General features: G+C 40.6%; 5 protein-coding genes and 1 long non-coding RNA gene across 7 annotated transcripts; 3 read left to right on the forward strand and 3 right to left on the reverse strand.

Moving 5' to 3' along the window:
* The first annotated feature begins 3,049 nt into the window (after positions 1–3,049).
* Positions 3,050–6,207, forward strand: LOC148193410 (uncharacterized). The gene is made up of 3 exons (XM_088099416.1): positions 3,050–4,284; positions 5,113–6,091; positions 6,187–6,207. The coding sequence occupies exons 1-3, from the start codon at positions 3,050–3,052 to the stop codon at positions 6,205–6,207; spliced, it is 2,235 nt and encodes a 744-aa protein (XP_087955542.1).
* A 4,928-nt stretch (positions 6,208–11,135) lies between these two features.
* Positions 11,136–13,211, reverse strand: LOC148193411 (uncharacterized). Of its 2 annotated transcripts, XR_015782269.1 has the most exons (3): positions 12,408–12,958; positions 12,196–12,283; positions 11,136–11,429 (listed from the first exon to the last, which is right to left on the reverse strand). It is a non-coding gene; the product is annotated as an uncharacterized LOC148193411 (long non-coding RNA). The 2 variants fall into 2 exon arrangements; XR_015782268.1 differs by lacking the exon at positions 11,136–11,429 and having other exon boundaries at positions 11,993–12,283; positions 12,408–13,211.
* A 6,086-nt stretch (positions 13,212–19,297) lies between these two features.
* Positions 19,298–23,505, reverse strand: LOC148193412 (uncharacterized). Its single transcript, XM_088099417.1, has 6 exons — positions 23,233–23,505; positions 22,544–23,113; positions 21,993–22,175; positions 21,402–21,506; positions 20,625–20,949; positions 19,298–19,500 (listed from the first exon to the last, which is right to left on the reverse strand). The coding sequence occupies exons 1-6, from the start codon at positions 23,503–23,505 to the stop codon at positions 19,298–19,300; spliced, it is 1,659 nt and encodes a 552-aa protein (XP_087955543.1).
* A 3,178-nt stretch (positions 23,506–26,683) lies between these two features.
* On the reverse strand, positions 26,684–40,376 carry LOC148193413 (protein CLT2, chloroplastic-like). Its single transcript, XM_088099418.1, has 11 exons — positions 39,617–40,376; positions 39,354–39,499; positions 38,434–38,471; positions 31,681–31,796; positions 30,859–30,887; positions 30,473–30,570; positions 30,360–30,395; positions 30,172–30,222; positions 28,035–28,146; positions 27,316–27,441; positions 26,684–27,193 (listed from the first exon to the last, which is right to left on the reverse strand). Exons 1-11 carry the CDS (start codon positions 39,868–39,870, stop codon positions 27,036–27,038), a joined length of 1,164 nt encoding a protein of 387 aa, XP_087955544.1. The 5' UTR covers positions 39,871–40,376; the 3' UTR covers positions 26,684–27,035.
* Positions 40,377–47,098: 6,722 nt separating this feature from the next.
* Positions 47,099–52,161, forward strand: LOC148193414 (uncharacterized). The gene is made up of 5 exons (XM_088099419.1): positions 47,099–48,281; positions 48,621–48,799; positions 49,219–50,139; positions 50,248–50,371; positions 52,130–52,161. The coding sequence occupies exons 1-5, from the start codon at positions 47,099–47,101 to the stop codon at positions 52,159–52,161; spliced, it is 2,439 nt and encodes an 812-aa protein (XP_087955545.1).
* Positions 52,162–54,194: 2,033 nt separating this feature from the next.
* LOC148193415 (uncharacterized) lies at positions 54,195–57,352 on the forward strand. The gene is made up of 4 exons (XM_088099420.1): positions 54,195–55,377; positions 55,717–55,895; positions 56,316–57,236; positions 57,332–57,352. The coding sequence occupies exons 1-4, from the start codon at positions 54,195–54,197 to the stop codon at positions 57,350–57,352; spliced, it is 2,304 nt and encodes a 767-aa protein (XP_087955546.1).
* Positions 57,353–71,230: the final 13,878 nt, after the last annotated feature.

A 71,230-nucleotide genomic window follows, 5' to 3' on the forward strand; every position in this document is an offset into this window, starting at 1 on the left:
GTCACTATATCATGACCACAAGCAATAACCATCAAATCTATCAACATTACTACACTCACTCTCACCCTTTTTTTCTCATTGTCACCATAATTATTCTTATCCTCATCATTATCCTTAGGATTATCATCACTATTCTCATTATTATTAGTATTATCTCATTATTATATTAGTTTCTCATGAGGAGAATTTTCAATTGAGTCCGATTTATTATGTGATCTGTGAAACCCTGATAAATTAATATATACAAATCCATTCTCTGATCACACTTTTAAATGCACTGTGCCACGTCAAATTCCACTCTTTTCCTCTCTGCATGCACTAATGCCATCTGTCACGTTGGAAGCTTCCAAAAGCTGTAGTGGAAATCAGGTGGCAGTATGTGAGTGCACCATTGTTTGACGAGGAAGAGAAAAACAATTTCTCTGAAAACACTTCTCTTCCTTCCATGCAATCTTCTTCTTCCTCAAGAAATTCTGGCCTTCCATCTTCTCTGTATTCTCTCTGAACTCTTTCATATTCTCTCTAAGATAACTCACCTTCATCTCCTCCAATCTCATTTCAGACACCGTAGGAAACCTCTCTGCACCGTGAGCATTCTTCTGAACCGAACAGAACTGAGAACTGAACTGGTAAGTTCTCGTCTCTGCACCTTCATCTATTTAGTTCATGCGAACCAATTTCTAGTTGCATGCATGAGTTATAGGTCTGAACCTTATGTCATTTTGGTTTATTAGATTTAGTGAGAATCTTGGAGTGACTCGTTGGGTAGAAAGCCGTGAGAGCACTAGAGAAACCATAAGCATTTGGGAGTTCACTGCTAGACCAGGTAAGGGAAGCTTTAGTAATTTAATTTAATACTGGTTTGATTGTATGAAAGCAATGAAATGTACTGGAATGTCTGAACTGCATGAAACAATTTCTGTTTAAGTGTGCATGAATGAGTATGGTTGCACTGGATGTATATTATAAATATCGTTGGAACCGTATGCAGAGAATGAGATGTATGAGTTGTAATGTGATTGATTTTCTGTATGGTTTGGAATGAAAATGATTTGAACTGTATGTTGATGATGATATGTTTGAACTGGAAAAATTCTGTATTGATGAGATTGTAATATGAATTCTGTAATGTATGAGATTTATGGTGAAGATGAAATTTTTAAAGTTCAAATCATATGAAATCTGTGAAATTATCGTGTTTGAAAAATCTGGAAATTTTATCTTCTCTGATTGATCATGTACGCTCGTTGTCGAACGATCTTATACCGTTCGGTTTCCCTGGAAAATCACTTAGAATAAGGGTTCTTTCATTTGGAAAGGACTCTGATTAAGAACGAGCGTTATTGGTGTCAAGAGTTAAGTGTGAGCGTTCGGCTTGGCTTAGCTTGTACCACGATTGAAAATAAATTGAAGTATAGTTAGGACGTTCGGTTTTGTTTACCAGCGTTCGTCATAAGCAGCGCTTAGTATTAGACTGAGCGTTCGTCCAAAGAAACTCTCGGTCTTAGATTGAGCGTTCGTCCTAGTTAGCGTTCGGTCTGATACCGAAAGTCCGTTCAGATGAGCGTTCGTTCTATTTGGTGCTCGGTCATTGACCTAGCGTTCGTCCTAAGGAGGGTTCAGTTTCTACTGAACGCTCGTCCTTATCATTGCTCGTGAGCGAACTTCACAGCGTTCGTTCAATTTATTAATTAACGTTCGGTCTTTGACTGGCAGTGTTCGTTTCCGAATTTACTAATGCTCTGATTATTTATTTGAAATCATTTAAACTGTGATGGTCCTTTTCATTTAACCTCAAGTCTTTATACTTAGAATTTTCCTAAGTATTATTTGGATCTTTTAGACTCAATTTCAATTAAATTAGTCAATTGTCTCAACGTCTGTGAATGAATAATGATGCGTTTCTTTTGTTCAGAAACGTGATAGCAGTGTACTGTAATACAATCATCTGAATCTATTAAATGATAAACTTTGTTTAAATTTAGAGAGTGGAACATAGAATGAAAATGTGAATAAGAGAACTGGTTAATATATGCGAATGGTATTTGAATGAATTTTATGGGATTGGATTGTGAATGAGCGTTCCAAGGAGGAACGTCTCCATGATGTGAATATGAGAAGTAGTGTAGTATGACCATGGTAAAGCTGCTGATGGCTGTTCATCCTGATATTCCGTGAGTGCTCATCCTCATGTAGAGGGGAGTAGGTCATGCGTGGGAATGGCAGGAGGCCCTAGTCCTACTGAGTACTTTGGACTGATAGGGTTAACCTCGGGTGGCAGCTGTTGAGTGTATCCCAGTTACCACACCACCCGGGTGCAAGAACGCCTGTAGATACATGGCTTCATACAGTCCGGACAGTCTTTAATTATGAGAATTTGGATAAGCTACTGTATGCGAGAAAATATATCTAATGTTGTATGAAATGTATGATTGATTTACTATGTTAAAATATGTTGATTGTATAAATTAAATTACCTAAGCTTACCCTTGCGTTTTCCTTGTGTTGTCTGCTGTTTCTGTATGTCCGTCTTGTCAATGCAATGATCATCCGTTGTGGATGTGAGCAGATGGTGAGGCACCTCTAGAAACAATGTTGGAAGAAGAAAATTTGGAGGATGCCAACTTGGTAGAAGTTGAAGTTAAAGCTGAGCAGTAGAGTGCTCGTTCCGTAGTAGCTGTTAGATTTTCTGTACTGTATTTTGGAAGTTCTGTATATAGTTTTGCAGTACTGTTCATCCAGAATTTGTTATAATTTTGATAGATCCTGAACGCTATAATTGTAGTACGTTCAGTTTTAAATTTTGAGCAGCTGTTGTAAATATTAAGACTGCACTGTAATTTCTGTAAATGTGATTAGTTCTGATTAATGGTAATTACTATTTATTGGGATGTTACATTTATTGGTATCAGAGCAGTTTTGTTCTTTTAAGGACATGTAGGGTTATGAGTACACTATACTTTCGTTGTGTGCTTATTGTGTGTTGATGAGTTATTATTTTTAACTCTTGAACATAACTAACTTACGTTTTCTCTGATCCAGAAAACGAATGGCGCCTAGACTTCCTCCCCCACCTCAGCCAAACGAGGCTGACAATTCTAACAATACCAGAATGTTGGAGACGGTCATTGACAGGCTTCAACAACAGAACACCACTTTGATAGAACAGAACGCTGCCTTAATGAGGCAAAACCAGGAAGCACTGAATAGTTTGGAGGCCTCACGTATCAGCTCTGAAGCAACTCAGAGGCAGTTGATGGACCTGCTGACCTCTGCTAGAGGCACACCAGGAGCCTCTTCTTCTAATGCTGCACCTCATGCCGAATGGAGTTTGGAAAGCTTCTTGCAGCACCACCCTGCAAAGTTCAATGGAAAAGGACTTCCTGATGAAGCGGATCAGTGGCTTAGAGATATGGAGCGGATCTATGATGCGAAGAGGTGTCCAAATGACAATCGGTTGGCCTTTACAGAATACTTATTGACTGGTGAAGCTAGTCACTGGTGGACAAGCATGAAAGCCATCCTGACTGACGCGCAGAATCCTATTAATTGGGAGGTTTTTAGAGCAAAATTTTACGAAGAGTATTTCCCAGACAGTGTGCGCTTTGCTAAGGAGGTGGAGTTCCTTCAATTGGTGCAAGGCAGTATGTCCGTCTCAGAATACACCAACAAATTCAAACATCTTGTCCGTTTCAATACCATGGCTACCAGCGAAGAATGGCAATGCAGGAAGTTTGAGAACGGGTTGAGGAGTGATATGAAAGTATTAATATCCTGCCTATGTATCAGATCCTTCCCCGCTATGGTTGAGAGAGCAAAGGTGCTTGAGAAGAACATTGTTGAGGCCGAACAACATAAGAAACAACAAGTGAGTAGGGGTCCGGTTTTGTCCAGAGGTGCATCAAATGTGAGAGGGTCCCCATATACTCGTCCCACTCAATCCTCTGGCGGATCACAAGCTTTGGTCACTGTTATCCAATCTGGACAGCCGAGAAGCTTAACCTGTTATCAGTGTGGAGGACCACACTATCGGTGGGCTTGTCCACAGTTGCCAGGAGGAAAATATTGTACTCGTTGCAGACAGAATGGCCACTTGGAGAACGAGTGCAATATGGGAGGAAGTGCGGCAATGAGGCCGCCGAACACTGGGAGAACCCAACAAGGGAGAGGTGGACGTGCGCAAGCCACAGGAAGGGTGTACGCAATCACTGGTGCTGAAGCTGCTCGTTCAGGTACACTCATCACCAGCACTTGCATGTTGTATGGAAAGCCTTGCTGTGTACTGTATGACTCGGGGGCAACTCATTCCTTCATCTCGAAGGCGTGTGTTGAGAAACTGGGAATAGTGGAGAGTGAATTACAGTTTGACCTGGTGGTGTCAACCCCAGCGGCTGGTGGGATCAAGACGTCTACAGTTTGTGTAAGATGTCCTATAGAAGTTGAGGGGCGTAGATATAAGGTCAATCTCATTTGCTTACCCCTGCAAGATTTAGAAGTAATTTTGGGGATGGATTGGTTGGCTACCAATCGGATCCTCATTGATTGTGGGAAGAAGGAGTTAGTCTTTCCAGATGAAGAAGAGGAAGAATTGTCAATCACTCTTGGGCAGTTTAAGGAGGACATCATGGAGGGAGCAAGCTGTTTCCTTATCATGACGTATGAAGGCAATGAGATAGAGCGTTCATCCAATGTTGATACCAGTGGAGGACGAACAGTAGTGGATGAATTTCCAGATGTTTTTCCGGATGAAGTACCTGGTCTACCTCCCATCCGTGAGGTAGAATTCACAATTGATTTGGTAACCACTGCTGCACCCATCTCGGTTCAACCATACAGAATGGCACCAGCTGAGTTGGCCGAACTCAAGAAACAGATTGAAGAATTGATGGACAAGAGGTTTATCCGTCCAAGTGCTTCACCATGGGGAGCACCTGTGTTGTTGGTTAAGAAGAAGGATGGCAGCTCACGGCTATGCATTGATTATAGGCAACTTAACAAGCTGACCATCAAGAACAAGTATCCACTGCCAAGGATAGACGATCTTCTAGATCAGTTGCATGGTGCGTGTGTGTTTTCTAAGATTGACTTACGTTCGGGCTATCATCAAATTAGAGTGAAAGAGGAGGATATTCAGAAGACTGCTTTCCGGTCTCGATATGGTCATTATGAGTATGTGGTGATGCCCTTTGGAGTGACAAACGCACCTGCAATCTTCATGGATTACATGAACAGAATTTTTAGACCGTACTTGGATAAGTTTGTTGTGGTGTTTATTGATGATATCCTCATTTATTCCAAGAGCTTTGAAGAGCATGAAGACCATTTGAGAATTGTCTTGAGCGTGTTGAGGGAGAAAGAGCTGTATGCCAAGCGTTCAAAGTGTGAATTCTGGATGAAGGAGATCCAATTTTTGGGGCATGTTGTTTCTGCTGGTGGTATTGCAGTAGATCCAGCCAAGGTGAAGGCAGTGCTGGATTGGGAGAGTCCACGTTCTGTCACGGAGATTAGGAGCTTTGTGGGACTCGCGGGCTACTACAGGCGGTTTATTGAAGGATTTTCTAAGATAGTAGCCCCTCTGACTTACCTCACCAGAAAGGATCAACCGTTTGCTTGGACAGATAGATGTGAGGAGAGCTTCCAGGAATTAAAGAGGAAATTAACGAGTGCTCCTGTGTTGGTCATTCCAGACACGGCTAAACCTTTTGAAGTATATTGTGATGCATCCTATCAAGGTTTGGGCTGTGTACTGATGCAGGAAAGAAGGGCAGTGGCATATGCTTCCAGGCAGTTAAAAATTCATGAGAAGAATTACCCCACACACGATTTGGAGCTAGCAGCAGTCGTGTTTGCATTAAAAATCTGGAGGCATTATCTGTATGGTGCAACGTTCCAAGTGTTTAGTGACCACAAGAGTCTCAAGTACCTCTTTTATCAAAAGGAATTAAATATGAGGCAAAGGAGGTGGCTTGAATTCTTGAAGGATTATGAATTCGAACTGTTGTATCATCCTGGAAAAGCTAATGTGGTGGCTGATGCTTTGAGTAGGAAGGCTGTAAGGGTCTCTGCAATGATGGTGAAGGAGCTGAATTTGGTGGAAAGCTTTAGAGATCTAAGGTTGCAGTTCGACTTGGGAACGGACGTTATCAGATGCTGTAATCTTAGAATTTCCAGTGATGTGTTTGATAGAATTCGGATGAAGCAACGTGAGGATGAAGGACTGGTGAAGATCTTGAGCGTGCTCGGTTCGGATCAAGCCAAAGAATTCAATGTTGGAACGGATGGCCTATTGCGTTACATGGATAGGACGTGCATTCCAAATGACAGTGAGCTGAAGCGGATTATAATGGAGGAGGGACATCATAGCCGTCTTAGCATGCATCCTGGCATGACTAAGATGTATCAAGACCTTCATTTATCCTTCTGGTGGCCTGGTATGAAGAGTGACATTGCACGTTTTGTGTCCTCTTGCTTAACCTGTCAAAGAGCCAAGGCTGAACATCAAAGACCAGGGGGATTGCTGCAGCCATTGGAAATCCCAGAATGGAAGTGGGACAGCATCTCCATGGATTTTGTGACTCATCTGCCACGTACAGTCCGAAACCATGATTCAATTTGGGTGATTGTGGATAGATTGACTAAGAGCGCCCATTTCCTGGCTGTTAATTTAAAGATGTCCATGACAAACTTGGCCAAATTATACGTTAAGGAGATTGTTAGATTGCATGGAGTTCCTTCAAGTATTATATCAGATCGGGACACGAGATTCACATCTCGTTTTTGGCAGTCATTGCAAGGAGAATTGGGAAGCAAACTGCAAATGAGTTCTGCTTATCACCCTCAGACGGATGGCCAATCTGAACGAACCATCCAGACTCTTGAAGACTTGTTGAGGACGTGTGTTATAGATCATATGGGAGTATGGGATGAAGTTCTGCCGCTTGTTGAATTCACATACAATAACAGCTTTCAAGCAAGCATAGGAATGGCACCGTTTGAAGCTCTTTATGGAAGAAAGTGTAGAACTCCTTTGTGTTGGTTCCAAGAAGGTGAGACTGCATTAACCGGACCTGAATTAATCCAACAAACAACCGAGAAGGTGAAATTAATTCAAGAACGATTGAAGACGTCTCAAAGCAGGCAGAAATCGTATGCTGATAAGAGAAGAAGACCCTTAGAGTTTGCTGCTGGAGATCACGTGTTCCTCAGGCTGAATCCAATCACTGGAGTGGGGAGAGTTCTTCGTCCAAAGAAGCTATCACCTAAGTACGTTGGACCTTATCAAATTCTGAAGAAGATTGGATCAGTTGCGTATGAACTGGCTTTACCACCTCAACTGTCCAACCTTCATCCAGTCTTTCATGTTTCACAACTCCGGAAATATATAGCTGATCCATCACATGTACTGGAGTTAGAAGACATCCAAATTCGCCCAGACAGGACACTGGAGATGCAACCTGTTTGTGTGGAAGACAGCCGCACCAGACTCTACAAAGGCAAAGATGTTCGTCTCGTAAAAGTGGTGTGGAATGCAAAGACTGGTGACTCAACATGGGAGGTTGAAGAGGCTGTGAGAGAATTATACCCGCACCTATTTCCTGGTAAGCCTTAGAATTTCGAGGACGAAAATTTTTTTAGTTAGGGGGAATGTGAAACCCTGATAAATTAATATATACAAATCCATTCTCTGATCACACTTTTAAATGCACTGTGCCACGTCAAATTCCACTCTTTTCCTCTCTGCATGCACTAATGCCATCTGTCACGTGGGAAGCTTCCAAAAGCTGTAGTGGAAATCAGGTGGCAGTATGTGAGTGCACCATCGTTTGACGAGGAAGAGAAAAACAATTTCTCTGAAAACACTTCTCTTCCTTCCATGCAATCTTCTTCTTCCTCAAGAAATTCTGGCCTTCCATCTTCTCTGCATTCTCTCTGAACTCTTTCATATTCTCTCTAAGATAACTCACCTTCATCTCCTCCAATCTCATTTCAGACACCGTAGGAAACCTCTCTGCACCGTGAGCATTCTTCTGAACCGAACAGAACTGAGAACTGAACTGGTAAGTTCTCGTCTCTGCACCTTCATCTATTTAGTTCATGCGAACCAATTTCTGGTTGCATGCATGAGTTATAGGTCTGAACCTTATGTCATTTTGGTTTATTAGATTTAGTGAGAATCTTGGAGTGACTCGTTGGGTAGAAAGCCATGAGAGCACTAGAGAAACCATAAGCATTTGGGAGTTCACTGCTAGACCAGGTAAGGGAAGCTTTAGTAATTTAATTTAATACTGGTTTGATTGTATGAAAGCAATGAAATGTACTGGAATGTCTGAACTGCATGAAACAATTTCTGTTTAAGTGTGCATGAATGAGTATGGTTGCATTGGATGTATATTATAAATATCGTTGGAACCGTATGCAGAGAATGAGATGTATGAGTTGTAATGTGATTGATTTTCTGTATGGTTTGGAATGAAAATGATTTGAACTGTATGTTGATGATGATATGTTTGAACTGGAAAAAAATTCTGTATTGATGAGATTGTAATACGAATTCTGTAATGTATGAAATTTATGGTGAAGATGAAATTTTTAAAGTTCAAATCATATGAAATCTGTGAAATTATCGTGTTTGAAAAATCTGGAAATTTTATCTTCTCTGATTGATCATGTACGCTCGTTGTTGAACGGTCTTATACCGTTCGGTTTCTCTGGAAAATCACTTAGAATAAGGGTTCTTTCATTTGGAAAGGACTCTGATTAAGAACGAGCGTTATTGGTGTCAAGAGTTAAGTGTGAGCGTTCGGCTTGGCTTAGCTTGTACCACGATTGAAAATAAATTGAAGTATAGTTAGGACGTTCGGTTTTGTTTACCAGCGTTCGTCATAAGCAGCGCTTAGTATTAGACTGAGCGTTCGTCCAAAGGAACTCTCGGTCTTAGATTGAGCGTTCGTCCTAGTTAGCGTTCGGTCTGATACCGAACGTCCGTTCAGATGAGCGTTCGTTCTATTTGGTGCTCGGTCATTGACCTAGCGTTCGTCCTAAGGAGGGTTCAGTTTCTACTGAACGCTCGTCCTTATCATTGCTCGTGAGCGAATTTCACAGCGTTCGTTCAATTTATTAATTAACGTTCGGTCTTTGACTGGCAGTGTTCGTTTCCGAATTTACTAATGCTCTGATTATTTATTTGAAATCATTTAAACTGTGATGGTCCTTTTCATTTAACCTCAAGTCTTTATACTTAGAATTTTCCTAAGTATTATTTGGATCTTTTAGACTCAATTTCAATTAAATTAGTCAATTGTCTCAACGTCTGTGAATGAATAATGGTGCGTTTCTTTTGTTCAGAAACGTGATAGCAGTGTACTGTAATACAATCATCTGAATCTATTAAATGATAAACTTTGTTTAAATTAAGAGAGTGGAACATAGAATGAAAATGTGAATAAGAGAACTGGTTAATATGTGCGAATGGTATTTGAATGAATTTTATGGGATTGGATTGTGAATGAGCGTTCCAAGGAGGAACGTCTCCATGATGTGAATATGAGAAGTAGTGTAGTATGACCATGGTAAAGCTGCTGATGGCTGTTTATCCTGATATTCCGTGAGTGCTCATCCTCATGTAGAGGGGAGTAGGTCATGTGTGGGAATGGCAGGAGGCCCTAGTCCTATTGAGTACTTTGGACTGATAGGGTTAACCTCGGGTGGCAGCTGATGGATGTTTCCAGTTACCACACCACCTGGGTGCAAAAACGCCTGTAGATACATGGCTTCATACAGTCCGGACAGTCTTTAATTATGAGAATTTGGATAATTTACTGTATGCGAGAAAATATATCTAATGTGGTATGAAATGTATGATTGATTTACTATGTTAAAATATGTTGATTGTATAAATTAAATTACCTAAGCTTACCCTTGCGTTTTCCTTGTGTTGTCTACTGTTTCTGTATGTCCGTCTTGTCAATGCAATGATCATCCGTTGTGGATGTGAGCAGATGGTGAGATACCTCTGGAAACAATGCTGGAAGAAGAAAATTTGGAGGATGCCAACTTGGTAGAAGTTGAGGTTAAAGCTGAGCAGTAGAGCGCTCGTCCTGTGGCAGTTGCTAATCTTTCTGTATAGTATTTTGGGACGTTAGGTGTATAGTTTTGCAGAACGTTCGTCCAGGGACTCATTTTATTTTTTTTTGTAGATCCTGAACGCTGTAACTGTAGTACGTTCAGTTTTAAATTTTGAGCAGCTGTTGTAAATATTAAGACTGCACTGTAATTTCAGTAAATGTGATTAGTTCTGATTAATGGTAATTACTATTTATTGGGATGTTACATGATCAAATTTTCTATATATTTTTAAATTGAATGTTATTTAAGTTTTGGTTAATTAGAGAATGTAGTTGTTATATTGTTTCACTATTTTGTTTATTTATGTCTACCTGTTAAGAAATGTTAGTTATTATAATTAATTAAAAATAATATTAGTTACTTTTATATTTTCATTAAAACATGTTAAATAATGAAGTTGTAATTTTCTCTAATGATTTTCATAACCTACAAAAATCATCGTTACTATGATTATTGATGTAAGTAATAACAACGGGTTTTCATCATCCAGTATGTTCTAAATTAGAGTTTTAATAAAAATCATTTATAATTTTACCTTAATCATAATATCATATTGTATTAACTTCAAAATTTCACATTTATTAATAATTAACACAAATAACCAAACAAATGACAATACTAAATAACAATCAAGTCACCTAATTCAAAAATATAAAATTTTAAATATTTAACAATTTTATTTATGAAAACAATTAAAAAAAACTTTTAACTTAATTAAACTTTATATTTATCATTATAACCACCATTATTATTGCCTCCAATCTTGCAACATATTTGTGTTTTAATTATGATATACATCAAATATTAAATGTTTATCAAAATCTTATTATATGGTGTTATCTTCTCATGACTATCAAACTAACTCTTATATTTGATTATCATCTAGCACAATACGAGAAACTATTGGGTCATGTACAAAAGAACCAACCAATGGCCTAGACCCGTGAAATAACAAACTAAAAAATATGCAATCCACTCGGACATAAAGGTAAAACCAAAAAAGACGTGCATCACATAATTGGATGTGCAATGGTAATAATAAACCAAAAAACACTATTTCATCGCTTCCAAAATCTCCAATCCACGTTCCCCATTGGGCACCAGCTAATTAGGATGGCAATAAAGTACAAAAATAAACCTACAAACATAAATCTACAAACATGAAGGAATTCCCCAATACCCAACACTAGCTGTTACATTTCCTTTGCATTCAACCTAATATTACTTCCTCCAACAGCATGCGGTGGTCAGTCTCCCATAACCCATTAGGTCAAAATCCTAAATCTCCTCCTTCAGTGTTTCCTCTGCAAAGAAGCCAAAATTGTTAGTTCTCTGTAACAGTACAATGCAATCACGTTGGTTGATAATGCATACACTAAAAAGTCCTTTTTCAAATTAAAAGCCAAGCATAAGGGAGGGGAAAGTGTGTATCTGTTGATGGATAAAACTCAAATTTTCAAATACATACAAAATTTGTGTTGGTGGTGAGCAAATTCCCTCAAGGGGCATTTTTAACTTTATTTCGTATTGTGCGGGTATCATAGTATCACTTTTATTACTGTGTTCAGCACACAGCTCAGAACTATCAGTAAACAACTGTACATATAGTATAACTCTCCATGACCAAAAATTGGTTCGAAAATTACAAAACTAGTCGACAAATAACCAACTCTACACGCTTACTCCAGAGGAATAAGACATTAGTTTATTTAAATAATTTTTTATTACACACAGTGGATATTAGAGCAATCATCAAATAATTTGGTTGGTCATATGCAATGCAGATGCAACAATACATAAACCACATCCACATAATTCGACTTAAACAAAATTTCGTATATGAAGTTCAAAAAAGTAGTCTACAATAATAATAATCATATCATTCATTGATATCAGGGTATATTTAGCTATAACAAGAAAACTTATAGAATCCCAAAAAGGCCCAAATTGCGAAACTTCATGTCCAAACAACAGAAAAACTTCTTTTAAATCTTAATATTATATGAATTTGAAATGACGTTAACGGAGTCCTTAAAAAAAATTACTTAAATTGAAAAAAGAGCCACCCACTTTGGCAGTTAAAGATTGAACTTTAAGCCTCCCAGTATCGAGCCCTTCCTTCACCTCTTTCAACAACGCCGCAAGTTTAGGCGATTCTCTGCGAAAAACGACAAGATTTTTAAAAGATAAAGGCTCCAGTTTATTACTTGCGTATCAGAAAATTTGAAGCAAACACAAATTGATGCACGTTCAAGGAAGAGGAACAATTTAAAAAAACCTACTCTTCCTTGATAATGTCATCATCTAAATGCTTCGCACTGTTTTCCATGACTTGAAGTGATTTTAGTCGGTGATAAAGGATCTAATCGGTGGAGAATGGTCGTGAAGCAGAGACGAATATGTGGTTCGGTGGATCTGGCAGACGTGAGGAGTTTGAGATTCTGAGGTGAAGAATCTCATGAGAAAAATGACTCGGAGGCTTCGTTCATGAGGAAATTGTGAGAGCGAGATATGAGGTTTGTGGTTCACATGTGAGGAAAGGCGAGAATGAAGCGTGGCTGATAAGGTTGATGACGCGACGAGAAGAGATGTGCCTGCGAGGAGAGCTGACGATGATTTTCTATAATCTCCAATCCTGAACCTTCTTTTTGTAGGAATGTGAGTGATTAAAATTTGATAGAAACAGAAATTAAATTATTGATGAAGAAAGGTTAAGGGGAAAAATGAACGGAGAGGGAGCGAGAAAGATTCAACGACCAAAGACAGAGAGAAGGTGACGGCTTCTTGGCGGTGGATGGTATTGAGAGTGAGATACTGCGGCGGATGAAGGGATTTGCGAAACTCAGAACGGGGCAAGATGGGTGCCCAAAGAAACCTTTTTTTCTTAAAAGAACAATATTTTAGGAAAATGATACTTGAACAACCTCTTTTGACAACATTTAGACACGGGACAGGTGTCTAAATGGGAGTGGTCCACGCGGAAAATCAATTTGAAAATGAAATCTGACGTGGAAAGGGGGTGGGCAGGGTTTTCAAGACGTGCCTTTCAAATTTGAAATTCATTTTTGGAAGAATTGTAGAGAGAGAAGCGCGAAGGTTGAGAGGGAGAGTGTGACCTAGAGAGAGGCCGAAAGAGTTGGAGAAAGGGCGTTCGAGAGAGAGAGGTTCGACGGAGTGCTTGCCGGAGTGAAACAAAATAGTGAAACAATATAACAACTACATTATCTAATTAACCAAAACTTAAATAACATTCAATTTAAAAATATATAGAAAATTTGATCACATAATAAATCGGACTCAATTGAAAATTCTTCTCATGAGAAACTAATATAATAATGAGATAATACTAATAATAATGAGAATAGTGATGATAATCCTAAGGATAATGATGAGGATAAGAATAATTATGGTGACAATGAGAAAAAAAGGGTGAGAGTGAGTGTAGTAATGTTGATAGATTTGATGGTTATTGCTTGTTGTAACATCCCAAAATATAGTAATTACCATAAATTAGAATTAATTACAATTAACAATAAACAGCAACAGTCTTACATTAATCCAGAATCAAAAGCCGAACGGCATCAGTATAGGGAACGCGTATAACGCATACGAATGAAACCAAGAGTAAACGTTCTCAGATAAATTCACTAACGTACGTCAAAATACAGTCAGAGATGGATAAGACGAACGGCCTTACAAAATAATTGGCCGAACGTTCATACTATACTAACACGCACAGTACTATTCTAACGAGCACTCTAAGGCTCGGCCTTTACTTCAACCTCCACCAGGTTAGCTTCATCCAAATTTTCTTCTTCCAGCACTTGCTCAAGGGACGTACCATCATCTGCTCACATCCACAACGGATGATCATTGCATTTGACAAGACGGAGGTACATATACAAGACAACACAATGGAAATGCAAGGGTAAGCTTATAATATTTAATTTATACAATAATCACATACATTTACCAATCAATCCACTCAAACAACATGTAAGCTTATCAATCCACAATCATATAGATACGTATATAAAAGACAGACCGTCCGGACTGTATGAACCGTGTAGCTACAGGCGTCCTTGCACCCGAGTGTGGTGTGGTAACTGTATTGCACTCGACAGCTGCCACTCGAGGTTAACTCTATCCAAAGTACCCCTAAGGAATAGAGCCTCCTGCCATTCCCACACATGAGTACTCCCTTCTACGTGAAGACGAGTATCACGGAATATCAGGATGGACCAAGCCAGCATTAGCATGCCCACAGTCATACTTTACAAAACTTCAATAATCAATCATATCTGAGACGTTCCTCCTTGGAACGCTCGTAAAAATCCGTTTCCAATAATTCGTTCAAAATATCATTCGTCCATATCAAACATTTCTCATATTCACATTTTCATTCTGTGTTCCACTCTCTTAAATTCACGAACGTTCATCACTCAATCAATAGGGACTAACATTTTACAGTACTCCTACATCCTCGTTTCTGAACAAAAGAAACGAACCATTTATCCACTTAATACGTTTCAACACTAAAGATTTTGAATGTACTGATCTTAGAAGATATGGATGATACTTAGAAAAATTTTAAGTATAAAGACTCCAGGTAGAATCCAAAGGATACAGTCAGTAAGAAAATATTTAGATACACAACCAATTATGATTTGATTTCAGAAAACAACACTGCCAGTCAACGAACGAAAGTTAATTAACAATTTGGACGAACGCCAGTTACGTTCACTCAGAATTCAATGATAAGGACGAGCGTTCAGTTATAAAACCGAACCCTCCTTGGACGAACGCTGGGTCAATGACCGAGCCCAAATCAGAACGAACGCTTGGTATAAACCGAGCGCTATCTAGGACGAACGCTTCGGTATAAGACCGAGCGCCAATTGGGACGAACGTTCAATATAATGACAAACGCTCTGTAAAACGAACGTTCGACACAAGGTCGAACGCCATTAAGGACGAACGCTCGACTTAAGGCCGAACGTCATTGAGGACGAACGCTCGACTTAAGGCCGAACGTCACGTATTTATAAAGTTTCAAATATTTATCTATACTGAGCTGAACCGAACGCTCATTTACAAAAATGGGGACGCTCGTTCTCGGGCAGAATTATTTCCAATTGAAAGAATTCCAATTTAAGTTATTTTAATGAAAACCAAACGGTCTAATACCGTACAGTGACGAGCGTCATTTTAGCAAAAGGGAATGATCTAAAATCTCAGATTTTCACAAGCTTAACAGAATTTTCCAGATTTCAAATTTATAAACTTTATACTTTCGTTTCCAGATTTAATTCACCTCAAACATTCTCATCATACAGATTTCAACATTTTAATCATTCCAACCACACAATAACCATACTCCATTCATACATAATCAAATCAACATGCATTTAAATCAAATTCAACATCAAATATAATTCATACAAGCAGTGTTCGTTCATGACAGATCCATCCAAACCAGAATTCATATCAGATATCAGTAACCATTCATAACAGCTCAACTTCATATTTTTCACACATGCAAATCCAGATTTCACAACAACGAGTACAAATTAAACATATAAACTTCCCTTACCCGGATTAGAATTCAAGTTTGTCCTAGAAGTAAAAATGGCTTTGTCCAACTAAGCTTTCCTCACGTTCTTGACTCTTCCAAACAAAAATCTAACCATGGAACACAGAACACTTAGAATACATGCTTGCATGTATGAAAAACTCTATTTTTCCAGAAACCTAAGGACGAACTACAGTAAGGAGACTTACCAGGTTGGATTTAATTTCTGTTCGGTCCAAAATGAAGATCACAACTGGACGAACACTCCTACGGTGCTGAAATCGTGATTGGAGAAGAGATATAAGTTTTTACAGTAAAAAGGAAGTTCACTGGTTCAAGAGAGAAGTTGGAGAATATGAAAGGGTGAATTTCAGAGGTTGAAGATGAGTTCGTGTAAGTGAAAGTGTGTTTTCGAAAAGTCTGATTTTGTTAAACTAACGTTAAATTGGAAGAACGTGTCACAGGCGCACCTCTAGTTGCGGCAAGAATATCCATTAATTGCCTTTGCGTGTTTTCAGAATTGACACGCGAGGCCTCCAAACCTTGCATAGCAGCTTGGTTTTGCTGCATCAGGGTGGCGTTCTGCTCCAGCAACGTTGTGTTCTGTTGATGCAGCCTTTCAACCACGGTTTCCAACAACCTAGTGTTGCTGGACGTATCGGACTCATTCGGTTGGGGAGGAGGAGGAAGTCTAGGCGCCATTAGTTCTCTGGATCAGAGAAAAACGAGCGTTAGTAATGTTCAAGAGTTAAAAAATAACTCATTAACACATAATAAGCACACAGCAAAACGTAGTGCACTCATAACCTACAGTGTTCCTTAAAAAGGACAAAACTGCTCTGATACCACTAATGTAACATCCCAAAATACAGTAATTACCATAATTGAGAATTAATTACAATTAACAGTAACATAAACAGTCTTTGCATTACTCAGGATTAAAAGCCAAATGGCATCAGTACAAAAGAACGCTCAAGAACGCATACAAGAGAAAACCTGGAACGGACGTCCTTAGATAAATAAAACAACGTGCGTCAAAATAGAATGATAGATGATTAAGACGAACAGCCTTATAAAATACTTGGCCGAACATTCAAACTACAATAACATTTACAATTCTATTCTAACGAGCGCTCTAAGGCTCGACCTTCACTTCAACTTCTACCAGATTAGCTTCATCCAAATTTTCTTCTTCCAGCATTTGCTCAAGGGATGCACCACCATCTGCTCACATCCACAACGGATGATCATTGCATTTTGACAAGACGAAAGTACATGGACAGTAGACAACACAATGGAAATGCAAGGGTAAGCTTATAATATTTAATTTATACAATCAACACATACATTTACATTTCAATTCACATATACGACATGTAACTTATCAAATAACAATCATAGAAATACGTATATAAGACAGACCGTCCGGACTGTATGAACCATGTAGTTACAAGCGTCCTTGCACCCGAGTGGTGTAGTAACTGATCAAATCTCCCAGCTGCCACTCGAGGTTAACCCTATCTGTCCGAAGTACTCAATGGACTAGGGCCTCCTGCCACTCCCACGCATGACTACCCCCTTCTACTTGAAGAGGAGTATCACGGAATATCAGGATGGACCGCGAGGCTTAACTTATCCAGGTTCATACTTTACCAAATTTCACATTCAACACATCTGAGACGTTCCTCCTTGAAACGCTCGTTCAAATTCCACAATCGTATAATTCATTAATACAGTGTTCGAACATCTTAACATTTCATGTTTATAATATTTTCATTCTTTGTTCCACTCTCTGAAAAAGACGGACGTTCAACTTTCAAAAGGAAGAGGTCGTACGTTAGAACCGGATTTAAAAGAACTTATTAAAATCATAAGGACTTCAGAATAAAAGATCAACTCTAGAATATTTTTAAATAATAAGGAGTCAGATTATCTCAATTTAGATGAATAGACATTAAAGAGAATAATTGAGTATATAAGGAACTTTGGATTCGAAAGGAACAGGTTACCAGTCAAAGACCGGACGCGCAAAAATATAAAATTTTCAAATGTTTGGACGAACGCTATTTACGTTTGGTAAGGAATTAAAGAAAATGACGAACGTTCGGTTTAAGACCGAACTCTTTATTAAAGCGAACGCTCGGTATATGACCGAGCACAAATCATGACGAACGCTTGGCAAAAGGCCGAGCGCTCTTTAGGACGAACGCTCAATATGGAACCGAGCGCTCTTTAGGACGAACGCTCAATATGGAATTGAGCGCTCTTTAGGACGAACGCTCAGTATAAGACCGAGCGTTACTTATTTATAAAGTTTCAAATATTTATAAACATCTAAGCTGCACGAACGCTCAGACATTCAATTGGGGACGCTCGTTCACGAGCAGAATTCTTTCCAAATGAAGGAATCCCATTCTAGTTATTTTAAGGAAAACCGAGCGGTCTATGACCGTACGATGACGAGCGTCATTTATCAAAGGGAAGATTTAAAGTTTCAGATTTTTCAACCTTAACAGAATTTTCCAGATTTCAAATTTATAAACTTTATAACTTTCATTCCAGATTTAATTCACCTTAAATATCATCATCATATAGATCTCAACATTTTAATCATTCCAACTATACAATAACCATACTCCATTCATATGTAACCAAATCAACATGCATTTCAATCAAAATCAACACATATATAATACATACAAACAGTGCTTGTTCATGACAGATCAACCAAAACCAGAAATCATATCAGATATCAGTAATCTTCCATAACAGCTCAAACTTCAGATTTATCATACATGCAAATCAGAACATATAACATACAGTATAAATTAAACATATAAGCTTCCCTTACCTGGTCTAGCAGGGAACTCCCTACGCGAACGTTTGTTAACTTGTCCAAACAAAATTTCCTACCCGCAACGTGATTCTCAAGTGTTTCACTAACTCTAACCAAAAAGAACGAAGGAGAACTTAGTGTATATTCTAACATGCAGCTGCATCAAGTTCGCATGCAACTCAGAAAAGGGTTTCTAGGGTTTGAAAGCTTACCGGATGCAGAATTCTAATATGTTCGGTTCCAGTGAAAGCTCACGACGCCGTGAACGTTCCTACGGTTTCAGAAAGTTGATTGGAGTTGAAAGAAATGAGTAATGGTAGAGAGAAGATGAAGGTTCTTAGAGAGAAGTTGGAGAAAAATGGAGGTTTTAGATTCTGAGGAAGAAGATGAATGGTGCAGGTGAGCGGAAGGGTTTTCGAAGATCACTTTTGTTCCTTCCAATTCCAGACGAATGAGCGTCTCACTTTCGGACACCTGCACCTCCACTCTGACTTCCGAAACTTCCAACGTGACAAGTGGCATGCGTGCATGCAGCGCTTGGTGCGTTTTTAATGCACTGAGTGTGTGACGTGGTGCGTGTTTCAGAGAATGATGTGGCACGGTTTTCAGTGCACAGCAGAGGGATTTAGCAGATTTGAAGTGGGCTTTAATGAGATAAGCATTGATTATAGTGTGCATTAATTTGATTTAACACAGAATTATTATTGCTAATTATATAGGGTTTTACATTCTCCCTAACTACAAAAATTTTCGTCCTCGAAAATTCAGAAATTACATGTAAATAAGTGCGGATACAAATCCTTCATTGCACTCTCCACCTCCCACGTTGAATCTTCAGTTTTAGCGTCCCACACAACTTTCACTAAACGAACGTCTTTTCCCTTGTGTAGCTTAGTGCGAACGTCCTCAATGCGGACTGGTTGCAACTCCAGCGTTCGGTTCGGTTGTAGTTGAATGTCTTCCAGCTCTAAGACATGAGAGGGATTAGCTATATACTTCCTAAGTTGAGACACATGGAAGACCGGATGCAGATTTGATAGTTGAGGAGGCAAGGCAAGTTCATAAGCTACTGGTCCAATCTTCTTTAAAATCTGGTACGGCCCTATGAACTTGGGAGACAGCTTCTTTGGACGAACGACTCTCCCTACTCCAGTGATCGGATTTAGTCTCAGAAACACGTGGTCTCCTGCAGCAAACTCCAATGGTCTTCTTCTCCTATCCGCATAGGATTTCTGCCTGCTCAAGGACGTCTTCAATCTATCTTGGATCAATTTAACTTTCTCGGTTGTTTGCTGGATGAGTTCAGGTCCAGTTAGCACGTTCTCTCCCTCTTGGAACCAGCAAAGTGGCGTTCGGCATTTCCTCCCATAGAGAGCTTCAAACGGCGCCATTCCAATGCTAGACTGGAAGCTATTGTTGTACGTGAACTCCACCAGTGGCAAGACCTCATCCCATGCGCCTAAGTGGTCTAGGACGCACGTCCTCAGTAAATCTTCTAGCGTCTGAATGGTACGTTCGGATTGGCCGTCCGTTTGCGGATGATATGCTGAACTCATCTGCAGCTTGCTCCCCAACTCGCCTTGTAATGATTGCCAAAACCGAGATGTGAATCTCGTGTCTCGGTCAGAAATGATGCTTGAAGGCACTCCATGAAGACGAACGATCTCCTTGATATATAACTTGGCCAAATTTGTCATGGACATCTTCAGATTCACGGCCAAGAAGTGAGCGCTTTTAGTCAATCTATCCACGATCACCCAAATCGAATCATGATTCCTAACCGTTCGTGGTAGATGAGTCACGAAGTCCATGGAGATGCTATCCCACTTCCATTCTGGAATTTCCAACTGTTGAAGCAATCCTCCTGGTCGTTGGTGTTCGGCCTTAGCACGTTGACACGTCAAACAGATGCTACAAAACGAGCGATATCACTCTTCATTCCAGGCCACCAGAACGAACGCCTAAGATCTTGGTACATCTTAGTCATACCGGGATGTATGCTAAGACGACTATGATGTGCCTCTTCTAAAATAATCCGCTTCAGCTCTCCATCATTAGGAATGCACGTTCTACCAAGGTAACGTAGCATACCGTCCGTCCCAGCATTAAACTCCTTGGCTTTGTCTGAACCGAGCGCGCCAAAGATCTTCACCAGCTCCTCATCCTCACGTTGCTTCATCCGGATACGATCAAATACATTGCTTGATATTCTAAGGTTACAGCACTTGATGCTGTTCGTTTCCAACTCAAACTGTAACCTTAGATCCCTGAAACTCTCCACTAAGTGCAGCTCCTTTACCATCATTAACGAGACATGCACTGTCTTCCTGCTTAGAGCGTCCGCCACTACATTGGCCTTCCCAGGATGATAGAGCAACTCAAACTCATAGTCTTTCAAAAATTCTAACCAACGCCTCTGCCTCATGTTTAATTCCTTCTGATCAAATAAGTATTTGAGGCTCTTGTGATCACTGAAGACTTGGAATGTAGATCCGTACAGGTAGTGCCTCCAAATCTTCAGTGCAAAAACGACCGCTGCCAATTCCAGGTCGTGTGTTGGATAGTTACGCTCATGAACCTTCAATTGACGAGACGCGTACGCTACCGCCCGCCTCTCTTGCATGAGCACACAACCCAACCCTTGATGAGAAGCGTCACAGTACACTTCAAAGGGCTTGGACGTGTCCGAATGACTAGTACAGGAGCGCTCGTCAACTTCACTTTCAGCTCTTGGAAACGCTCCTCGCACAAGTCAGTCCAAGCGAACGGCTGGTCTTTCCTTGTAAGCTGCGTCAGTGGTGCTACTATCTTAGAAAACCCTTCAATGAAACGCCTATAGTAGCCCGCAAGACCAACGAAGCTTCTCACCTCCGTGACTGAACGCGGACGTTCCCATTCCATAACCGCTCGTACCTTTGCTGGGTCTACCGAGATCCCTCCAGCGGACACAATATGACCCAGAAACTGCACCTCCTTCATCCAGAATTCGCACTTGGACAGTTTTGCATACAACTCCTTTTCCCTCAACACGCTCAGCACTGCCCTCAAGTGTTCTTCATGTTCAGCTTGCGTCTTAGAGTAGATGAGAATATCATCTATAAAAACGACCACAAACTTGTCCAAGTATGGCCGGAAGATGCGGTTCATATAATCCATGAACACTGCAGGAGCGTTCGTTACTCCAAATGGCATCACTACATACTCGTAGTGTCCATAACGCGACCTGAAAGCAGTCTTCTGGATGTCGTCCTCCTTCACCCTGATTTGGTGATATCCCGAACGCAAATCAATCTTAGAGAACACCGTTGCCCCATGCAGTTGATCCAACAAATCATCAATCCTTGGCAACGGGTATTTGTTCTTGATGGTCAGCTTGTTCAATTGCCTGTAGTCTATACATAACCGAGAGCTGCCATCCTTCTTCTTCACTAAGAGCACAGGCGCTCCCCAGGGTGATACGCTCGGCCTTATGAATTGCTGCTTCTCCATCAGTTCTTCAATCTGCTTTTTGAGTTCAACCAACTCTGCAGGCGCCATACGGTATGGTTGAACAGATATAGGGGCTGCTGTGGTCACCAGATCAATGGTGAATTCAACCTCACGCACAGGTGGTAGTCCAGGGATCTCTTCTGGAAAGACATCCTGGAATTCGTCCACAACCGTTCGTCCTCCAGTGCACTTAATGGACGAACGCTCAAAACTCTCATCCGCATTCTCTCGATCTTCATGCGTCATGATCAAGAAACAAGCCGCGCCCTCCATAATGTCCTCTTTCAATTGACCGAGCGTCACACTTAACTCCTCTTCATCTTCTTCAGGAAAAATTAACTCCTTGGCTCCACAATCTATGAGAATGTGGTTGGCAGCCAACCAATCCATCCCTAGAATTATTTCCAAGTCTTCAAAGGTAAACAGATTAAGTTCACCTTATAGCTATGCCCCTCAACCACAATAGGACATCTAATGCACACGGTAGATGTCCTAAGCTCTCCAGCCGCTGGTGTTGATACCACCAAGTCGAACTGCATATCTCTCTCCACAATTCCCAGCCTTTCAACACACGCCTTCGAGATGAAGGAGTGCGTCGCCCCAGAATCAAATAACACACAGCAAGGTATTCCATGAACTAGGCAGGTACCAGTGACGAGCGTACCTGAGCTCGCTGCCTCCGCTCCAGTGATTGCATATACCCGTCCAGTAGCTTGGGCTCGACCACCTCTTCCTTGTTGATTTCTCCCAGCGTTCGGTGGCCTCATTACTGCGCGTCCGCCCATGTTGCACTCGTTCTCCAGATGGCCATTTCGCCTACACCGAGTGCAATATTTTACTCCAACTAGTTGAGGACACGACGAACGATAATGTGGCCCTCCACACTTGTAACATACAATGCTACCTTGCTGCCCAGACTGTCCGGCAGGAACCAAGGCTTGAGATCCACTCGTGTTGGCTGCTGGACGAGCGTAAGGAGATCCTCTCTGATTCACATTTCCCCTTGAGACAATCGGCCCCCTTACTGTTTGCTGTTTCTTGTGCCTTTCCGCCTCTGCCAAGTTCTTCTCCAACACCTTGGCCCTCTCAACCTAGCAGGAAACGTTCTGATACACAAACTGGAAATCACAACCTTCAGATCACTGCGTAGACCGTTCTCAAATTTTCTGCACTACCACTCCTCACTAGTGGCCATTGTATTGAATCTGACAAGGTGTTTAAACTTGTTGGTGTACTCTGAAACAGACATACCACCTTGAACGAGTTGCAAAAACTCTACCTCCTTTGCAAAACGGACGCTGTCAGGGAAGTACTCTTCATAGAATTTGTTCCTGAACACTTCCCAAGTAACCGGCTGTTGAGCGTCTGTTAGAATGGCTCTGGCGCTCGCCCACCAGTGGCTCGCCTCTCCAGTTAGCAAGTACTCTGTATACGCCAAGCGGTTTTCATCCGGACATCTCTTGGCGTTGAAAATTCTCTCCATATCCCCAGCCACTGGTCAGCTTTGTCCGGTAGACCCTTCCCACTAAACTTGGCAGGGTGATGCTGAAGGAAACTCTCCAAACTCCATTCAGCATTCGGTTGAACAGCGTTTGAAGAAGATGCTCCAGGCGCACCTCTAGTTGCGGCAAGAATATCCATTAATTGCCTTTGCGTGTTTTCAGAATTGACACGCGAGGCCTCCAAACCTTGCATAGCAGCTTGGTTTTGCTGCATCAGGGTGGCGTTCTGCTCCAGCAACGTTGTGTTCTGTTGATGCAGCCTTTCAACCACGGTTTCCAACAACCTAGTGTTGCTGGACGTATCGGACTCATTCGGTTGGGGAGGAGGAGGAAGTCTAGGCGCCATTAGTTCTCTGGATCAGAGAAAAACGAGCGTTAGTAATGTTCAAGAGTTAAAAAATAACTCATTAACACATAATAAGCACACAGCAAAACGTAGTGCACTCATAACCTACAGTGTTCCTTAAAAAGGACAAAACTGCTCTGATACCACTAATGTAACATCCCAAAATACAGTAATTACCATAATTGAGAATTAATTACAATTAACAGTAACATAAACAGTCTTTGCATTACTCAGGATTAAAAGCCAAATGGCATCAGTACAAAAGAACGCTCAAGAACGCATACAAGAGAAAACCTGGAACGGACGTCCTTAGATAAATAAAACAACGTGCGTCAAAATAGAATGATAGATGATTAAGACGAACAGCCTTATAAAATACTTGGCCGAACATTCAAACTACAATAACATTTACAATTCTATTCTAACGAGCGCTCTAAGGCTCGACCTTCACTTCAACTTCTACCAGATTAGCTTCATCCAAATTTTCTTCTTCCAGCATTTGCTCAAGGGATGCACCACCATCTGCTCACATCCACAACGGATGATCATTGCATTTTGACAAGACGAAAGTACATGGACAGTAGACAACACAATGGAAATGCAAGGGTAAGCTTATAATATTTAATTTATACAATCAACACATACATTTACATTTCAATTCACATATACGACATGTAACTTATCAAATAACAATCATAGAAATACGTATATAAGACAGACCGTCCGGACTGTATGAACCATGTAGTTACAAGCGTCCTTGCACCCGAGTGGTGTAGTAACTGATCAAATCTCCCAGCTGCCACTCGAGGTTAACCCTATCTGTCCGAAGTACTCAATGGACTAGGGCCTCCTGCCACTCCCACGCATGACTACCCCCTTCTACTTGAAGAGGAGTATCACGGAATATCAGGATGGACCGCGAGGCTTAACTTATCCAGGTTCATACTTTACCAAATTTCACATTCAACACATTGAGACGTTCCTCCTTGAAACGCTCGTTCAAATTCCACAATCGTATAATTCATTAATACAGTGTTCGAACATCTTAACATTTCATGTTTATAATATTTTCATTCTTTGTTCCACTCTCTGAAAAAGACGGACGTTCAACTTTCAAAAGGAAGAGGTCGTACGTTAGAACCGGATTTAAAAGAACTTATTAAAATCATAAGGACTTCAGAATAAAAGATCAACTCTAGAATATTTTTAAATAATAAGGAGTCAGATTATCTCAATTTAGATGAATAGACATTAAAGAGAATAATTGAGTATATAAGGAACTTTGGATTCGAAAGGAACAGGTTACCAGTCAAAGACCGGACGCGCAAAAATATAAAATTTTCAAATGTTTGGACGAACGCTATTTACGTTTGGTAAGGAATTAAAGAAAATGACGAACGTTCGGTTTAAGACCGAACTCTTTATTAAAGCGAACGCTCGGTATATGACCGAGCACAAATCATGACGAACGCTTGGCAAAAGGCCGAGCGCTCTTTAGGACGAACGCTCAATATGGAACCGAGCGCTCTTTAGGACGAACGCTCAATATGGAATTGAGCGCTCTTTAGGACGAACGCTCAGTATAAGACCGAGCGTTACTTATTTATAAAGTTTCAAATATTTATAAACATCTAAGCTGCACGAACGCTCAGACATTCAATTGGGGACGCTCGTTCACGAGCAGAATTCTTTCCAAATGAAGGAATCCCATTCTAGTTATTTTAAGGAAAACCGAGCGGTCTATGACCGTACGATGACGAGCGTCATTTATCAAAGGGAAGATTTAAAGTTTCAGATTTTTCAACCTTAACAGAATTTTCCAGATTTCAAATTTATAAACTTTATAACTTTCATTCCAGATTTAATTCACCTTAAATATCATCATCATATAGATCTCAACATTTTAATCATTCCAACTATACAATAACCATACTCCATTCATATGTAACCAAATCAACATGCATTTCAATCAAAATCAACACATATATAATACATACAAACAGTGCTTGTTCATGACAGATCAACCAAAACCAGAAATCATATCAGATATCAGTAATCTTCCATAACAGCTCAAACTTCAGATTTATCATACATGCAAATCAGAACATATAACATACAGTATAAATTAAACATATAAGCTTCCCTTACCTGGTCTAGCAGGGAACTCCCTACGCGAACGTTTGTTAACTTGTTCAAACAAAATTTCCTACCCGCAACGTGATTCTCAAGTGTTTCACTAACTCTAACCAAAAAGAACGAAGGAGAACTTAGTGTATATTCTAACATGCAGCTGCATCAAGTTCGCATGCAACTCAGAAAAGGGTTTCTAGGGTTTGAAAGCTTACCGGATGCAGAATTCTAATATGTTCGGTTCCAGTGAAAGCTCACGACGCCGTGAACGTTCCTACGGTTTCAGAAAGTTGATTGGAGTTGAAAGAAATGAGTAATGGTAGAGAGAAGATGAAGGTTCTTAGAGAGAAGTTGGAGAAAAATGGAGGTTTTAGATTCTGAGGAAGAAGATGAATGGTGCAGGTGAGCGGAAGGGTTTTCGAAGATCACTTTTGTTCCTTCCAATTCCAGACGAATGAGCGTCTCACTTTCGGACACCTGCACCTCCACTCTGACTTCCGAAACTTCCAACGTGACAAGTGGCATGCGTGCATGCAGCGCTTGGTGCGTTTTTAATGCACTGAGTGTGTGACGTGGTGCGTGTTTCAGAGAATGATGTGGCACGGTTTTCAGTGCACAGCAGAGGGATTTAGCAGATTGAAGTGGGCTTTAATGAGATAAGCATTGATTATAGTGTGCATTAATTTGATTTAACACAGAATTATTATTGCTAATTATATAGGGTTTTACATTATGTATTAATATACATGAAAATATACCAGAACAAGTGATGAGAGATATATGCATAATCTTAAGTTACAATAATCCAGTGGAAGAACGAGGAAGTCAGCCATCATAAAGCAACTAAGTGACACTCAAAAGTGGAAACCGAACAAATTTTCGGCTCAAAAGAATAATCGCAAGGATAGTGAGTATGTATAATTCGAGCACGTTGGAGAAAATATATTTCACCGTGAACAGTAGTACCTGGAGGCTGCTGATATTCTTTTGGGCAGGGTGCCCAGCCGATAGTTCATCCTCAGAACTGGGACGGTTTCAGTCCACTTCAGAGCTGTTCCTCACAGGTCGAGATGTGTTGTACAGTAAGAGACCACACAGAAGAATTCCACAGCCAAGCAAAAAAAATGGGCTCAAGCTTGTTCCCTCGGGAAGATATGGTAATGGTAGAGAAAGAATATAAACAGATATAGGCACTGCAAAAATCATAAGCAAACGTAAGCTAAAAAACTATTAAGAAAACCTGAGGTACAAAAGACCTTACGATTCATAGTTTAGAATGCAACAAAGAAGAGTGAGATGCAATGATAACGAGTACCTGACAACATTACTAGAAGAGAAGATACAACTGCAGAAGAAGTTTTTACTGCATTAAGGAGGGATATGTTGAATGCCAAATTGGTAATTATGTAAAGCAGTGGAAGTAGGGGAGCGCCATCACAACCTAAGCCAGAAATTGAAGAGGAATACACATTATATTAAAACTTAAACACAAAAGAAAGTTAAACCAAGGTTCAAAATCATCTAAAGGGTACAAGACAAAAACTATATATAAATTTATTGATTTCTTACAATTATGAGTTTTAATTGTTTTATATAAAAATGTTAGAAATAACTAAACTCCAAGTAATCTAGTTATAGACGGGGTTAAATCATTGCTTATATACTATTCGGCCTTTTACCTGAAGGACCAAAAGCATCTATAATCCTAGTACATAAAAGGTAAGGTATCGAATATGACATGAACCTTGTGATAGCCACAAGATCTACCCATCGAGATAAGAAAACCCAATGACATATAGACCCACTTCAAATTCCATACCATTAATTAAAACTTGCCCTTGTTATTTTATTTATTAATGCAATTTTGAAAATTCAAGGTCATAAACCCAGGAAAATAATCATACATACACATAGTAACTAATCTTGATAGTGTTTTAACAACAGAAGGTGTAATAAGAAACGCAGACAAGTACTAGAAAACCACGTGAGGATATATATGTATAATTGCATTGCTACCAATTTATTAGATCTTACCTGGTTTACCTAGAAAACAACCGGCACCGCTTTTAAAATATGAAGGAAGTTCAGCAAATGGTATGCCTTTCAATTTTGAAAGTAAAGGCAGAGACAGAAATACGAAAAGAGCCTACAACAAATATCACGTAAACCATAAATGTACCTTTCAATAATTAATCAATTAATAAACATAAACAAGAGACTATCTGGAACTTGCGCCAATAACCATTAGGAAAATTGCCTTGCCAATAAACAACTCAAGTAAGGACCTAATAAATAAGTATTTATTACGTAAACATTTAGGTGTAAGTTGTACTTACAATTGAAGAAGAAATAGGAATAATCAGTTTTCAGGAGCTATTCTAGAAGTTTGTTGTCATAAATTGAAAAACAGCTTATGAACCTATCATCTCATAAATTCTCCAAAACACCTATATGCTTATATTATAAGTTATACCCAAATAAGTTTCAAATTAGCTCTTCCACCCTAAAATGAAGGAGGGCTGCTTATGAAAACTTCAGAAGAAGAAAAACACACTGCCAAGTATCGAAAGCTGACAGAGTATCACATCTCCATTTTGATAAAAATTAGAGATGTGCACAAACTAATCCAAATGAATTCAGACAGAAAAAATTGAACTAAAATAGAAAACCAACTTTTCCATTGGATTGGATATAAAGTCTGTTTTTATTTATTTATTTTTTTCATTTTTATCGTCCCTGTCTGTTTTTTTTTTCATTTTTATCGAAGTTAGAGGTGTGCATATAAACCAATCCAATACATACAGTAAAAAAGGAACTAAAAGAAAGAAAGCCAACTTTTCCTTCGGTTTAGATAGTCTCTATTTTGATTAAGGTTAGAGATGTTCATATACCAATCCAACTGAATACAGACAGTAAAATGAATTAAATAAAAAGAAAATGAGCTTTTTCATTTGGATTGGATCGGTATTCTGTTCCAATTTTAAAATTTCATCTTATCCAAACCAAAAAACTTAACTTGTGCATCTATATACGTTTATTTATTTAATTCTTAAATTACCGTATTTAGAAATTTTAATATTGATTTGACTAATGTTTTATAATCTGAATCTAAAGTTTATATATTATGACGAATGTGACGAACACTTTGAATTACTTTTACAAAATCTATTGGGTATTCTGCGGATTTATTTACGGCCTCCTAATAATACCAAAAGCTTGATCCGATGCAAACCACTTTAACTAAAACAAACAAACTTTGGATAGAATCAAATGACTTTTCTTCTGATTTAATACAATCCACATAAACCCTCAGTCAAAATGTATATGACTAATGCACAGAAAATAGATGAAAAGAAAAGGCAGGTCAAGCAGAGTCCAGAACTTTAAAATAAATGAATAAGAATACTTAGTCGTTCATGTCTATTTCATCGTGGACAGAAGCAAATGGCAGCAACTCATGCTTTAATGTAATTCATGGTGCATTGTTAGTATTGGGAACTGAAGAATGGAACTTTGGGATTATTGTATATATCTTTTGTAAGAAAGATATTCAATGTTTTTGGGATAGTGAATTCAAATCTCTAGAATTAGCAATATAACTCTTACCTATAAGAAATGTTTTTGGGATAGTGAATTCAAATCTCTAGAATTAGCAATATAACTCTTACCTATAAGACAAATATTAGCTAATGTTTCCTTCATGTTCTTTTACCATTATATGTTTTGTTTTGGATGAAGGAAAAAGAATATTTAACAAACATGGCCCTGAAAATTCCTGAGATTTATTATATAAAATATAACCAGATACTAACATTTTAGGGCAAGTTCACATGTACTACAACTAGTACACAAATAGCTTACAATACTCTAATATAATAAGATTCATAAGACTACAACAATCCAAGTATTCTAACAGTTAGTGTTTGCCGTTTGTTGGGGACAAAAAAGAGCAATACATTTTGAAATCATATAAAAAGATAGAAAGCAAGCAAATAATTTGAACTCATGTAAGTTGTTTCACAGTCATTATTCAATTACAAGAGGAAGCAAAGCAACTAATAAGAAATCAGTGATGAAGAAAGAAAAAGCTAACAAAATACTGGAAATAAACGCCATTTGCAGAATTTGAAAGGTACACTTAGTTCATTGCAATTTATGTTGCAAGATGTACCTGAAAGCCAGATCCAAACGAATTGACCACAAATATGTCCAGTGACTTGTGCTGCATGTGAACATGTAAGGGACACCAAATCATGCCCATGAATAAAATGTTAATGGAATATGTAGTCCCGTGACCTTATATCCTTATATACCACCTTCCCCAACCCCCACCCAAAAAAAAGGTAAAGGAAAGCATACCTTTAATCGAGTAGCTGAGTCAATGAAAATATACTCCTGACATACAAGAAAACATTGATTATAATGTTCCCCAAGAAGGATTAACTAAAAGTCAACAGCTGTTATTGATTAACCTTGATTACAGAAGCCAAAGCTTGAAAAGCACATGAAGTTATCATCAATGCTGGCCAAAAGAACTGAATATCAGAGAGCATTTGACCAGCATTTGAGCCTGTTAGGACTTAGAGAGTATAGGAAAGGAGAAAAGGGAAACAGAACACTTAACTGTTAATCAGTTAAGTGAGGGGCCGGGAAAAGGCCTATATATTAGGACCTTTTATTGTTTCAGTTAGCGAGTTGTGTAGTTTGTATGTGTTGACCGGTCTTAGCACCAGGTAAAGGAGGTTAAGCTCCTAAGATACAGTGTATTCTTGATTCATTGTTGTGAATACCATTCATACTATTCCTTCTTTACAAGTTCTTGATTGTTGTGTTTGAGATAGAGAGAGAGCTTGTTAGGAATTCCTTCCCGAATCCCTACCAGAGCCACTGCAGTGATGGGAAACAAATTATTAGATGGGAGCCATTCCATTTGAAGTGAAAAAAGGAATTTCCTATCAACTAGCATGAGAATTTTACCCCAACAAGCACAACAAAAAATGTATGACAAACATCACAGCTTTTGAGCTTCTACAGACTATTACAAGCAGCTACTGACCTAGGCTGCTTAACGTTTTAATGAAAGCATGCTTAAAGTTTTACATGGAACAATATTACTCAGAAGGTTAGAACAAATGAAGCTTTGATATAAATATTTCAAATTTAAAGAAATTGTTTTGGTGGTTAATCAATTCAATGAGTGGTTAACCATTCCTAAAATGGAAATATTTTGCCAAGAAATTTGGTAACTTTCCCACAATTATGTACCCCTTCAGACCAAAAAAGGGATAATAAACTTACAATATTTTACACCAAAGGAGATAATGTACATAGTGAAATTCTTTCTGTTTATAACAATTATAAACTGATCACAAGTAACTAGTCTATTATTTAAAAAGTAAACTATTTCAGCTCAACAAAAAATGGGACACCAATCGGTCCTTTAGAGGCCCAAATTGATGTTACACATATATCTAAGGGAATACAATGACAGGTCCTCATTTTTTTTTCAACTGATATTTTCAAGTCAATATCTTTTATCAAAGTTCATCACTGCACACTTTTGGGAATACTTGATTCACATGGGAATCTGACCTGATTAGTGACCTCGGCATGAGAAACTGAATATTGGAGAGTACAGATACGGAATATTGAATTTCTCTGTATTATAAAGTCAAATTACCTTGTAATAGCCACTATGACACCGGAGGCTACAAGTAAACACCCAATCAATTGATTGATTGTGTACTTTCTTTTCAAGAGAAGGCTGGAAAACATTAGCTGCCAAACCAAAAATGTCTGCAAAAAGAAGAATTCATAAACTGGATTTTGAGAAATCAATATTACACATAATGATGCATTAAAATAACGTATGTAATAATAAAGTCTCAGCCAATGCATAAGTCACAAATAGCCACCAGTGATGAATGGGAGAAGATACCAGATTTTACAGCAATATTATCATTCTCTTCCTTCTTAGTTGGAATAAAAGGACAGGCCCAGAGCACAAACCACAAATGTAGCCATGCCATCAGAACATACTGAATAAGTTTAAAAATAATAAGCCTCCTACACTGTTACGTACCTGAGTACGTGAACTTGCCACTCACAACCTTTCACACTCCCACAGGCAATAAACAATGGTATTTGACTGAATAAAACTCTTTATTAAATTGAAAATATTGGTATCACAATAAACATCCAATAACTGGGAGCAGGGTCTCCGTCAGTTACCTGAGAGCCTAACCTCTCTGACAACAGTCCTTTATCAAAAGCTACCTCAACCCTAGGTTCCTCCTTTATTAATACTAATTACTCCTTCCGAAAAAGGTAAAGAATAATAGTAATTATGCCTATTTATTATAATTATCTGGTAAGAATATTTCTATCCTTATTTACTATATTTACTTCTATAATATCCTGAAGTACGTCCTTTGAGTTTCCCGCCTATCCTACTGCTGTCAGATAGAACGCTCGTTGTTGCTTCCACTCGCTTGTCATCGCTCTACTCGCTTAGCCCTCTTTTTCTCTTCCCCCTATCGTTCGGTCATCGTGCTCCCCCCTTTCAACCGTTCGGCCACTGTCCTCTACCGTACGGAACCCTTCTTTCTCTCTCCTATATCTTCTTCTCTCGTAAACTCGCCAGCCCCTAACATTGCCCACCTCCTGAAGATCAACCTTGCCCTCAAGGTTGAAGTCCGGATATTGATCTCGGATGGTTATGGCATCTTCCCATGTTGCCCCGTCCGGCCCTCCCTCTTGCCATTCGATCAACAATTCCTGTCATTCGTCCTCTCCTTGTTGCACCTGCCTTTGATCCAGAACTCTGATCAGCTAGGGAGACGGTCCCTCCATCTCTAAGTCTATGGGTAACTCTTTTTCCACCCTGTTCTCCCCCACGGCCTTCTTTAATTGCGACACATGGAACATTGGATGTATCCGCGCGGCTTCGGGTAGTTGCAACTTAAATGCCACTTCTCCTATCTGCTGTATGACCAGGAAAGGTCCAAAATACCGAGCGGCTAGTTTAGAATGCAGTATGGACGGCATCGATGTCTGTCGGTGGGGTCTGATCTTTAGATACACCCAATCTCCTACCTCCACATTGGATGGTCTCCTTGCCTTGTCGACCTGCCTCACCATTAATTCTTGAGCCCTGGCTAGATGGAGTTTTAGCTGGCTGAGTGCCTCATCCCTCGTCTGTAACTCCTGGCCGACGGCTTCCACTAAGGTTTCCCCGGAACGAACCTGTGCAGGGAGGGAGGAGACCTCCCATATACTGTTTCAAATGGGGTGCATCTCGCCGACTCTTGATAGCTAGTATTATACCAATATTCCGCCCAGGGTAGTACTATGCTCCATTCCTTTGGTTGTTCTGAGCAGAAGCATCTCAGATAACCCTCTAATACCCTATTCACGACCTCAGTCTGTCCATCGGATTCAGGATGATAGGCGGTGCTCATCTTCAGTTGAGTTCCTTGTAATTTAAACAACTCCTTCCAAAAATTACTCAGGAACAGTGGATCCCGGTCACTCACGATAGATATTGGCACCCCATGCAACCGGACAATCTCTTTTACAAACACTTCAGCTACGGTCCGAGCGGAATAGGGATGTTTCAGTGGTATGAAGTGTCCGTATTTGCTGAGGCGGTCTACCACTACCAGCACAGCATCATACCCGTGGGACTTGGGCAACTTAACGATAAAATCCATGCTTATCTCCTCCCAAATGGCGTTGGGTATGGGTAAAGGTTGCAACAACCCTTGCGGAGAGGATGACAGATATTTATGTTGTTGACATACCAGGCAGCTTGCGACAAAGTCAGTTACGGCTTTCTTCATTCCTACCCAATAAAGAGATTGCGCCACCTTGCGATAAGTCCGATATACCCCTGAGTGTCCTCCTGTTTGCGTGGTATGAAACTCGGCTATCAATTTGGGTACCCAGGCCGATCGGCCAGACAGCACAAGCCTCCCCTTATAGTGTAACCTCTCGTGTTCCAGAGTGAACGAGGGATGTGAGTTGGGATCTTTTCTCAAATCTTCTATCACCTTCTTTAACTCTTCATCTGCCTCAACTTCTTCCAGAATCTCCCTGAAGTCTTGCCAGTAAGGTCGGGCCACAACCCTCAATTCCTTTTCTTCCTGCGGATCATCCTCTTCCTTCCGTGATAGGGCGTCTGCTACCTTGTTGGTGACACCTGATTTGTACACAATTTCAAAGTCATAACCCAGGAGCTTCGCAATCCAATTCTGCTGATTCTGAGTGGTGATACGCTGCTCCAAAAGGTACTTCAGGCTCCTTTGATCGGTGTGAACCACAAACCGTTGTCCCAAGAGGTAGGGCCTCCAGTGTTGTATGGCTAAAACCAATGCCATTAATTCCTTCTCATATATCGATTTACTCAGTGACCCCTCGGATAACGCTTTACTAAAGAAAGCTATGGGTTTCTTTATTTGCATGAGTATCGCTCCTATCCCTCTTCCCGATGCATCACACTCAATGTGGAAAGGCTGGTCAAAATTAGGTAGAACCAGCACCGGTGCAGTAGTGATGGCCTTCTTTAACCTTGACATAGCTTCCTCGGCTTGCTCCGTCCATGCAAACTCCCCCTTTTTAAGAAGGTCGGTCAAGGGTTTGGCAATCTTCCCATAATCCTTCACAAACCTCCTATAGTATCCTGTCAAACCCAGAAATCCCCTCAAGGCCTTCACTGTCTTAGGTTTTTCCCAGTCTATCACGGCCCTTACTTTTTTTTCGTCCATTTCTACACCCCTCGCGGATATCCGATGACCCAAATATCCTATTTGAGTTTTGCCGAACTCACATTTCTTTCGGTTGGCCACCCACCTATTGGTCACGAGTTCCCTTAGCACCGTCCCCACATGCTCTAAGTGCTCCTCCCAGGATCGGCTATACACCAATATATCATCAAAGAACACCAGTACGAATTTCCGCAAATAAGGCTGCAGCAGGCTGTTCATTGCACTCTGGAATGTGGCTGGCGCGTTGGTGAGGCCGAATGGCATAACCATGAATTCGTAGTGACCCTGGTGCGTCCGGAAGGCCGTTTTCTCTATGTCTCCATCTCCCATTCGGATCTGGTGGTAGTCTGACTTCAAATCCACCTTTGAGAAATATTTGGCCCCTCTCAGTTCGTCTAACAATTCCTCTATCAGTGGGATAGGGAATTTATCGGGTACCGTGGCTTGGTTAAGGGCCCTATAATCCACACAAAATCTCCAGCTGCCATCCTTCTTCTTCACTAATATTACCGGACTCGAATATGGACTGTTGCTCGACCTTATGACGCCCGTTTTTAGCATTTCGGCCACCTGTTTCTCAATCTCCCCCTTCATCACATGGGGGTAACGGTACGGCCTTACATTCACGGGATTCGTACCCTCTTTTAATGGAATTTGATGAACCATGCCCCTATCTGGCGGGAGTCCGCTCGGTTCGTGAAATACGCTCGCGTGCTGATCCAAAATTCGAGTCATGTCATGCGTCTGCTTCTTTGTCATCTCCGGACCGAACGGTCCTTCTCTCTGACCGTACGGTTTTCTTTCCTCGTCCTTTTCTGTCTCCCCAAGCTCCCACACTAGCAACCAGACCTCTACTTCTTTCATTTTGAACAATGCTTCGGGTTCCACCACTCTCCGAGTTAAAGTAGGATCTCCTTTAATGGTCATGTTCCTCCCTGCTTGACCGAACACCATGGTTAGCGTGCCCCAGTTTAATGTTACTTCTCCCAGCTTAGCCAGCCATTCTACCCCCAGTATCACGTCAACTCCGCCCAGTTCAAATAGGTGGAACCGTTCGGTGATCACCGCTTCTCCCATGCGAATCATTACTTCTTCACAACAACCCCTCGTCTCCTTTCTCTGCCCATCTCCCAAACTCACCCTATAGGGTGGTGTATCTACTACGGGTAGTGCCAGTTCCTCTACCAATTCTTTCCTTATGAAGTTGTGGCTGGCGCCACTGTCAATCAAAATCAGTACCTGTTTCGTTCCTATCTGTCCATGCAATTTCATCGTTCTGGGCTGGGTGAGCCCTCCTGTCGAGAATGCCGATAGCTCCATTTGGTCGAGTTCGGTCTCAGCTTCTTCTTCCCCGCTTGATTTCTCGTCTTCGGCCAATATCAGCATCCGAAGACTCCTTTCCGGACAACGATGGCCTGGACCGAACGGTCCCCCACACCTGAAACACCTCCCTTCTTCCCTTCGTTTGACATATTCAGCGTACGGTAAATCCCGCACGTTCCTTTCTTGGTTGTTTGAGAACGTTCGTTCTCCTTCTCGCCTCGGGATCCCTTCCTTTCCTCCTGTCTGCCCCCTCTCTGCGATTCCCGTTCGATTCTGATTATGCCGACTGGCGTTCGTCCTCATTACTGAACCGCTCGGTTTTCCCCACGTCTGGCTCTTGCTTATGATTCCTCCTCCAGCCTTTACGCCCCCTTGGAACTCTTCCACGTCCTTTGCTAGTCTCGTTACGTCCATCAATTCCCTCGGGTCAAGCAATCGGAGTTGATTACGGATCCCCTCCTGCAATCCTGCCATGAAGTATCCCATCAGCTGTGCGTCAGGTATTTTTTCTGCTTGGCCGACCAACACTTCGAATTCTTGGATGTATTCTTCCACGGTCCCTGATTGTTTACAGGCCGCCAGTCTCTCGAAGATCGTTCCCCGGCTTCTGCCTCCGAAACAGTTCACCAACGACTCCTTTAATCCGGCCCACGAGCGGTTCCTGGCCTTCTCCCTCCAAAACCTGAACCAGTGTCCCGCGATTCCCTCCATGCTGATGTAGGCTAGGTGCAGCTTTTCTTCCTCCGGCACTCCTTGCAGTTCAAAGAATTTGTCCGCTCTATAGATCCAATTCAAAGGATCGCTGCCTTCGAAGAAGGGTAAGTCTACCCTTCTCCTCCAATACGGTTGCTCCTCTCGGGTACCCCCATCTAGCCCGCTACCTTCTCTCTCATCCTCCTCATTCCTTCTCCCGTTGACAGAACCCTGACTTCCATCAGGATTTCCCTCATGTCGTCGACCTCGCTCTCCTATCACCTTCACCAGTTCCTGGACTGCTGCCTCCAGTCCTCCCATGGAGATTTCTATGACCACCAATCTTCCTTAAATGACATTCACTCTTCCCTCCATGATGATTTTCCCTCGTCTCTATTAGGATCCGGCAGTTTCCTCCCTTGACGATCCGGCAGGTCAGACCAATTGTTACGTACCTGAGTACGTGAACTTGCCACTCACAACCTTTCACACTCCCACAGGCAATAAACAATGGTATTTGACTGAATAAAACTCTTTATTAAATTGAAAATATTGGTATCACAATAAACATCCAATAACTGGGAGCAGGGTCTCCGTCAGTTACCTGAGAGCCTAACCTCTCTGACAACACTCCTTTGTCAAAAGCTACCTCAACCCTAGGTTCCTCCTTTATTAATACTAATTACTCCTTCCCAAAAAGGTAAAGAATAATAGTAATTATGCCTATTTATTATAATTATCTGGTAAGAATATTTCTATCCTTATTTACTATATTTACTTCTATAATATCCTGAAGTACGTCCTTTGAGTTTCCCGCCTATCCTACTGCTGTCAGATAGAATGCTCGTTGTTGCTTCCACTCGCTCGTCATCGCTCTACTCGCTTAGCCCTCTTTTTCTCTTTCTCTATCGTTCGGTCATCGTGCTCCCCCCTTTCAACCGTTCGGCCACTGTCCTCTACCGTACGGAACCCTTCTTTCTCTCTCCTATATCTTCTTCTCTCGTAAACTCGCCAGCCCCTAACATACACTTTAGAAGTGACTGCTACGTGATACTATAAATATGGCAATGAAATGCTTTATGTGCGATGCCATCAGAGTGAGAGACAGGGCAGCTCAATCCATGAACAAGAATGGACTGTCCTTGAAAAAGTAAACTGGAAGATGCTGGTTGTATCAAAATATTTTTGAAAGACAAAAAATGAGAGTGATAGGTTTTAGAAAACCTTTGGTCAGAGAAACAAAAGTCTTAGTTTCTATGATGCTACAAGTTAATAAAAGTCAACTCTATGATTTATTGTTATTACCAATAAATTTGCCGGTTTAAATCATTGATCAGTGCTATAAGGTCCCCTATTCTGAATATATTACAAAAAACCATCATGCTTCTCAGAAACCATTGACTACACTGAATCAATGGTACATCATTTCAATCAAATTCTCAAATCTTAACTGCTAAAACAAAAGAAGATCTTCTCAAACAAGACCTTACCAAAAGTATGCCAAATGCAAATCAGAAAAAAAAAGTACACTCCACAGCTACATAAAATAAACGGCAGATGTATACTATTTTAAAGAAAGACAAACATGTATTTTTGTTTGTCACCCCCTCTCATCCTTCAATGAAAAGGGCTGCTCAAAATATTTCACATACCTGATTCAATATGGGTATGACTGGTCCAGGAAGTAAGGCTGCAGAGGGTAATCAACATTCATTTCAGAAACATTGAAAACAAACACGAAGGGTATGTTTGGCAGAAAATTAAGAGCAGAGTTAAAATGGAAAGATGTTGATTTTAATTCATTGTAGCTTGGCAGAAGGTGGAAACTCATTTTCAAAGTACTCATCACAAAAAAATTGTAACCTCCGCTTTTGTTCTTTCCTCTAGAAAGATTTCAAACGTCCCAGTCACTTTTTTCATTTCACACTCCTCTATTACTGACTATTAACACTATAAAACCTAACATATTATTTATTTAGTCAAAAGCTCAGACAACTCCAATGGGATGTGCGACCATGGTACTCCCTCTGTTCCACAATGGCTGCACTTTAAGGCATTGCACATCTATTAAGAGCAACAATAGCTACATCACCTTTTTAAACAATTTTACTGAAATAGCTTCGCTCTATCCAATAAATATATTATTTTTAATAAGAAATAGAAACCAATTAATTTGAAGAAAAGAATTAATACTTCATTGAAATGTGAGAACATAAGTTAATTTATAACTTTTTTTTTTAATGTGGCTAAAATTGCAGTCATTCTACACGCACACCCTCAACATTATAAAAAAAATGGGTCTTATAAATAGGAGTGCGGTGAGGACACTGAACACACAATAGACACCATTAAAAGCTTTTAATCAATTAAAAAACCACTAGAAGGAGTTTAATTTCATTCACACTGTGACATTATAAAAATATTTACATTGCATCTACAGTCAAGTATAGAAAATTTGTTGAGCTTTATAGTAACTATTATAAGATCATCTCTGCTTGATTGAAAGTATAAAAATCTTAGTGGCATGGAAATAAAACACGGTTAAAGACTAAAACACAAGCAAAGTCAGTACCTCCAGCAGACATTCCAGCAACCAATCCCAAAGCTTCCAGAAGTCCAATGGCGACAAAACGCAATTTCGGAATTGCCATCATCTCATCGGTTACTATTCTAGCCCGGTACCGAATATACAAGATGGAGAAATATATAACAACATACCTACGTTACACAAAAACTACAACTGTTCAACGCACTAAGAAATCCCCAAAAAGACAGATTCTCCTAGAGTTAAAACAGCAAACAAATGCATTTACAAGCAGCGACAAAGAGGTTTACCCAAAAGTTATGAACTGGACGAGAAAAAAAGGGTATTCTTTCATGGGAACAAGGGCCAATTTGTAAAGCACGCGATTGGCTACCGCTGATGTAACGGTGACAGTGGAGCTCAATAAGACAAGGTTGGTGCCACTTCCCGATGAACTTGCGTTTGAAGCACGAATTCTGAGTGCGGTTGGGTGGTGGTGGACATGGTTGCGAGTGAATCGAGCGTTGCCGGAAAAGTGTAACGGTAGCTTCGAAGACAGTGACATCTGAGGGCAACATCATCGAGACCGGACGTTCCCTACGAACGACCACTAACTATTAACGATCCTTACCTGAGACAAGCATCATCCAAACCGAGCACTACCTATGAATGATCACTACCTGAAACATGCATCATCACGACCGATCACTACTTATTAATCGATCGCTACCTCAGAACAAATATCAAGGCCGATCACTCCCCATAAACGATTGCTACCTCAGAGCAACATCACCAGTAAAGATCATTCCTTATAAACGATCGCTATGAGACAGAACACTATAAGGACGAACGTTTTGAGTCTTGGTTGAACGCCTAGAGCACTTTGCCGAACACCTAAATTACTGGCCGAACGTATTCAAACTAAACCTCAGGGTACCAAATTAAGACCGAACACTAGCTACTTGAGAACAACTATCATCGAGAGGAAAGGCTACCTAATGACGCTCGCTACCTGATAACAATTAACATCAAGACCGAACGCCACTAAGATGAACGCTCGCTACTACCTATGGACGCTCTCTACCTGAGGACACCTGAGAACATTTATCATCAAAATCGAAAGTTACTTATGGGCGCTCGCTACCTGAGAACAAATAATATGAAGACAGAACGATTAAGATTCAAACCTAAGAATATCATATGAAGGCCGAACGCTACAATCACTAATTCACCAAACCGAACGCTACACATTGCTTCATGAGAATACTTAATTAAGGACGAACACCTAAAATTACTAATTCACTGTATACAGTTTGGACGAACGTCTAATATATTACTAACTTTACTTAAGGACGAACGCGAACGCTCGTTACCTTAGAACACCAAAACCGAACGCTCGTACTATTTTGGCCGACCACTAATTGGTCGAGCAAATTGGACGAACGTCCAATTTTGACTCACCAAAATTGGACGTACGCGCGTTCTGCAGAATTCTGCAGAATTGCACCAGATTCCAGAAAACCCCATTTTTCATCCCCTTCATTCCAGATTTGCATCAAAAACAGATTATCTCAAAAATCAAAGAAATAAATCCAACTCCCCTTGCCTCTTGAAGACTCCCTTTGTAAGGTTTGGAATCTATCTCCCCCAAGACGTGCAGTTCAAGATCTCCTTGCAACTTTAGTAGATCTCCACTTCACCTCTCCCAGATCTTGCATCAAGGACTCCACTCTCACAAGATGCCCAACCCAAATCCTCCTCTCCGCATTTTTTAACGTCAGTATTGCTTCCCTTGAGTGCTCTTTGGACGGTTGAAAACGGAAGAAAGGGTTCCTTTCCTGTGGCTGCTCTCCCTGGTGCCAAAAAATGAGACCCTCTCCTTTTCTCTCCTTCCAGTAATAATTGCACTTCCAATAATACAAGAAGTAGGTGACTGCCCTGTCCCCACCACTTAAAATATGCGGTCCTTACATGTGGTAGGGTGGAACCTAATGGCAATGGCTTTGCAAAGCAGTAGAGGCCACCACGAGTGCATAACCCGCCATAGCTCGGTAATCATTCTAGTCCGGACGAGTCGGTCTATAAAGCAACGGGTCGGGGTATAAAGTAACAAGTCTTGTGATGTCAGTTTACCATGTTTTGATGACTTTTGCACGTCGTGTGAGATTGTATAACATGCTTTTTATATCTAGCTCACCCTTGCTTGTTTGTATTGCTTGTGTATGTTTCTTTGGTGATGATCATCCACTTGGATGGGAGCAGATGGCGAAGAGGATACTTTGGGAGCAGCTCTTGATGGAGATGGCAGTGTTGCAGCTTAGATTTGCTAGTTTTATTCCATGATTTCATGTTATTTGGAAGAACTTTTAAGTATTTAAAGTTTTAAATTTTCCGTATTTTCTAGGGAGAAATTCTAATACTCTAGTTGTCAATTTCGCACTATTCTAAGGATGACTGTAATCCTTAAATACTCTTGACTGTTTTCCTATATTATGCATGATGACGTCTTTATTATATATGCATGACGTATATAATTGGGATGCCACACATCTTACAAAAACAATAATGCACCAAATAAAAATAATAGTTGGATTTTCATTTCATTGGGCACTTACTCAGCACGATGCGATGTGTCTTAATATATTTCTTTTCTTTTTATCCTTATTATATGTTTTATGTTTATGTAAAATCTAAATCCTTTGTTCTGTCAAATAAAAGTAGTTGTGTCAAAACTATTTTTAAGAAAACTTATCAAAACAATTGGTTTGCTAACATACATAAGCTCTCTTTTTTCAGTTAGTTGATATATTTTAGCAGAGTGTACTGAATTTTAGTAGACAATATATTATGGTATCTAAGTTTCAAGGTCAATGATATTTGAATAATTTTCATCAATTATTTGTTATTAAAGTGGAAAACAGATTAACGAAAAACAAATAGCGGTGTCACGAGTTGTGTGTGGGTGTGAGAAATGACGGAGATGAGAAATAAACAAATTGGATTAGTGAGAAATGTGAGTGTTTCTAATTTTTTCGATTGGAACTACTAGAAATGATGGAGAAAATGTTAGAGTGAGAGAGGTGAAAGAGAAAGGGTTGAGAGAAATGAAGATTGAGAAGAATAAGAGATAAAATAAAGGTGAATAAAGGTTTGGAAGTTTCTTGTCTTTTTAGTTTTAAAAATGAAAATTATTCAAATACCCTTAACCTTAAAACTTAAAATCCATAATATATGAGGTTATTTTTGTCTACTAAAATTCCGTACACTCTGCTAAAATGTATCAACTGAAAAAAAAACTACAACGTTATATATATATATATATATATATATATATATATATATATATATATATATATATATATATATATATATATATATATATATATATATATTTTTGTTATGACCCGACTATAACAAAAAAAATTATTATTAAAATAAAATTCATTTTTTAACTGCCCTAGATGCATCCTCGTTCAATTTACTCTTAATTTATTCCATGTTTGGAATTTGAAAATAAATTCTATAAGTTGTTGGGTTATGCTTTAAATCATTTGGACGGATGTATTTCGTTTTCTTAAATATATTTATTTAATAAGTACAATAGTAATATTTTATCACATAATATACAATGTTAAATATTTTTTTAAGTTAAATTTTATATTTCTTTTATTTTTATAATTTAAAAATAAATAATGTTAATATCTTTTATGTTAAAATTGGAAATGACTTGGTGTTAATCTATATATTTAGAGTTTTTATTATTTTTATTTTATTTAGACAAAAGACTCAACAAAATTTCTAATAGAATAAGAGGAGTAGAATAGAAAAAAAAAAGTCTTTGATTTAAAAAAAAAATACTCCTTATATATCTTTTAAAAAAATAACATTCTTTTTGTGTAATAAGCCAATTGGAAACCTTATTGATCCGTTGTTTACCGGGTAAACGATTAGCCTTTTGACAACGTGTTTTCACATTGACATTTTCTTACTAATCGATAGATGTTGGAAAAACTTTTTTACTCCCGACCAGATCTTCCTCTATTTATATATAAAAAAAATAGGAGTGTTCACAATTAAACATGTTAAAAAAATATCGGATGATAAACGACTTTTATTTAGTGAATCGATGCAAAACTATACCTTGGGAATCCTATTGTCCCAAGTCACCAAGGTCGGCCACAACTTGGACGAACATGTTTGCAATCGGATAGTATAAGTCCTCAAACAAAACACGAATTTATTCGCGGCGTTGGTTAGCTGATTATGCGTAACTGCTTATCTGTAACCGCATGCTATGATATCGCGCTCTGTATGTCGACTATCCTGTGCGTCGACATGAATAGGCGACTTGTCGTGCGTTGTGCGAACGTTATGTCGCGACATCACTATTTGGTTGTCGAGGACCAAGTGGTTGACGACAATACGCGATCGCACAGTATTACGATCTTTAAGAAGGCCTCGTATTGGTTTAACTGTCACCAGGTCGCCCGAGTTACCGGTCGACCATTGGAGGATTAGGTATCCTATGCAGTAAAAACTTCTTCTGCAGTTGTATCTTCTCTTCTAGTAATGTTGTCAGGTACTCGTTATCATTGCATCTCACTCTTCTTTGTTGCATTCTAAACTATGAATCGTAAGGTCTTTTGTACCTCAGGTTTTCTTAATAGTTTTTTAGCTTACGTGTGCTTATGATTTTTGCAGTGCCTATATCTGTTTATATTCTTTCTCTACCATTACCATATCTTCCCGAGGGAACAAGCTTGAGCCCATTTTTTTTGCTTGGCTGTGGAATTCTTCTGTGTGGTCTCTTACTGTACAACACATCTCGACCTGTGAGGAACAGCTCTGAAGTGGACTGAAACCGTCCCAGTTCTGAGGATGAACTATCGGCTGGGCACCCTGCCCAAAAGAATATCAGCAGTGTGAAACCCTGATAAATTAATATATATATACAAATCCATTCTCTGATCACACTTTTAAATGCACTGTGCCACGTCAAATTCCACTCTTTTCCTCTCTGCATGCACTAATGCCATCTGTCACGTTGGAAGCTTCCAAAAGCTGTAGTGGAAATCAGGTGGCAGTACGTGAGTGCACCATCGTTTGACGAGGGAGAGAAAAACAATTTCCCTGAAAACACTTCTCTTCCTTCCATGCAATCTTCTTCTTCCTCAAGAAATTCTGGCCTTCCATCTTTTCTGAATTTTCTCTGAACTCTTTCATATTCTCTCTAAGATAACTCACCTTCATCTCCTCCAATCTCATTTCAGACACCGTAGGAAACCTCTCTGCACCGTGAGCATTCTTCTGAACCGAACAGAACTGAGAACTGAACTGGTAAGTTCTCGTCGCTGCACTTTCATCTATTTAGTTCATGCGAACCAATTTCTGGTTGCATGCATGAGTTATAGGTCTGAACCTTATGTCATTTTGGTTTATTAGATTTAGTGAGAATCTTGGAGTGACTCGTTGGGTAGAAAGCCGTGAGAGCACTAGAGAAACCATAAGCATTTGGGAGTTCACTGCTAGACCAGGTAAGGGAAGCTTGAGTAATTTAATTTAACACTTGTTTGATGTTTATGACAGCAATGAAGTGTACTGAATGTTTGAATTGTATGAAATCTATGAATTTTGGAGTATGCAAGCACGAGTCTATTGTACTGATTGTATATGACTGATAAACTTGGGAATTATATGTTGATGATGTTATTGGTTGAGCTGTATGCAGAGAATGAGATGTATATTCTGGAATGTGATTGAAATTCTGTATGGTGTGGAATGATATTGTTTTGAACTGTATGTAAATGATGAGATGTTTGAACTGAGAAACTGGAAAATACTGTATTGATGAGATTCTAATATGAATTCTGTAATGTATGAGATTTATGGTGAAGGTGAAATTATTAAAGTTCAAATCATATGAAATCTGTGAAATTATCGTGTTTGAAAAATCTGGAAATTTTGATCTTCTCTGATTGATCATGTACGCTCGTTATCGAACGGTCTTATACCGTTCGGTTTCTCTGCAATTTCCTTTAGAATAAGGGTTCTTTCATTTGGAAAGGACTCTGATTAAGAACGAGCGTATTGGTGTCAAGGGTTAAGTGTGAGCGTTCGGCTTGGCCTAGCTTGTACCACGATTGAAAATAAATTGAAGTATAGTTAGGACGCTCGGTTTTGTTTACCAGCGTGCGTCATAAGCAGCGCTTAGTATTAGACTGAGCGTTCGTCCAAAAGAACTCTCTGTCTTAGATTGAGCGTTCGTCCTAGTTAGCGTTCGGTCTGATACCGAACGTCCGTTCAGATGAGCGTTCGTTCTATTTGGTGCTCGGTCATTGACCTAGCGTTCGTCCTAAGGAGGGTTCAGTTTCTACTGAACGCTCGTCCTTATCATTGCTCGTGAGCGAACTTCACAGCGTTCGTTCAATTTATTAATTAACGTTCGGTCTTTGACTGGCAGTGTTCGTTTCCGAATTTACTAATGCTCTGATTATTTATTTGAAATCATTTAAACTGTGATGGTCCTTTTCATTTAACCTCAAGTCTTTATACTTAGAATTTTCCTAAGTATTATTTGGATCTTTTAGACTCAATTTCAATTAAATTAGTCAATTGTCTCAACGTCTGTGAATGAATAATGGTGCGTTTCTTTTGTTCAGAAACGTGATAGCAATGTACTGTAATACAATCATCTGAATCTATTAAATGATAAACTTTGTTTAAATTAAGAGAGTGGAACATAGAATGAAAATGTGAATAAGAGAACTGGTTAATATGTGCGAATGGTATTTGAATGAATTTTATGGGATTGGACTGTGAATGAGCGTTCCAAGGAGGAACGTCTCCATGATGTGAATATGAGAAGTAGTGTAGTATGACCATGGTAAAGCTGCTGATGGCTGTTTATCCTGATATTCCGTGAGTGCTCATCCTCATGTAGAGGGGAGTAGGTCATGCGTGGGAATGGCAGGAGGCCCTAGTCCTACTGAGTACTTTGGACTGATAGGGTTAACCTCGGGTGGCAGCTGTTGAGTGTATCCCAGTTACCACACCACCCGGGTGCAAGAACGCCTGTAGATACATGGCTTCATACAGTCCGGACAGTCTTTAATTATGAGAATTTGGATAAGTTACTGTATGCGAGAAAATATATCTAATGTTGTATGAAATGTATGATTTATTTACTATGTTAAAATATGTTGATTGTATAAATTAAATTACCTAAGCTTACCCTTGCGTTTTCCTTGTGTTGTCTACTATTTCTGTATGTCCGTCTTGTCAATGCAATGATCATCCGTTGTGGATGTGAGCAGATGGTGAGGCACCTCTGGAAACAATGCTGGAAGAAGAAAATTTGGAGGATGCCAACTTGGTAGAAGTTGAAGTTAAAGCTGAGCAGTAGAGTGCTCGTTCCGTAGTAGCTGTTAGATTTTCTGTATTGTATTTTGGAAGTTCTGTATATAGTTTTGCAGTACTGTTCATCCAGAATTTGTTATAATTTTGATAGATCCTGAACGCTGTAATTGTAGTACGTTCAGTTTTAAATTTTGAGCAGCTGTTGTAAATATTAAGACTGCACTGTAATTTCAGTAAATGTGATTAGTTCTGATTAATGGTAATTACTATTTATTGGGATGTTACATTTATTGGTATCAGAGCAGTTTTGTTCTTTTAAGGACATGTAGGGTTATGAGTACACTATACTTTAGTTGTGTGCTTATTGTGTGTTGATGAGTTATTATTTTTAACTCTTGAACATAACTAACTTACGTTTTCTCTGATCCAGAAAACGAATGGCGCCTAGACTTCCTCCCCCACCTCAGCCAAACGAGGCTGACAATTCTAACAATACCAGAATGTTGGAGACGGTCATTGACAGGCTTCAACAACAGAACACCACTTTGATAGAACAGAACGCTGCCTTAATGAGGCAAAACCAGGAAGCACTGAATAGTTTGGAGGCCTCACGTATCAGCTCTGAAGCAACTCAGAGGCAGTTGATGGACCTGCTGACCTCTGCTAGAGGCACACCAGGAGCCTCTTCTTCTAATGCTGCACCTCATGCCGAATGGAGTTTGGAAAGCTTCTTGCAGCACCACCCTGCAAAGTTCAATGGAAAAGGACTTCCTGATGAAGCGGATCAGTGGCTTAGAGATATGGAGCGGATCTATGATGCGAAGAGGTGTCCAAATGACCATCGGTTGGCCTTTACAGAATACTTATTGACTGGTGAAGCTAGTCACTGGTGGACAAGCATGAAAGCCATCCTGACTGACGCGCAGAATCCTATTAATTGGGAGGTTTTTAGAGCAAAATTTTACGAAGAGTATTTCCCAGACAGTGTGCGCTTTGCTAAGGAGGTGGAGTTCCTTCAATTGGTGCAAGGCAGTATGTCCGTCTCAGAATACACCAACAAATTCAAACATCTTGTCCGTTTCAATACCATGGCTACCAGCGAAGAATGGCAATGCAGGAAGTTTGAGAACGGGTTGAGGAGTGATATGAAAGTATTAATATCCTGCCTGTGTATCAGATCCTTCCCTGCTATGGTTGAGAGAGCAAAGGTGCTTGAGAAGAACATTGCTGAGGCCGAACGACATAAGAAACAACAAGTGAGTAGGGGTCCGGTTTTGTCCAGAGGTGCATCAAATGTGAGAGGGTCCCCATATACTCGTCCCACTCAATCCTCTGGCGGATCACAAGCTTTGGTCACTGTTGGCCAATCTGGACAGCCGAGAAGCTTAACCTGTTATCAGTGTGGAGGACCACACAATCGGTGGGCTTGTCCACAGTTGCCAGGAGGAAAATATTGTACTCGTTGCAGACAGAATGGCCACTTGGAGAACGAGTGCAATATGGGAGGACGTGCGGCAATGAGGCCGCCGAACACTGGGAGAACCCAACAAGGGAGAGGTGGACGTGCGCAAGCCACAGGAAGGGTGTACGCAATCACTGGTGCTGAAGCTGCTCGTTCAGGTACACTCATCACCAGCACTTGCATGTTGTATGGAAAGCCTTGCTGTGTACTGTATGACTCGGGGGCAACTCATTCCTTCATCTCGAAGGCGTGTGTTGAGAAACTAGGAATAGTGGAGAGTGAATTACAGTTTGACCTGGTGGTGTCAACCCCAGCGGCTGGTGGGATCAAGACGTCTACAGTTTGTGTAAGATGTCCTATAGAAGTTGAGGGGCGTAGATATAAGGTCAATCTCATTTGCTTACCCCTGCAAGATTTAGAAGTAATTTTGGGGATGGATTGGTTGGCTACCAATCGGATCCTCATTGATTGTGGGAAGAAGGAGTTAGTCTTTCCAGATGAAGAAGAGGAAGAACTGTCAATCACTCTTGGGCAGTTTAAGGAGGACATCATGGAGGGAGCAAGCTGTTTCCTTATCATGACGTATGAAGGCAATGAGATAGAGCGTTCATCCAATGTTGATACCAGTGGAGGACGAACAGTAGTGGATGAATTTCCAGATGTTTTTCCGGATGAAGTACCTGGTCTACCTCCCATCCGTGAGGTAGAATTCACAATTGATTTGGTAACCACTGCTGCACCCATCTCGGTTCAACCATACAGAATGGCACCAGCTGAGTTGGCCGAACTCAAGAAACAGATTGAAGAATTGATGGACAAGAGGTTTATCCGTCCAAGTGCTTCACCATGGGGAGCACCTGTGTTGTTGGTTAAGAAGAAGAATGGCAGCTCATGCTATGCATTGATTATAGGCAACTTAATAAGTTGACCATCAAGAACAAGTATCCACTGCCAAGGATAGACGATCTTCTAGATCAGTTGCATGGTGCGTGTGTGTTTTCTAAGATTGACTTACGTTCGGGCTATCATCAAATTAGAGTGAAAGAGGAGGATATTTAGAAGACTGCATTCCGGTCTCGATATGGTCATTTTGAGTATGTGGTGATGCCCTTTGGAGTGACAAACGCACCTGCAATCTTCATGGATTACATGAACAGAATTTTCAGACCGTACCTTGATAAATTTGTGGTGGTATTTATTGATGACATCCTCATTTACTCCAAGAGCTTTGACGAACATGAAGAACATTTGAGGATCGTCTTGAGCGTGTTGAGGGAGAAAGAGTTGTATGCCAAACGTTCAAAGTGTGAATTTTGGATGAAGGAGATCCAATTCTTGGGGCATGTTGTTTCTGCTGGTGGTATTGCAGTAGACCCAGCCAAGGTGAAAGCAGTGCTGGATTGGGAGAGTCCCCGTTCGGTCACAGAGGTTAGAAGCTTTGTGGGACTCGCGGGCTATTATAGGAGATTCATTGAGGGATTTTCTAAGATAGTAGCCCCTCTGACTTACCTCACCAGGAAGGACCAGCCGTTTGCTTGGACAGATAGATGTGAGGAGAGCTTCCAGGAATTGAAGAAGAAATTAACAAGCGCTCCTGTGTTGGTCATTCCAGATACAGCCAAGCCTTTTGAAGTATATTGTGATGCATCATATCAAGGTTTGGGCTGTGTACTGATGCAGGAAAGGAGGGCAGTAGCTTATGCTTCCAGACAGTTAAAAATTCATGAGAAGAATTACCCCACACACGACTTGGAGCTAGCAGCAGTCGTGTTTGCATTAAAAATCTGGAGGCATTATCTGTATGGTGCAACGTTCCAAGTGTTTAGTGATCACAAGAGTCTCAAGTACCTCTTTGATCAAAAGGAATTAAATATGAGGCAAAGGAGGTGGCTTGAATTCTTGAAGGATTATGAATTCGAACTGTTGTATCATCCTGGAAAAGCTAATGTGGTGGCTGATGCTTTGAGTAGGAAGGCTGTAAGGGTCTCTGCAATGATGGTGAAGGAGCTGAATTTGGTGGAAAGCTTTAGAGATCTAAGGTTGCAGTTCGACTTGGGAACGGACGTTATCAGATGCTGTAATCTTAGAATTTCCAGTGATGTGTTTGATAGAATTCGGATGAAGCAACGTGAGGATGAAGGACTGGTGAAGATCTTGAGCGTGCTTGGTTCGGATCAAGCCAAAGAATTCAATGTTGGAACGGATGGCCTATTGCGTTACATGGATAGGACGTGCATTCCAAATGACAGTGAGCTGAAGCGGATTATAATGGAGGAGGGACATCACAGCCGTCTTAGCATGCATCCTGGCATGACTAAGATGTATCAAGACCTTCGTTTATCCTTCTGGTGGCCTGGTATGAAGAGCGACATTTCACGTTTTGTGTCCTCTTGCTTAACCTGTCAAAGAGCCAAGGCTGAACATCAAAGACCAGGGGGATTGCTGCAGCCATTGGAAATCCCAGAATGGAAGTGGGACAGCATCTCCATGGATTTTGTGACTCATCTGCCACGTACAGTCCGAAACCATGATTCAATTTGGGTGATTGTGGATAGATTGACTAAGAGCGCCCATTTCCTGGCTGTTAATTTAAAAATGTCCATGACAAACTTGGCCAAATTATACGTTAAGGAGATTGTTAGATTGCATGGAGTTCCTTCAAGTATTATATCAGATCGGGACACGAGATTCACATCTCGTTTTTGGCAGTCATTGCAAGGAGAATTGGGAAGCAAACTGCAAATGAGTTCTGCTTATCACCCTCAGACGGATGGCCAATCTGAACGAACCATCCAGACTCTTGAAGACTTGTTGAGGACGTGTGTTATAGATCATATGGGAGTATGGGATGAAGTTCTGCCGCTTGTTGAATTCACATATAATAACAGCTTTCAAGCAAGCATAGGAATGGCACCGTTTGAAGCTCTTTATGGAAGGAAGTGTAGGACTCCTTTGTGTTGGTTCCAAGAAGGCGAGAATGTGTTAACCGGACCTGACTTGATCCAGCAAACAACTGAGAAGGTGAAACTGATACAGGAACGTTTGAAAACATCTCAAAGCCGGCAGAAATCGTATGCTGATAAGAGAAGAAGACCCTTAGAGTTTGCTGCTGGAGATCATGTGTTTCTGAGGTTGAATCCAATCACTGGAGTGGGAAGAGTCCTTCGTCCAAAGAAGCTATCACCTAAGTTCGTAGGTGTGAAACCCTGATAAATTAATATATATATATACAAATCCATTCTCTGATCACACTTTTAAATGCACTGTGCCACGTCAAATTCCACTCTTTTCCTCTCTGCATGCACTAATGCCATCTGTCACGTTGGAAGCTTCCAAAAGCTGTAGTGGAAATCAGGTGGCAGTACGTGAGTGCACCATCGTTTGACGAGGGAGAGAAAAACAATTTCTCTGAAAACACTTCTCTTCCTTCCATGCAATCTTCTTCTTCCTCAAGAAATTCTGGCCTTCCATCTTTTCTGCATTTTCTCTGAACTCTTTCATATTCTCTCTAAGATAACTCACCTTCATCTCCTCCAATCTCATTTCAGACACCGTAGGAAACCTCTCTGCACCGTGAGCATTCTTCTGAACCGAACAGAACTGAGAACTGAACTTGTAAGTTCTCGTCGCTGCACTTTCATCTATTTAGTTCATGCGAACCAATTTCTGGTTGCATGCATGAGTTATAGGTCTGAACCTTATGTCATTTTGGTTTATTAGATTTAGTGAGAATCTTGGAGTGACTCATTGGGTAGAAAGCCGTGAGAGCACTAGAGAAACCATAAGCATTTGGGAGTTCACTGCTAGACCAGGTAAGGGAAGCTTGAGTAATTTAATTTAACACTTGTTTGATGTTTATGACAGCAATGAAGTGTACTGAATGTTTGAATTGTATGAAATCTATGAATTTTGGAGTATGCAAGCACGAGTCTATTGTACTGATTGTATATGACTGATAAACTTGGGAATTATATGTTGATGATGTTATTGGTTGAGCTGTATGCAGAGAATGAGATGTATATTCTGGAATGTGATTGAAATTCTGTATGGTGTGGAATGATATTGTTTTGAACTGTATGTAAATGATGAGATGTTTGAACTGAGAAACTGGAAAATACTGTATTGATGAGATTCTAATATGAATTCTGTAATGTATGAGATTTATGGTGAAGGTGAAATTATTAAAGTTCAAATCATATGAAATCTGTGAAATTATCGTGTTTGAAAAATCTGGAAATTTTGATCTTTTCTGATTGATCATGTACGCTCGTTATCGAACGGTCTTATACCGTTCGGTTTCTCTGCAATTTCCTTTAGAATAAGGGTTCTTTCATTTGGAAAGGACTCTGATTAAGAACGAGCGTATTGGTGTCAAGGGTTAAGTGTGAGCGTTCGGCTTGGCCTAGCTTGTACCACGATTGAAAATAAATTGAAGTATAGTTAGGACGCTCGGTTTTGTTTACCAGCGTTCGTCATAAGCAGCGCTTAGTATTAGACTGAGCGTTCGTCCAAAGGAACTCTCGGTCTTAGATTGAGCGTTCGTCCTAGTTAGCGTTCGGTCTGATACCGAACGTCCGTTCAGATGAGCGTTCGTTCTATTTGGTGCTCGGTCATTGACCTAGCGTTCGTCCTAAGGAGGGTTCAGTTTCTACTGAACGCTCGTCCTTATCATTGCTCGTGAGCGAACTTCACAGCGTTCGTTCAATTTATTAATTAACGTTCGGTCTTTGACTGGCAGTGTTCGTTTCCGAATTTACTAATGCTCTGATTATTTATTTGAAATCATTTAAACTGTGATGGTCCTTTTCATTTAACCTCAAGTCTTTATACTTAGAATTTTCCTAAGTATTATTTGGATCTTTTAGACTCAATTTCAATTAAATTAGTCAATTGTCTCAACGTCTGTGAATGAATAATGGTGCGTTTCTTTTGTTCAGAAACGTGATAGCAATGTACTGTAATACAATCATCTGAATCTATTAAATGATAAACTTTGTTTAAATTAAGAGAGTGGAACATAGAATGAAAATGTGAATAAGAGAACTGGTTAATATGTGCGAATGGTATTTGAATGAATTTTATGGGATTGGACTGTGAATGAGCGTTCCAAGGAGGAACGTCTCCATGATGTGAATATGAGAAGTAGTGTAGTATGACCATGGTAAAGCTGCTGATGGCTGTTTATCCTGATATTCCGTGAGTGCTCATCCTCATGTAGAGGGGAGTAGGTCATGCGTGGGAATGGCAGGAGGCCCTAGTCCTACTGAGTACTTTGGACTGATAGGGTTAACCTCGGGTGGCAGCTGTTGAGTGTATCCCAGTTACCACACCACCCGGGTGCAAGAACGCCTGTAGATACATGGCTTCATACAGTCCGGACAGTCTTTAATTATGAGAATTTGGATAAGTTACTGTATGCGAGAAAATATATCTAATGTTGTATGAAATGTATGATTTATTTACTATGTTAAAATATGTTGATTGTATAAATTAAATTACCTAAGCTTACCCTTGCGTTTTCCTTGTGTTGTCTACTGTTTCTGTATGTCCGTCTTGTCAATGCAATGATCATCCGTTGTGGATGTGAGCAGATGGTGAGGCACCTCTGGAAACAATGCTGGAAGAAGAAAATTTGGAGGATGCCAACTTGGTAGAAGTTGAAGTTAAAGCTGAGCAGTAGAGTGCTCGTTCCGTAGTAGCTGTTAGATTTTCTGTATTGTATTTTGGAAGTTCTGTATATAGTTTTGCAGTACTGTTCATCCAGAATTTGTTATAATTTTGATAGATCCTGAACGCTGTAATTGTAGTACGTTCAGTTTTAAATTTTGAGCAGCTGTTGTAAATATTAAGACTGCACTGTAATTTCAGTAAATGTGATTAGTTCTGATTAATGGTAATTACTATTTATTGGGATGTTACATTTATTGGTATCAGAGCAGTTTTGTTCTTTTAAGGACATGTAGGGTTATGAGTACACTATACTTTAGTTGTGTGCTTATTGTGTGTTGATGAGTTATTATTTTTAACTCTTGAACATAACTAACTTACGTTTTCTCTGATCCAGAAAACGAATGGCGCCTAGACTTCCTCCCCCACCTCAGCCAAACGAGGCTGACAATTCTAACAATACCAGAATGTTGGAGACGGTCATTGACAGGCTTCAACAACAGAACACCACTTTGATAGAACAGAACGCTGCCTTAATGAGGCAAAACCAGGAAGCACTGAATAGTTTGGAGGCCTCACGTATCAGCTCTGAAGCAACTCAGAGGCAGTTGATGGACCTGCTGACCTCTGCTAGAGGCACACCAGGAGCCTCTTCTTCTAATGCTGCACCTCATGCCGAATGGAGTTTGGAAAGCTTCTTGCAGCACCACCCTGCAAAGTTCAATGGAAAAGGACTTCCTGATGAAGCGGATCAGTGGCTTAGAGATATGGAGCGGATCTATGATGCGAAGAGGTGTCCAAATGACAATCGGTTGGCCTTTACAGAATACTTATTGACTGGTGAAGCTAGTCACTGGTGGACAAGCATGAAAGCCATCCTGACTGACGCGCAGAATCCTATTAATTGGGAGGTTTTTAGAGCAAAATTTTACGAAGAGTATTTCCCAGACAGTGTGCGCTTTGCTAAGGAGGTGGAGTTCCTTCAATTGGTGCAAGGCAGTATGTCCGTCTCAGAATACACCAACAAATTCAAACATCTTGTCCGTTTCAATACCATGGCTACCAGCGAAGAATGGCAATGCAGGAAGTTTGAGAACGGGTTGAGGAGTGATATGAAAGTATTAATATCCTGCCTGTGTATCAGATCCTTCCCTGCTATGGTTGAGAGAGCAAAGGTGCTTGAGAAGAACATTGCTGAGGCCGAACGACATAAGAAACAACAAGTGAGTAGGGGTCCGGTTTTGTCCAGAGGTGCATCAAATGTGAGAGGGTCCCCATATACTCGTCCCACTCAATCCTCTGGCGGATCACAAGCTTTGGTCACTGTTGGCCAATCTGGACAGCCGAGAAGCTTAACCTGTTATCAGTGTGGAGGACCACACTATCGGTGGGCTTGTCCACAGTTGCCAGGAGGAAAATATTGTACTCGTTGCAGACAGAATGGCCACTTGGAGAACGAGTGCAATATGGGAGGACGTGCGGCAATGAGGCCGCCGAACACTGGGAGAACCCAACAAGGGAGAGGTGGACGTGCGCAAGCCACAGGAAGGGTGTACGCAATCACTGGTGCTGAAGCTGCTCGTTCAGGTACACTCATCACCAGCACTTGCATGTTGTATGGAAAGCCTTGCTGTGTACTGTATGACTCGGGGGCAACTCATTCCTTCATCTCGAAGGCGTGTGTTGAGAAACTAGGAATAGTGGAGAGTGAATTACAGTTTGACCTGGTGGTGTCAACCCCAGCGGCTGGTGGGATCAAGACGTCTACAGTTTGTGTAAGATGTCCTATAGAAGTTGAGGGGCGTAGATATAAGGTCAATCTCATTTGCTTACCCCTGCAAGATTTAGAAGTAATTTTGGGGATGGATTGGTTGGCTACCAATCGAATCCTCATTGATTGTGGGAAGAAGGAGTTAGTCTTTCCAGATGAAGAAGAGGAAGAACTGTCAATCACTCTTGGGCAGTTTAAGGAGGACATCATGGAGGGAGCAAGCTGTTTCCTTATCATGACGTATGAAGGCAATGAGATAGAGCGTTCATCCAATGTTGATACCAGTGGAGGACGAACAGTAGTGGATGAATTTCCAGATGTTTTTCCGGATGAAGTACCTGGTCTACCTCCCATCCGTGAGGTAGAATTCACAATTGATTTGGTAACCACTGCTGCACCCATCTCGGTTCAACCATACAGAATGGCACCAGCTGAGTTGGCCGAACTCAAGAAACAGATTGAAGAATTAATGGACAAGAGGTTTATCCGTCCAAGTGCTTCACCATGGGGAGCACCTGTGTTGTTGGTTAAGAAGAAGGATGGCAGCTCACGGCTATGCATTGATTATAGGCAACTTAATAAGCTGACCATCAAGAACAAGTATCCACTGCCAAGGATAGACGATCTTCTAGATCAGTTGCATGGTGCGTGTGTGTTTTCTAAGATTGACTTACGTTCGGGCTATCATCAAATTAGAGTGAAAGAGGAGGATATTCAGAAGACTGCATTCCGGTCTCGATATGGTCATTTTGAGTATGTGGTGATGCCCTTTGGAGTGACAAACGCACCTGCAATCTTCATGGATTACATGAACAGAATTTTCAGACCGTACCTTGATAAATTTGTGGTGGTATTTATTGATGACATCCTCATTTACTCCAAGAGCTTTGACGAACATGAAGAACATTTGAGGATCGTCTTGAGCGTGTTGAGGGAGAAAGAGTTGTATGCCAAACGTTCAAAGTGTGAATTTTGGATGAAGGAGATCCAATTCTTGGGGCATGTTGTTTCTGCTGGTGGTATTGCAGTAGACCCAGCCAAGGTGAAAGCAGTGCTGGATTGGGAGAGTCCCCGTTCGGTCACAGAGGTTAGAAGCTTTGTGGGACTCGCGGGCTATTATAGGAGATTCATTGAGGGATTTTCTAAGATAGTAGCCCCTCTGACTTACCTCACCAGGAAGGACCAGCCGTTTGCTTGGACAGATAGATGTGAGGAGAACTTCCAGGAATTGAAGAAGAAATTAACAAGCGCTCCTGTGTTGGTCATTCCAGATACAGCCAAGCCTTTTGAAGTATATTGTGATGCATCATATCAAGGTTTGGGCTGTGTACTGATGCAGGAAAGGAGGGCAGTAGCTTATGCTTCCAGACAGTTAAAAATTCATGAGAAGAATTACCCCACACACGACTTGGAGCTAGCAGCAGTCGTGTTTGCATTAAAAATCTGGAGGCATTATCTGTATGGTGCAACGTTCCAAGTGTTTAGTGATCACAAGAGTCTCAAGTACCTCTTTGATCAAAAGGAATTAAATATGAGGCAAAGGAGGTGGCTTGAATTCTTGAAGGATTATGAATTCGAACTGTTGTATCATCCTGGAAAAGCTAATGTGGTGGCTGATGCTTTGAGTAGGAAGGCTGTAAGGGTCTCTGCAATGATGGTGAAGGAGCTGAATTTGGTGGAAAGCTTTAGAGATCTAAGGTTGCAGTTCGACTTGGGAACGGACGTTATCAGATGCTGTAATCTTAGAATTTCCAGTGATGTGTTTGATAGAATTCGGATGAAGCAACGTGAGGATGAAGGACTGGTGAAGATCTTGAGCGTGCTTGGTTCGGATCAAGCCAAAGAATTCAATGTTGGAACGGATGGCCTATTGCGTTACATGGATAGGACGTGCATTCCAAATGACAGTGAGCTGAAGCGGATTATAATGGAGGAGGGACATCACAGCCGTCTTAGCATGCATCCTGGCATGACTAAGATGTATCAAGACCTTCGTTTATCCTTCTGGTGGCCTGGTATGAAGAGCGACATTTCACGTTTTGTGTCCTCTTGCTTAACCTGTCAAAGAGCCAAGGCTGAACATCAAAGACCAGGGGGATTGCTGCAGCCATTGGAAATCCCAGAATGGAAGTGGGACAGCATCTCCATGGATTTTGTGACTCATCTGCCACGTACAGTCCGAAACCATGATTCAATTTGGGTGATTGTGGATAGATTGACTAAGAGCGCCCATTTCCTGGCTGTTAATTTAAAAATGTCCATGACAAACTTGGCCAAATTATACGTTAAGGAGATTGTTAGATTGCATGGAGTTCCTTCAAGTATTATATCAGATCGGGACACGAGATTCACATCTCGTTTTTGGCAGTCATTGCAAGGAGAATTGGGAAGCAAACTGCAAATGAGTTCTGCTTATCACCCTCAGACGGATGGCCAATCTGAACGAACCATCCAGACTCTTGAAGACTTGTTGAGGACGTGTGTTATAGATCATATGGGAGTATGGGATGAAGTTCTGCCGCTTGTTGAATTCACATATAATAACAGCTTTCAAGCAAGCATAGGAATGGCACCGTTTGAAGCTCTTTATGGAAGGAAGTGTAGGACTCCTTTGTGTTGGTTCCAAGAAGGCGAGAATGTGTTAACCGGACCTGACTTGATCCAGCAAACAACTGAGAAGGTGAAACTGATACAGGAACGTTTGAAAACATCTCAAAGCCGGCAGAAATCGTATGCTGATAAGAGAAGAAGACCCTTAGAGTTTGCTACTGGAGATCATGTGTTTCTGAGGTTGAATCCAATCACTGGAGTGGGAAGAGTCCTTCGTCCAAAGAAGCTATCACCTAAGTTCGTAGGGCCATATCAGATTCTGAAGAAGATTGGATCAGTGGCGTATGAGCTGGCTTTACCACCTCAACTGTCCAACCTGCATCCAGTCTTTCATGTTTCTCAACTCCGGAAATATATATCTGATCCATCACACGTACTGGAGTTAGAAGACGTCCAACTTCGCCCAGACAGGACACTGGAGATGCAACCTGTTTGTGTGGAAGACAGCCGCACCAGACTCTACAAAGGCAAAGATGTTCGTCTCGTAAAAGTAGTGTGGAATGCAAAGACTGGTGACTCAACATGGGAGGTTGAAGAGGCTGTGAGAGAATTATACCCGCACCTATTTCCTGGTAAGCCTTAGAATTTTCGAGGACGAAAATTTTTTTTTAGTTAGGGGGAATGTGAAACCCTGATAAATTAATATATATATACAAATCCATTCTCTGATCACACTTTTAAATGCACTGTGCCACGTCAAATTCCACTCTTTTCCTCTCTGCATGCACTAATGCCATCTGTCACGTTGGAAGCTTCCAAAAGCTGTAGTGGAAATCAGGTGGCAGTACGTGAGTGCACCATCGTTTGACGAGGGAGAGAAAAACAATTTCTTTGAAAACACTTCTCTTCCTTCCATGCAATCTTCTTCTTCCTCAAGAAATTCTGGCCTTCCATCTTTTCTGCATTTTCTCTGAACTCTTTCATATTCTCTCTAAGATAACTCACCTTCATCTTCTCCAATCTCATTTCAGACACCGTAGGAAACCTCTCTGCACCGTGAGCATTCTTCTGAACCGAACAGAACTGAGAACTGAACTGGTAAGTTCTCGTCGCTGCACTTTCATCTATTTAGTTCATGCGAACCAATTTCTGGTTGCATGCATGAGTTATAGGTCTGAACCTTATGTCATTTTGGTTTATTAGATTTAGTGAGAATCTTGGAGTGACTCGTTGGGTAGAAAGTCGTGAGAGCACTAGAGAAACCATAAGCATTTGGGAGTTCACTGCTAGACCAGGTAAGGGAAGCTTGAGTAATTTAATTTAACACTTGTTTGATGTTTATGACAGCAATGAAGTGTACTGAATGTTTGAATTGTATGAAATCTATGAATTTTGGAGTATGCAAGCACGAGTCTATTGTGTTACCAATAAGGAGTATTGGTAAATCTTGAAGAAATTTGTTTTGATGATGCTACAAGAAGTTTTAGTTGAAGAAGATATTAGAATTAGTTAAAAGCAAGTTGTAGAAATTAAATGTAGTAGGAAATTCTTGTAAACCTTGTAAAACTTGCATTTTTAACCTGCAATAATCGATTATGATTAAGCAATAATCGATTATCACAAGTCATACTTGAATAATCGATTATCACTTCATATAATCGATTATCACATTTTTGAAAACCTGTAACGGACTTGAATAATCGATTATCACTTACAATAATCGATTATTCATGGCAGTTGGGAGCTGTCCTTTGGCATTCAGTGTACTTGGCTATATATTTTGATTTGGAGAAATCAGAAGGTAACGTTGTTGAACAGAAGCTCTTGCAGAATACTGTTTGTCAGAGGAAGTTCTTAGAAGCTATAGTTCAAGTTCCCTTGCTTGGTCTCGTGAACAGGAGAGGCTCGCGTGTCGTGTGTCGATAGTCGGAGCAAGCTCTCTTCGAGTTAGCAAGGTGCTCTGCCTGGTCTCGTGAATAGGAGAAGCTCGTGTTTCGTTTGTCGATAGTCGGAGCGGTTCTCTTCGAGTTGGCAGAGTGTTCTTCTTCCGGTTCGTTCGTCGAAGGAAGGTTTATTTATCTGCTTTATTCACTATTTCTTGTAATCTGTTAAATAACTTTTTAGTGAAAAAGGTTAATCACTATTTATAGTGATTAACGACTGGACGTAGATTCTTTTGAATCGAACCAGGATAAAAATTGCTTGTGTGATTTTCTATTCCCTACACTCTTTATCTTTTACGCATATCAACTGTTTGATAAATTTTCTCTAAGAAAATTGTTTTTCTAAAATGGACCATTAAACTTGATTTGTGACCGTAACACGCTTTCCGAATATTTTATTCCGCTGCGCGACTCTATAACGGTACCGATTATAAGCATTTGGGAGTTCACTGCTAGACCAGGTAAGGGAAGCTTGAGTAATTTAATTTAACACTTGTTTGATGTTTATGACAGCAATGAAGTGTACTGAATGTTTGAATTGTATGAAATCTATGAATTTTGGAGTATGCAAGCACGAGTCTATTGTACTGATTGTATATGACTGATAAACTTGGGAATTATATGTTGATGATGTTATTGGTTGAGCTGTATGCAGAGAATGAGATGTATATTCTGGAATGTGATTGAAATTCTGTATGGTGTGGAATGATATTGTTTTGAACTGTATGTAAATGATGAGATGTTTGAACTGAGAAACTGGAAAATACTGTATTGATGAGATTCTAATATGAATTCTGTAATGTATGAGATTTATGGTGAAGGTGAAATTATTAAAGTTCAAATCATATGAAATCTGTGAAATTATCGTGTTTGAAAAATCTGGAAATTTTGATCTTTTCTGATTGATCATGTACGCTCGTTATCGAACGGTCTTATACCGTTCGGTTTCTCTGCAATTTCCTTTAGAATAAGGGTTCTTTCATTTGGAAAGGACTCTGATTAAGAACGAGCGTATTGGTGTCAAGGGTTAAGTGTGAGCGTTCGGCTTGGCCTAGCTTGTACCACGATTGAAAATAAATTGAAGTATAGTTAGGACGCTCGGTTTTGTTTACCAGCGTTCGTCATAAGCAGCGCTTAGTATTAGACTGAGCGTTCGTCCAAAGGAACTCTCGGTCTTAGATTGAGCGTTCGTCCTAGTTAGCGTTCGGTCTGATACCGAACGTCCGTTCAGATGAGCGTTCGTTCTATTTGGTGCTCGGTCATTGACCTAGCGTTCGTCCTAAGGAGGGTTCAGTTTCTACTGAACGCTCGTCCTTATCATTGCTCGTGAGCGAACTTCACAGCGTTCGTTCAATTTATTAATTAACGTTCGGTCTTTGACTGGCAGTGTTCGTTTCCGAATTTACTAATGCTCTGATTATTTATTTGAAATCATTTAAACTGTGATGGTCCTTTTCATTTAACCTCAAGTCTTTATACTTAGAATTTTCCTAAGTATTATTTGGATCTTTTAGACTCAATTTCAATTAAATTAGTCAATTGTCTCAACGTCTGTGAATGAATAATGGTGCGTTTCTTTTGTTCAGAAACGTGATAGCAATGTACTGTAATACAATCATCTGAATCTATTAAATGATAAACTTTGTTTAAATTAAGAGAGTGGAACATAGAATGAAAATGTGAATAAGAGAACTGGTTAATATGTGCGAATGGTATTTGAATGAATTTTATGGGATTGGACTGTGAATGAGCGTTCCAAGGAGGAACGTCTCCATGATGTGAATATGAGAAGTAGTGTAGTATGACCATGGTAAAGCTGCTGATGGCTGTTTATCCTGATATTCCGTGAGTGCTCATCCTCATGTAGAGGGGAGTAGGTCATGCGTGGGAATGGCAGGAGGCCCTAGTCCTACTGAGTACTTTGGACTGATAGGGTTAACCTCGGGTGGCAGCTGTTGAGTGTATCCCAGTTACCACACCACCCGGGTGCAAGAACGCCTGTAGATACATGGCTTCATACAGTCCGGACAGTCTTTAATTATGAGAATTTGGATAAGTTACTGTATGCGAGAAAATATATCTAATGTTGTATGAAATGTATGATTTATTTACTATGTTAAAATATGTTGATTGTATAAATTAAATTACCTAAGCTTACCCTTGCGTTTTCCTTGTGTTGTCTACTGTTTCTGTATGTCCGTCTTGTCAATGCAATGATCATCCGTTGTGGATGTGAGCAGATGGTGAGGCACCTCTGGAAACAATGCTGGAAGAAGAAAATTTGGAGGATGCCAACTTGGTAGAAGTTGAAGTTAAAGCTGAGCAGTAGAGTGCTCGTTCCGTAGTAGCTGTTAGATTTTCTGTATTGTATTTTGGAAGTTCTGTATATAGTTTTGCAGTACTGTTCATCCAGAATTTGTTATAATTTTGATAGATCCTGAACGCTGTAATTGTAGTACGTTCAGTTTTAAATTTTGAGCAGCTGTTGTAAATATTAAGACTGCACTGTAATTTCAGTAAATGTGATTAGTTCTGATTAATGGTAATTACTATTTATTGGGATGTTACATTTATTGGTATCAGAGCAGTTTTGTTCTTTTAAGGACATGTAGGGTTATGAGTACACTATACTTTAGTTGTGTGCTTATTGTGTGTTGATGAGTTATTATTTTTAACTCTTGAACATAACTAACTTACGTTTTCTCTGATCCAGAAAACGAATGGCGCCTAGACTTCCTCCCCCACCTCAGCCAAACGAGGCTGACAATTCTAACAATACCAGAATGTTGGAGACGGTCATTGACAGGCTTCAACAACAGAACACCACTTTGATAGAACAGAACGCTGCCTTAATGAGGCAAAACCAGGAAGCACTGAATAGTTTGGAGGCCTCACGTATCAGCTCTGAAGCAACTCAGAGGCAGTTGATGGACCTGCTGACCTCTGCTAGAGGCACACCAGGAGCCTCTTCTTCTAATGCTGCACCTCATGCCGAATGGAGTTTGGAAAGCTTCTTGCAGCACCACCCTGCAAAGTTCAATGGAAAAGGACTTCCTGATGAAGCGGATCAGTGGCTTAGAGATATGGAGCGGATCTATGATGCGAAGAGGTGTCCAAATGACAATCGGTTGGCCTTTACAGAATACTTATTGACTGGTGAAGCTAGTCACTGGTGGACAAGCATGAAAGCCATCCTGACTGATGCGCAGAATCCTATTAATTGGGAGGTTTTTAGAGCAAAATTTTACGAAGAGTATTTCCCAGACAGTGTGCGCTTTGCTAAGGAGGTGGAGTTCCTTCAATTGGTGCAAGGCAGTATGTCCGTCTCAGAATACACCAACAAATTCAAACATCTTGTCCGTTTCAATACCATGGCTACCAGCGAAGAATGGCAATGAAGGAAGTTTGAGAACGGGTTGAGGAGTGATATGAAAGTATTAATATCCTGCCTGTGTATCAGATCCTTCCCTGCTATGGTTGAGAGAGCAAAGGTGCTTGAGAAGAACATTGCTGAGGCCGAACGACATAAGAAACAACAAGTGAGTAGGGGTCCGGTTTTGTCCAGAGGTGCATCAAATGTGAGAGGGTCCCCATATACTCGTCCCACTCAATCCTCTGGCGGATCACAAGCTTTGGTCACGGTTGGCCAATCTGGACAGCCGAGAAGCTTAACCTGTTATCAGTGTGGAGGACCACACTATCGGTGGGCTTGTCCACAGTTGCCAGGAGGAAAATATTGTACTCGTTGCAGACAGAATGGCCACTTGGAGAACGAGTGCAATATGGGAGGACGTGCGGCAATGAGGCCGCCGAACACTGGGAGAACCCAACAAGGGAGAGGTGGACGTGCGCAAGCCACAGGAAGGGTGTACGCAATCACTGGTGCTGAAGCTGCTCGTTCAGGTACACTCATCACCAGCACTTGCATGTTGTATGGAAAGCCTTGCTGTGTACTGTATGACTCGGGGGCAACTCATTCCTTCATCTCGAAGGCGTGTGTTGAGAAACTAGGAATAGTGGAGAGTGAATTACAGTTTGACCTGGTGGTGTCAACCCCAGCGGCTGGTGGGATCAAGACGTCTACAGTTTGTGTAAGATGTCCTATAGAAGTTGAGGGGCGTAGATATAAGGTCAATCTCATTTGCTTACCCCTGCAAGATTTAGAAGTAATTTTGGGGATGGATTGGTTGGCTACCAATCGAATCCTCATTGATTGTGGGAAGAAGGAGTTAGTCTTTCCAGATGAAGAAGAGGAAGAACTGTCAATCACTCTTGGGCAGTTTAAGGAGGACATCATGGAGGGAGCAAGCTGTTTCCTTATCATGACGTATGAAGGCAATGAGATAGAGCGTTCATCCAATGTTGATACCAGTGGAGGACGAACAGTAGTGGATGAATTTCCAGATGTTTTTCCGGATGAAGTACCTGGTCTACCTCCCATCCGTGAGGTAGAATTCACAATTGATTTGGTAACCACTGCTGCACCCATCTCGGTTCAACCATACAGAATGGCACCAGCTGAGTTGGCCGAACTCAAGAAACAGATTGAAGAATTAATGGACAAGAGGTTTATCCGTCCAAGTGCTTCACCATGGGGAGCACCTGTGTTGTTGGTTAAGAAGAAGGATGGCAGCTCACGGCTATGCATTGATTATAGGCAACTTAATAAGCTGACCATCAAGAACAAGTATCCACTGCCAAGGATAGACGATCTTCTAGATCAGTTGCATGGTGCGTGTGTGTTTTCTAAGATTGACTTACGTTCGGGCTATCATCAAATTAGAGTGAAAGAGGAGGATATTCAGAAGACTGCATTCCGGTCTCGATATGGTCATTTTGAGTATGTGGTGATGCCCTTTGGAGTGACAAACGCACCTGCAATCTTCATGGATTACATGAACAGAATTTTCAGACCGTACCTTGATAAATTTGTGGTGGTATTTATTGATGACATCCTCATTTACTCCAAGAGCTTTGACGAACATGAAGAACATTTGAGGATCGTCTTGAGCGTGTTGAGGGAGAAAGAGTTGTATGCCAAACGTTCAAAGTGTGAATTTTGGATGAAGGAGATCCAATTCTTGGGGCATGTTGTTTCTGCTGGTGGTATTGCAGTAGACCCAGCCAAGGTGAAAGCAGTGCTGGATTGGGAGAGTCCCCGTTCGGTCACAGAGGTTAGAAGCTTTGTGGGACTCGCGGGCTATTATAGGAGATTCATTGAGGGATTTTCTAAGATAGTAGCCCCTCTGACTTACCTCACCAGGAAGGACCAGCCGTTTGCTTGGACAGATAGATGTGAGGAGAACTTCCAGGAATTGAAGAAGAAATTAACAAGCGCTCCTGTGTTGGTCATTCCAGATACAGCCAAGCCTTTTGAAGTATATTGTGATGCATCATATCAAGGTTTGGGCTGTGTACTGATGCAGGAAAGGAGGGCAGTAGCTTATGCTTCCAGACAGTTAAAAATTCATGAGAAGAATTACCCCACACACGACTTGGAGCTAGCAGCAGTCGTGTTTGCATTAAAAATCTGGAGGCATTATCTGTATGGTGCAACGTTCCAAGTGTTTAGTGATCACAAGAGTCTCAAGTACCTCTTTGATCAAAAGGAATTAAATATGAGGCAAAGGAGGTGGCTTGAATTCTTGAAGGATTATGAATTCGAACTGTTGTATCATCCTGGAAAAGCTAATGTGGTGGCTGATGCTTTGAGTAGGAAGGCTGTAAGGGTCTCTGCAATGATGGTGAAGGAGCTGAATTTGGTGGAAAGCTTTAGAGATCTAAGGTTGCAGTTCGACTTGGGAACGGACGTTATCAGATGCTGTAATCTTAGAATTTCCAGTGATGTGTTTGATAGAATTCGGATGAAGCAACGTGAGGATGAAGGACTGGTGAAGATCTTGAGCGTGCTTGGTTCGGATCAAGCCAAAGAATTCAATGTTGGAACGGATGGCCTATTGCGTTACATGGATAGGACGTGCATTCCAAATGACAGTGAGCTGAAGCGGATTATAATGGAGGAGGGACATCACAGCCGTCTTAGCATGCATCCTGGCATGACTAAGATGTATCAAGACCTTCGTTTATCCTTCTGGTGGCCTGGTATGAAGAGCGACATTTCACGTTTTGTGTCCTCTTGCTTAACCTGTCAAAGAGCCAAGGCTGAACATCAAAGACCAGGGGGATTGCTGCAGCCATTGGAAATCCCAGAATGGAAGTGGGACAGCATCTCCATGGATTTTGTGACTCATCTGCCACGTACAGTCCGAAACCATGATTCAATTTGGGTGATTGTGGATAGATTGACTAAGAGCGCCCATTTCCTGGCTGTTAATTTAAAAATGTCCATGACAAACTTGGCCAAATTATACGTTAAGGAGATTGTTAGATTGCATGGAGTTCCTTCAAGTATTATATCAGATCGGGACATGAGATTCACATCTCGTTTTTGGCAGTCATTGCAAGGAGAATTGGGAAGCAAACTGCAAATGAGTTCTGCTTATCACCCTCAGACGGATGGCCAATCTGAACGAACCATCCAGACTCTTGAAGACTTGTTGAGGACGTGTGTTATAGATCATATGGGAGTATGGGATGAAGTTCTGCCGCTTGTTGAATTCACATATAATAACAGCTTTCAAGCAAGCATAGGAATGGCACCGTTTGAAGCTCTTTATGGAAGGAAGTGTAGGACTCCTTTGTGTTGGTTCCAAGAAGGCGAGAATGTGTTAACCGGACCTGACTTGATCCAGCAAACAACTGAGAAGGTGAAACTGATACAGGAACGTTTGAAAACATCTCAAAGCCGGCAGAAATCGTATGCTGATAAGAGAAGAAGACCCTTAGAGTTTGCTACTGGAGATCATGTGTTTCTGAGGTTGAATCCAATCACTGGAGTGGGAAGAGTCCTTCGTCCAAAGAAGCTATCACCTAAGTTCGTAGGGCCATATCAGATTCTGAAGAAGATTGGATCAGTGGCGTATGAGCTGGCTTTACCACCTCAACTGTCCAACCTGCATCCAGTCTTTCATGTTTCTCAACTCCGGAAATATATATCTGATCCATCACACGTACTGGAGTTAGAAGACGTCCAACTTCGCCCAGACAGGACACTGGAGATGCAACCTGTTTGTGTGGAAGACAGCCGCACCAGACTCTACAAAGGCAAAGATGTTCGTCTCGTAAAAGTAGTGTGGAATGCAAAGACTGGTGACTCAACATGGGAGGTTGAAGAGGCTGTGAGAGAATTATACCCGCACCTATTTCCTGGTAAGCCTTAGAATTTTCGAGGACGAAAATTTTTTTTTAGTTAGGGGGAATGTGAAACCCTGATAAATTAATATATATATACAAATCCATTCTCTGATCACACTTTTAAATGCACTGTGCCACGTCAAATTCCACTCTTTTCCTCTCTGCATGCACTAATGCCATCTGTCACGTTGGAAGCTTCCAAAAGCTGTAGTGGAAATCAGGTGGCAGTACGTGAGTGCACCATCGTTTGACGAGGGAGAGAAAAACAATTTCTCTGAAAACACTTCTCTTCCTTCCATGCAATCTTCTTCTTCCTCAAGAAATTCTGGCCTTCCATCTTTTCTGCATTTTCTCTGAACTCTTTCATATTCTCTCTAAGATAACTCACCTTCATCTCCTCCAATCTCATTTCAGACACCGTAGGAAACCTCTCTGCACCGTGAGCATTCTTCTGAACCGAACAGAACTGAGAACTGAACTGGTAAGTTCTCGTCGCTGCACTTTCATCTATTTAGTTCATGCGAACCAATTTCTGGTTGCATGCATGAGTTATAGGTCTGAACCTTATGTCATTTTGGTTTATTAGATTTAGTGAGAATCTTGGAGTGACTCGTTGGGTAGAAAGTCGTGAGAGCACTAGAGAAACCATAAGCATTTGGGAGTTCACTGCTAGACCAGGTAAGGGAAGCTTGAGTAATTTAATTTAACACTTGTTTGATGTTTATGACAGCAATGAAGTGTACTGAATGTTTGAATTGTATGAAATCTATGAATTTTGGAGTATGCAAGCACGAGTCTATTATACTGATTGTATATGACTGATAAACTTGGGAATTATATGTTGATGATGTTATTGGTTGAGCTGTATGCAGAGAATGAGATGTATATTCTGGAATGTGATTGAAATTCTGTATGGTGTGGAATGATATTGTTTTGAACTGTATGTAAATGATGAGATGTTTGAACTGAGAAACTGGAAAATACTGTATTGATGAGATTCTAATATGAATTCTGTAATGTATGAGATTTATGGTGAAGGTGAAATTATTAAAGTTCAAATCATATGAAATCTGTGAAATTATCGTGTTTGAAAAATCTGGAAATTTTGATCTTCTCTGATTGATCATGTACGCTCGTTATCGAACGGTCTTATACCGTTCGGTTTCTCTGCAATTTCCTTTAGAATAAGGGTTCTTTCATTTGGAAAGGACTCTGATTAAGAACGAGCGTATTGGTGTCAAGGGTTAAGTGTGAGCGTTCGGCTTGGCCTAGCTTGTACCACGATTGAAAATAAATTGAAGTATAGTTAGGACGCTCGGTTTTGTTTACCAGCGTGCGTCATAAGCAGCGCTTAGTATTAGACTGAGCGTTCGTCCAAAAGAACTCTCTGTCTTAGATTGAGCGTTCGTCCTAGTTAGCGTTCGGTCTGATACCGAACGTCCGTTCAGATGAGCGTTCGTTCTATTTGGTGCTCGGTCATTGACCTAGCGTTCGTCCTAAGGAGGGTTCAGTTTCTACTGAACGCTCGTCCTTATCATTGCTCGTGAGCGAACTTCACAGCGTTCGTTCAATTTATTAATTAACGTTCGGTCTTTGACTGGCAGTGTTCGTTTCCGAATTTACTAATGCTCTGATTATTTATTTGAAATCATTTAAACTGTGATGGTCCTTTTCATTTAACCTCAAGTCTTTATACTTAGAATTTTCCTAAGTATTATTTGGATCTTTTAGACTCAATTTCAATTAAATTAGTCAATTGTCTCAACGTCTGTGAATGAATAATGGTGCGTTTCTTTTGTTCAGAAACGTGATAGCAATGTACTGTAATACAATCATCTGAATCTATTAAATGATAAACTTTGTTTAAATTAAGAGAGTGGAACATAGAATGAAAATGTGAATAAGAGAACTGGTTAATATGTGCGAATGGTATTTGAATGAATTTTATGGGATTGGACTGTGAATGAGCGTTCCAAGGAGGAACGTCTCCATGATGTGAATATGAGAAGTAGTGTAGTATGACCATGGTAAAGCTGCTGATGGCTGTTTATCCTGATATTCCGTGAGTGCTCATCCTCATGTAGAGGGGAGTAGGTCATGCGTGGGAATGGCAGGAGGCCCTAGTCCTACTGAGTACTTTGGACTGATAGGGTTAACCTCGGGTGGCAGCTGTTGAGTGTATCCCAGTTACCACACCACCCGGGTGCAAGAACGCCTGTAGATACATGGCTTCATACAGTCCGGACAGTCTTTAATTATGAGAATTTGGATAAGTTACTGTATGCGAGAAAATATATCTAATGTTGTATGAAATGTATGATTTATTTACTATGTTAAAATATGTTGATTGTATAAATTAAATTACCTAAGCTTACCCTTGCGTTTTCCTTGTGTTGTCTACTGTTTCTGTATGTCCGTCTTGTCAATGCAATGATCATCCGTTGTGGATGTGAGCAGATGGTGAGGCACCTCTGGAAACAATGCTGGAAGAAGAAAATTTGGAGGATGCCAACTTGGTAGAAGTTGAAGTTAAAGCTGAGCAGTAGAGTGCTCGTTCCGTAGTAGCTGTTAGATTTTCTGTATTGTATTTTGGAAGTTCTGTATATAGTTTTGCAGTACTGTTCATCCAGAATTTGTTATAATTTTGATAGATCCTGAACGCTGTAATTGTAGTACGTTCAGTTTTAAATTTTGAGCAGCTGTTGTAAATATTAAGACTGCACTGTAATTTCAGTAAATGTGATTAGTTCTGATTAATGGTAATTACTATTTATTGGGATGTTACATTTATTGGTATCAGAGCAGTTTTGTTCTTTTAAGGACATGTAGGGTTATGAGTACACTATACTTTAGTTGTGTGCTTATTGTGTGTTGATGAGTTATTATTTTTAACTCTTGAACATAACTAACTTACGTTTTCTCTGATCCAGAAAACGAATGGCGCCTAGACTTCCTCCCCCACCTCAGCCAAACGAGGCTAACAATTCTAACAATACCAGAATGTTGGAGACGGTCATTGACAGGCTTCAACAACAGAACACCACTTTGATAGAACAGAACGCTGCCTTAATGAGGCAAAACCAGGAAGCACTGAATAGTTTGGAGGCCTCACGTATCAGCTCTGAAGCAACTCAGAGGCAGTTGATGGACCTGCTGACCTCTGCTAGAGGCACACCAGGAGCCTCTTCTTCTAATGCTGCACCTCATGCCGAATGGAGTTTGGAAAGCTTCTTGCAGCACCACCCTGCAAAGTTCAATGGAAAAGGACTTCCTGATGAAGCGGATCAGTGGCTTAGAGATATGGAGCGGATCTATGATGCGAAGAGGTGTCCAAATGACAATCGGTTGGCCTTTACAGAATACTTATTGACTGGTGAAGCTAGTCACTGGTGGACAAGCATGAAAGCCATCCTGACTGATGCGCAGAATCCTATTAATTGGGAGGTTTTTAGAACAAAATTTTACGAAGAGTATTTCCCAGACAGTGTGCGCTTTGCTAAGGAGGTGGAGTTCCTTCAATTGGTGCAAGGCAGTATGTCCGTCTCAGAATACACCAACAAATTCAAACATCTTGTCCGTTTCAATACCATGGCTACCAGCGAAGAATGGCAATGAAGGAAGTTTGAGAACGGGTTGAGGAGTGATATGAAAGTATTAATATCCTGCCTGTGTATCAGATCCTTCCCTGCTATGGTTGAGAGAGCAAAGGTGCTTGAGAAGAACATTGCTGAGGCCGAACGACATAAGAAACAACAAGTGAGTAGGGGTCCGGTTTTGTCCAGAGGTGCATCAAATGTGAGAGGGTCCCCATATACTCGTCCCACTCAATCCTCTGGCGGATCACAAGCTTTGGTCACGGTTGGCCAATCTGGACAGCCGAGAAGCTTAACCTGTTATCAGTGTGGAGGACCACACTATCGGT

This window comes from Vigna umbellata, chromosome 9, assembly GCF_029865625.1.
Source record: "Vigna umbellata cultivar VRB3 chromosome 9, Vumbellata_1.0, whole genome shotgun sequence".
Lineage (NCBI taxonomy): Eukaryota > Viridiplantae > Streptophyta > Magnoliopsida > Fabales > Fabaceae > Vigna > Vigna umbellata.

Excerpts from the sequence above, each read along its gene's own strand:
- LOC148193413 (XM_088099418.1), bottom strand. The coding sequence starts at position 39,870 with ATGTCACTGTCTTCGAAGCTACCGTTACACTTTTCCGGCAACGCTCGA. Across the intron at positions 27,442-28,034 it reads TTGTTTTCTAGGTAAACCAG|GTTGTGATGGCGCTCCCCTA; the intron begins GTAAGATCTAAT and ends TTTCTGGCTTAG. Across the intron at positions 27,194-27,315 it reads TCTTCTAGTAATGTTGTCAG|TGCCTATATCTGTTTATATT; the intron begins GTACTCGTTATC and ends TGATTTTTGCAG.
- LOC148193415 (XM_088099420.1), top strand. The coding sequence starts at position 54,195 with ATGGCGCCTAGACTTCCTCCCCCACCTCAGCCAAACGAGGCTGACAAT. Across the intron at positions 55,378-55,716 it reads TGCTGAAGCTGCTCGTTCAG|ATGAAGAAGAGGAAGAACTG; the intron begins GTACACTCATCA and ends TAGTCTTTCCAG. Across the intron at positions 57,237-57,331 it reads TGGTGAAGGAGCTGAATTTG|AATTCGGATGAAGCAACGTG; the intron begins GTGGAAAGCTTT and ends TGTGTTTGATAG.
- LOC148193414 (XM_088099419.1), top strand. The coding sequence starts at position 47,099 with ATGGCGCCTAGACTTCCTCCCCCACCTCAGCCAAACGAGGCTGACAAT. Across the intron at positions 48,282-48,620 it reads TGCTGAAGCTGCTCGTTCAG|ATGAAGAAGAGGAAGAACTG; the intron begins GTACACTCATCA and ends TAGTCTTTCCAG. Across the intron at positions 48,800-49,218 it reads CAGATGTTTTTCCGGATGAA|TATGTGGTGATGCCCTTTGG; the intron begins GTACCTGGTCTA and ends GGTCATTTTGAG.
- LOC148193410 (XM_088099416.1), top strand. The coding sequence starts at position 3,050 with ATGGCGCCTAGACTTCCTCCCCCACCTCAGCCAAACGAGGCTGACAAT. Across the intron at positions 4,285-5,112 it reads GGAAAGCCTTGCTGTGTACT|AGTGAAAGAGGAGGATATTC; the intron begins GTATGACTCGGG and ends TCATCAAATTAG. Across the intron at positions 6,092-6,186 it reads TGGTGAAGGAGCTGAATTTG|AATTCGGATGAAGCAACGTG; the intron begins GTGGAAAGCTTT and ends TGTGTTTGATAG.
- LOC148193412 (XM_088099417.1), bottom strand. The coding sequence starts at position 23,505 with ATGGAGAGAATTTTCAACGCCAAGAGATGTCCGGATGAAAACCGCTTG. Across the intron at positions 21,507-21,992 it reads AGCAATTCATAAGGCCGAGC|GAGGTGCAGTTTCTGGGTCA; the intron begins GTATCACCCTGG and ends TTCTGGATGAAG. Across the intron at positions 20,950-21,401 it reads GTCCGCGTTCAGTCACGGAG|AGGCGTTGGTTAGAATTTTT; the intron begins GTGAGAAGCTTC and ends AACATGAGGCAG.